Source organism: Sciurus carolinensis, chromosome 12 (assembly GCF_902686445.1).
Source record: "Sciurus carolinensis chromosome 12, mSciCar1.2, whole genome shotgun sequence".
NCBI classification, from domain to species: domain Eukaryota; kingdom Metazoa; phylum Chordata; class Mammalia; order Rodentia; family Sciuridae; genus Sciurus; species Sciurus carolinensis.
The window spans coordinates 84,727,239-84,779,541 of NC_062224.1; the positions used below are offsets into that span (position 1 = coordinate 84,727,239).

Below are 52,303 nucleotides of genomic sequence, written 5' to 3' on the forward strand. Positions count from 1 at the left end.
CTTAATATTGGGGCTGGGGAGATAGCTCAGTTGGTAGAGTGCTTGCCTTGTAAACATAAGGCCCTGGGTTCGATCCCCAGCACCCCCAAAAAAAAAAAAAGTTAATATTTAGTGTTGGTTTTGACATAGAGCAGACAATATGCCACTCTTGGAAATGTATCTTGGTAGGACCACTGTGTGGACGTTCATAGAGTATGTACACTTTATAGCATTCAAACATTTCATGACATGGGCTTGGGAGTGGGTGGCTCAATGACAGAGCAAATATATAGCATGCATGTGACCCGGGTTCTATGCCTAGCACCAAACCAAACCAAACATTTCATGAAACAATTCTACAATATAAGATGCATCTGATATCTATCCTGGATTACTTCATTAAAAATGTTGCTGGTTCTGATTCACTGAATTGTTTCAAAAATTCATTAATGGATCATGACACATACTTTGAAAAACAGAGAACCTGCTCTTGAGAACCTTGCTTATACTAAGATTCAATTCCGCTGTTTGTAATAGCAAAATACTGCAAACAAAGGTCCAAAACTGTTGAGTGACAAAATCTTGGCTTATATATAAAATGAAATACTATCAGTGAAAGTGAATCACACTGGCATCAATATTATTGAGTATCAGAAATAAGACTGGCAGGGCCTGGCACAATGCATGCCTGTAATCCTTCAGGTGGCTGAGGCCAAAGAATTGCCAGTTCAAGGCCAGCCTAAGCAACTTAGTGAGACCATGTCTCAAAAAAATAAAAAGGGCTGGGGACGTAGCTCTGTGATGGAGATGCTCCTAGGTTCAATCTCTAGTACCAATAAATTAATAAGATTGACAGGTAGGGATGGAAGCAACTTACAGAAGACTACATCTGGTATGACTGCCTTAATATTAAGTTCAGAAATTTGCAAAATTAATGACAGCTTAAGGATACAGACGTGAAAACTTTAAAAAGAAATGAATGTTGATTCTGAATAGTGGTACTTTGGATAAGAACAAAACATTTAAGTTTTAGTTATAACTAGGTAGTGAGAACCTAGGTGTTCTTTATACTATAATTTTTTATTCTTGCCTATATGTAATAAATATATGTTTAATCCAAAACACTTTCAAGTTTAATAATATACTTAAAGAACTGTTAGCAGAAGTCACAAACTGCTGGATGTGGTGGCAGATGCCTCTAATCCTAGCGGCTCAAGAGGCTGATGCAGGAGGATGGTGGGTTCAAAGCCAGCCTCAGCATCTTAGTGAGGCCCTGAGCAACTCAGCAAGACCCTGTCTAAATAAAATATCAGAAAAGGCTGCGGATGTGGCTCAATGATTATGCCGCTGGATTCAATGCCCAGTACATGCCCCCCCCCCCCAAAAAAAATAGTCACTGATGATCTGTACATTGCAAATTCCCACAGCCTTGTTTTATCTGTCTTCACACAGTGGGAAAAAGTCGACTGCAGCTCAAAAGCAGCCATGTCTTTTATAGAGTAGGGCTTGTGCTCTCCAATTCATCATGGTCTCCATCTAGAGTGACTCACTCATTGGTGTCATCATCTGCTGACTCCTGGAGGCAGTTGAGTTTGAAACCACTAGTACAAAACCAGAAGGAAACCTCAGGATCATCTGATCCAATGCCACCCATTTTGTAGATGAGGAAATGAGATATATTGTAGTAAATGAAACCTAGTGTTTCATTTTTCAGTACTAGACAGGACCACGGAATAAGAATCTGAGAATATTTATTGAGCACCTACTGTGTATTTATGATGTCATTTTTATATCTTTAATTCTGTGAAGTAGGTAGTATACTCATTCCAAGTATGAAAAAATGCTCTAATTTTTTATTTATTGACAGAAAAGGGGTAGAATCAGTTTCTTAGCTTTTCTTTTAATCACACTTCATCAGTTTTTTTTCTTTATTGTTCTATTAGTGCCTAGCACATAAAAGGTCCTCAGCAAGTCTGAGGACCACACTAGGTTTCATCAACTGCTATGGACTGCCTTATTTCCTCATACAGGAAATAGATGAAGTCAGATCATATGTGATCCTTAGGTTTCCTTCAAGTTCTACATTTGGATGCCTGCAGGAGACCAGTAATTTTTCCTAAGATTACAGGATATGAGCCAGTATCAGAATCCAGATCATTCTGAACCAATTTAACCTCATGTTCTACAGTCTAAAAATTCCTTTTGCTCCTGATTTCAGGATCCTCCCTTGCTTTTATCAGAACTGCTAACTAGCAGCAAGTAACTATTACAGAATAAGTAAATGGTGACAAAACTGATAAACTTTAATCAAAGAAAGAATAAATGCTAACGATCTGATTTTACCCCTTACTAATAAGTCAAAAATTAGACTAACTTCTCTAGAGGCCATATATTTTCAATTAGGAAAAAAATTAGAACTTTGGAAACACTAGTAAACTCAAGATTATTACAATGGTTAAAGCCTAAAGACATTCTTGAATGCCCTGTGTATTAATTTCATTCTCAGGAAAGCATTTGCTCAGATAAAATTAAATGTGCAAGAATTTTTATTAGGGGAATTGTTTGCACATAAAGGGAAACACGAAGTTGGAGCCATTTGACTTTGATGCATGTTTGACCTCAGGAAGGAAAGAGGAAGAGAGGACAGGGTGAAATGTCCAAGAAGTCCACCCTGCTGTCTAAGATTCAACAAAACCCTTTGGGAAGAGGTCTTGATCCATTCACAAGTCCTTTTGTCAGCTAACCAAGGAGTCCTGTCTCCCCTGGAAAGTGTCTGCATGTTTATCTCTGCTAAGGTCAGTTGGAGGTAGGAAACAGCCCTTGGGAGGTGTGGCCTCGGCCTGGGTGCAATTTCAGGGAATTAATTTCTAAGCAGCATTCAGAGCGCTGCTTGGATAACATTCAGTAGAGGTGCATTCTCACGTCTGGCGCACTCGCAGTACAAAAACACAATGCTTTCTGCCTAGCCCGTTCACAGATTTGACATATGCTCCATGGAACTCTTAATCTAGAGTTCCAAGGCAAATTCCCTGTGTTCCCTCACTGTTCATAGCTACCCTTTACCCCAGGTGTCCAACTAAGTGCAAGATGATATATGGAAGCTGATTGATTCAATTTATTCAGAACCAGCCCTCCAGAATGTACCTAAGAAATTGAGAATGAATCTAGGTTGTAGAATATTGGGTCAGAGAGCCAAATGACTGGAAATATTCTGATATAGAAAGGATAAGGTCACCATTACTTAAAGACCATTGTATGCTAGGACTGTAACCTTAAAGAAAGCAGAACCCTGAACTAGTTCCAACCTCAGTATGTTGTCTTTCTTGGTAACAGCTTCTCCATCTTACTCTGACAAAAGTGGGTTTCCCCACCACCACCACCACCACCAGTACTGGGGATTGAACCCAGGACCCAGGAGTGCTGTACCACTGAGCTACATCCTTGGCTTTTTTTTTTTTTTTTTTTTTGGAGACAGAATCTCAGCTAAGTTGCTGAGGCTGACTTTGAACTTGCAATTCATCTACTTCAGCCTCTAGAGTAACTGGGATTAAAGGCTGTGTCACTCTGCCCGGTAAGAGCGGGCATATACTAAATAAAGCCTTTTTTGCCAGGCACAGTGGCACATGCCTGTAATCCCAGCAACTAGGAAGGCTGAGGCAGGAGGAGGATGGCAAGTTTGAGGCCAGCCTCAGCAACTTAGTGAAGCCCTAAACAACTTGGTGAGGCCCTGTCTCAAAAAATAAATAAGGACTAGGGATGCTGCTCAGTGATTAAGCACCCATGGATTCAATCCCTGGTACCAAAAAAAAAAAAAAAAAAAAAAAAAGAAGTCTCATGTCTCTTTAAGTTCCCTCTCATATTTGGAAACATCCTTAATTTAGCAGTAAGAAACTAGAGAAATGTCATTAAAGGTTGTTTTTGCACCCAGAAAACAAGGAATTATTTTTCTTTTATAGTGTACGTATTTTTAGGTCACATGTTCAAAAACTCAAGATTTGAAAAATCTCCTACCCCACTCCTCCCCCTCCCAGCCAATCAGTTCCTCTTCCCAAAGAAACCAATGGTATCACTTTATTTTGTAGTTTTACAAATACATTTTATATTCAAGAAAATATGAATTTATATTCCTACCATTTATGCAAATAATAGATCATACATGCTGCTTTCAGATTATTAGTATCGATTTTGCATAAATGGACACTTATATGAATCAGTCCCCTTGTTTTCAATTCAGTCTACAAACTGCTGCAGCGTACAACACTGCACATACATCACTTTTCATATGCACATATATGAAGGACACATTTATTTAAAAACCAAGGTTTATTTACATCCATAATTCCAGAACACCCTCAACAGAATTTATACCAATCCTGCACTCCCATTCACAATATGTAAATATCGGGGAATTTTAGATCAGGAAGGTATAATATGGAAGATGAAAGTGCTATGTAAAATTAGAATGCTGTCCACTGGGTTATGAATTCATTATCTTTAAGAATGGAAGGTTCCCACAGAGGAAAACCATATAAGCAAACATACTTAGTTTGGACATTCACATAAGCTGAGCCAAGGATCGCTTCTCGAACCTAAGTGCACAGAAATCTATCAGAAGCAAAATTCCTAAACAACGCTCAGCATCAATGACATCGCAAGTCAGGACAGTGGGAATGAGGATTACTGGAGTCGCTGTAAGAAGAGCCTTTGCAATTTTCTCTCACAGTGTTTAACTTCTGGTGGCCACAAGTCCCTTCCACTTATTGTCCTGGAGTGAAAGAAGTAAAATAACCCGAGTGGTGGTGATAGGCCCCTTATGATGCAGAGAATGCTGAGGCCTGTGGACCGCAGCCCTTAGAAAGCTCTCACCGCAGCGGCGGGCAGTACGAAAAGTCACTGTGGACCAAGGACCGAAGATACTGGAAGCTTCCGTGGGTTTTCTAGACGTGAGCGGATTCCGCAGGTAAAATTACTCACTGCAATTGGATGCTCAGCTCTGAAAGCTTTGGAATCCTCCGTGTCGGCCAATCACCGAGCTGGAGAGCTGCGCGGCCCCTCACGGGGCCACCTTTTCCTTCTCGGCCTTCTCCAGATGTACTCAAAGTCTCGCACCCAGGTATAGGCGGGTCACGTGATGCCGCCTCCTCACATGACGCGGGCGGGGTGGGCCTCGTGCTGCATGACGTCATCACGTCGCGCCGCCGCGGAGACTAGAGCCGAGACGATCGCGGCTACGGCTCCAGAGCCTCCGGGTCGGGGCGGCGGCGGCGGCGGCGCTCCGGCTCCCGCTGAGCCGCCTGCTGGCCCCGCGCCCTACCCCATCCCCACGGGCTGGGGACGGGCCCCGCACGGCCTGGTGGGCCCGGGAGCGGAGGTGAGTTGCGCGGAGGTGGTGGCAGTCTGCCTTCGTACCCCTCAACTCCCGATTCTAGCCCTTCCCCCATACTCGGTCGCCCTCCCAGGTGGAATGGGAGGGTCGCCGGGAGAGGAGGGTGCTGGGGCGTCAGGCCTTGAGCGGCCGCCCCTCTGCTCCTGCGCGCCGCACCCCTCCCACTCCTCCACCTGGCGGTACCCGGTGTTAACGAGGGAGGAGACCCCGTTTCTTCTCTGCAATCGAGCCTTCCAGAATTTGAAAACCGTCGCCTGCCCGGATCTCCGGTGGTGGAACCCCTTTTTATTCAGATGTGAACGGAAGTTCTAGAATAGATCGCTTCCGAAAGGTGAGGGTGAATTGATGTGCCGAGACTGCTTGGCCAGCAGGAATCCCCACAGGAAAGACGGCTCTGCACTGAGGTTACCGTCAGTTTTGACAGAAACCGTCAAGTCCAGTCACAGGTGGGGCCCTGGGTAACGCCCCAGAAAATCTTCAGAGACTGCGGACATTTGTTCAAGAGTGGGCTTAAGGAAAATGTGTGCTTTTCTGTGAAAGGGATCTTGCAAGGTTGTCACAGGGAGTATCTGGAGTGCTTTGAGTAATGTAGCCATAAACAGGTCGATGAGAATTTAGGGTCTGGTCTTGGCTTTCAAAAATAATGGCGTAGTTGTGTACCTTTTAAAACCAGTTTGATTTTTCTCCCTAATTTCAGAAAGTTTTGGGTTCCAAATAATAATTCTCTCAATAACTAACCACATTTTGGGGCTGGGGTTGCAGCTCAGTGGTAGAGCACTCACCTAACGTGTGAGGCACTGGCGATCCTCAGCACCACATATAAATAAACGTTTATCGACAACTAATAAATAACTCCATTTCGTTCCTCAGAAGTGTCCCTGAAGCAAAAAAAAAACCCATAAAACCACATACTTAGTGTGACTAAAGTCCACCAACAATCAAAAAACTACTTATGCTGATTTTCAAATATGTAATCTGTTAGTGAGTTTATTTAATTAATGAGTACAAATGAACTTTGCACCCTCACCCCCATGGTATTACAGGGCATATAGATTCTGGGAACTCAAGGATGCTCAAGTCCCTTATATAAAATGGCATAATAGGGACTGGAGTTGTAGCTCACTGGTTGAGTGCATGCCTAGCACATGGGAGGCACTGGGTTTGATCCTCAGCACCACATGAAAATAAATAAAGCTATTGTGTCCATCTACAACTGGAAAAATATATTAAAAAAAAGCACAGTCTGTGTATAACCCATGCACATCCTCCTGTATATTTTAAACCATGACTTATAATAACTAATACTATGTAATATTATTTCCTTGTATTGTTTAGGGAATAATGAGAAGAAAAAAGTTTGTACATGTTTAGTGTATATGAAATTTTACTTTTTCAGTGTTTTTTGATTAATGGTTGGTCGAATCCATAGAAGTGGATCTAGAGGAATTCAGAGGAAGAAGAAGTAACTTTCACTTGGAATAGTTGGTGGCTAGATCAAGGTGGTGATGCCAGAATAGGAGTGCTATCTACTTTGGATGTTTGAATCTGAAGAAGCTTTTCTTAGTTCCTTAATTTATAAAGTTAATTGAATGTATTCCATTTCCCCATTTTTTCAAATACGCTCTTTATTTTTTTTTCTCTTGTGTTGCAGAATCCAAGGACCCCTTTTGTTTTTTCTCCATATTACTTGATGGGAGGCATTATGGCCCCCAAAGACATAATGACAAATACTCATGCTAAATCCATCCTCAACTCAATGAACTCCCTAAGGAAGAGCAACACCCTCTGTGATGTGACATTAAGAGTAGAGCAGAAAGACTTCCCTGCCCATCGAATTGTACTGGCTGCCTGTAGTGATTACTTCTGTGCCATGTTCACAAGTGAGGTAAGTGGTGTGATGTTGCCTCACAAATGAGACTCTCAATATGTAATCTTCATGTTGTCTCATTGCAGTGAATAAAATAGAAATTTGATATGATAGTGAATTTTTATAGTAGAGTAATTTAAAAACAAGCAGACTCTGGATAAGATGTGCATTTTCCTCATCTTTAAATTAGGGATGGGGATGATAATAATACACAATAGCATGTGATTATTGTAAAGATTATTTTAGAAGATTACATGTAAAGTACTTAGAAGAGTCTCTAGTGTATAGTAAAAAACACAAATGCATTGGATTTTACTTAATGTTTTTAAGTTTGTCTTCTAGATTTTAAGGTGAATACCAGGGGAATAAGAAGGAAGGAAAGAGGAGAAATAGGATTCAGACCTAATCTAATGCCTTTTAACAATATGTGAAGAAAATCAGTATCCATTCTACCAGCATGGATTTCAGGGTGATTTCAAATGAGGGGAAGATTTAGTGAATGACTGTGCAGGCGGAAAGGGTATGACTTGGAAAAAAACTGACTCAGGTGTCTTAAGAATTAACAAAGGGAATTAGCAATAGATTGTCTTGACAAGTTAATGATAACTGCTTTTATGGACCAGCTACTGTGCTCCGTGTTGTTATGTATATATCATGTTGGGGGTAGTATTGCCATCTCATTTTACAAATAAAGGAACAAGGTCTCATATTAAATGAGTTGCCCAAAGTCACGAACTTGTAAGTGGTAGAGGTGGAATTTAGTCTTATATTTTCTGACTCTAAGGCCCATCTTTTGCCTACTGTATTTCCTCAGCCCCTGAAATACACATTTTATTGTTTAAAAGCTAATTTGAAAGCCATTGTAGTTTACATTACTGTGAGCCAATGCTCAGTGACGTGACTGGCAGGAAAAACATAGAAACCTGACAGGTCTTTCCATCTAATTCAGGATAATTTTAAATGATCTACATAATATAACATTACAGAGCCCAGTCCTATACTGGTCTCCACAATATCTGTCCATCAGAAGCAGTTGGCCTGTAACTGGTTTAGGAGGGTGCAGCTGCTGAGCATGAAATGGACTGCTATTGATATATTGTGCATCCTATTTTTTGTCAGCTTGAAAAAGTTTTCTCTACATTATTTATTCTCACATTAAGAAGTATGGAGTTTTGTAAATAGTCTTTTTTCTCATCAGCAATTCTTTATTTTGCTATAATAGTAATCAGGCAAAAAATAATATTTGACTTTCTCTTTACTTTTAAGAGTAATTGTTTTAAAGGAAAGAGTTCAGATCTGGATTCTAGGTTTGTTCTCGTAGCAGATCAATATGAACCCTAGCAATCATCTAACTGCACTGGATGGATCTGTAAAAGAATGGTTGAACTAGACGTCTCCTTGTTATCTTCTAGCCCTAACATTTTCCTCAAATGTGCAAATGAGAGATCACAGGACCTCAGTTTTACCTGTCTCCCTGTCTCTTACTAATTAACTTACCCAACTCAAGTCATTTAACATCTTTGAACCTTAGATCATTTTTCTCTTAAATGACAGTAATTTCACACTTAACCATCTAACCAGTTGGTGTGGGAATTAGATGAAATAATCGTAAGTGAGAAGCATGCTGATGGATTGTAAAGCAAAATATAAATGTGAAATGTTCTGGATTCTTACATAAGTGAAATAATTTCCATGTTTAAATTATTTGTCCATTGGGAATATAGTTGATTTATTGAATGACAGAATACACATACTCATATCTTATTTTTTTGGTGTCAGGAATTGAACCCAGGGATGCTTAACCACTGAGCCACATCCCCAGCCCTTTTTTAAAAATCAATGCAGGGTCTTGCTAAGTTACCCAGCTTGGCATAGAACTTGAAGTTCTCCGGCCTCAGCCTTCCACTTCAGTGGGCATAGCCCCATTGCAGCTGGCTGTTAGTGATTTTTTTAATGTTAGGGATTGATATGTGTTTTTGCTTTGGTAAAGAATGCTTTTTGATTACTATCTGGTTTAATGGAGAAATCAAAGATAATTAAGCCATCTAGTTCTTAGTGGAAGTATACTAGTGCTTTGTGAGTAATATTACTAAAGTTTAGATCTAGTAAAGCTATCATCATGTAATCAGCTTTCAGATAGTTTACTGTCTTGTAAAATTGAAGATTTTTACTCTTCAACAGTTTTCTGTCAGGCATGGTGGTTCATGCCTGTAACCCCAGCAACTCAGGAGGCTGAGGCAGGAGGATCACGTGTTCAAAGCCAGCCTCAGCAACTTAGTGAGGCTCTAGGTAACTTAGTGAGACGCTCTTTCTCAAAATAAAAAATTAAAAGGTCTGGGGATGTGGGTCGGTGGTAAAGTACCCTTGTGTTCAATTCCTAATACCACAAAAAACCCCACAATTTTCTATGATTATCTGGCCTCATCAATACTCATTATTTCAAGGAACTATTCTAGACTAAATATACAACCAATTACAATTTATTCAGTAATCCTAAAATAGAGTCATCCAATATTTTGTAATTGAATTGTGTGTGGGGAGGTGTGTGTGCGCTAAGGATCAAAGCTATGGCCTTACGCATGCTAGGCAAGGGCTCTGCCAGAGAGCTGCAACCCAAGAGATCAAATATTTTGAAAAAGTTTCAAACAGTTCAGTTATATTCAGTATTAACAGAAGGCCCCTTGAGGGATCTTCATTTTCTTTTTCATTGTTACCAACTATAGTTTAAAGGGAGATGACAGAATTTGGTAATCTTGGAAGATGTGAAGTTATAGCCCATAGAATCCTATAGCCCATAGAGCTTCAAATTTTGTATCTTAAAAGCTCACAGGCACTAGTGATATGTTTATACAGCTTTTGTTCTGTTCTTTAATATATCTATGTTTTAATACGGAATTGGGATTTTAAATTGTTCATTAGTAAAATTGATAATTCCACCTCTGGTGTACTCCTAGGAGTACAGATAACTGCCTTCTCCATTTGAAAAGCTGCAAATGTATGCACTGTTTCCTTTCTACAAATCCAACAAATAGATTTTCATTTTTTAAAAGATGTTTATGTGATTGATATTATTAACATCCATTTTATCTTTTGGGATTTGAGATTCTATCTTTATGTTATTCTTTCATACCCTGTGGATTTTCAGCTTTCAGAGAAGGGGAAACCTTATGTTGATATCCAAGGTTTAACTGCTTCTACCATGGAAATTCTGTTGGACTTTGTATACACAGAAACAGTTCACGTGACAGTGGAGAATGTACAAGAACTACTCCCTGCAGCCTGTTTGCTTCAACTGAAAGGTACAGACATTGAAAGTTGGTTTTGTTCATGCCAAACTAGCCCTGGAAATGTTTTAAATAGATTTAAACTTATGGAAACCAAACTATGGGCACATAGGTTTACCACCCATGGCTTTTGAATCTTTGAGCAGTGAAACATCAGATGTCAGTAACCTTATGAAGGAAGCTTTCCAAATATGAGTATGCAGCTATGGAAAAGAGGTCTTAAAAAGTGAAAGAATGAATGATTTATTTTCTGACATGGATATATATACAATGACCTGCAAGAGTTCATTCTTGTAAGCCAAGGAGGGGTAGAAATTGATAGTATTCATTGCCTGCATAGATACTATTTAACTGCCTGACCATTACATGGCCAGATTGATAGGGAGGCTAAGAGCATTTTTCATGGTAAACTTTTTTGTATCTTTAAATTTTTGAACCATGTAAAATACCTATTAAAAGCAAAATTTTAAATGATATAAAAAAATGAAAGTGTAAAGGTCACAAGAGTAGAGATGATCTCCCTTCCAGATTCCAATCTGTTTTAACCTTAAGTTTTCATTATTTTTGTTTTTATATACACATAATTGAAACATATTTCATTTTTAATCTAGGATTAAGATAGTTTGAAGTTTTTGCATTAGTCCAGAGTTATAAAATTAAGTTTACACTCTGAACAACTTTTTTTTTTTTAAACATGGTACCAAGGATAGAACCTAGGACCTTGCACATATTAGAATTTTAGGCAGGCACTCTACTACTGAGCTACATTTCCAGCCCCTACTTTGATCTTTCCGATTAGTGAAGTATGAAATTGTTGTATCTTCTGACTTTTTTCTTCACTGGAGCCTTTTAGTAAGTTTTGATGTAGAGTATAAAATAGGTACATTTGCTGAATTATTAATTGGTTTTATAGATTGATTCCCAAGTTTTATAGTTTTATTTAATTTTGCTAGTGTCCCTGGAAGCAATTCATCTTGCTATGCTTGTTTTAAAGATGAAGCAGAGGCAGGTATAAAGGTCTTACTGAAAGTGACAGAGCACATAAGATAAAAATAAGATTTGAATTCCTTAAACATAGAATTTGTAGCCAGTCATGGTAAGCACACACCTGTAATCCCAGTGACTTGGAAGGCCTAGGCAGGAAGATTGCAAGTTCAAGGTCAGCCTCTGTAACTTAGTAAGACCCTGTCTCAAAATTAAAAAAAAAATTTTAAAGAGTTGGGGATATGGCTTAGTGGTGAAGCACCCCTGGGTTCAATTCCTGGTACCAAAAAATAAAAAGTAAAACAAAATTTCTAATCTGCTGCTTAGGTGTTGAGTTAGGGTTCCTCTAATAATATACAGAGATGATGGTTGAGATCAAGAATATGAGACCAATTCATACCTGAGTAAGTATCTTAGAAGTATATTCACTACCTGTGTTTGTCCTAGGGGTGAAGCAGGCCTGCTGTGAATTCTTAGAAAGTCAACTGGACCCTTCTAATTGCCTGGGTATCAGGGATTTTGCTGAAACTCACAATTGTGTTGACCTGATGCAAGCAGCTGAGGTTTTTAGCCAGAAACATTTTCCTGAAGTGGTACAGCATGAAGAGTTCATTCTTCTAAGTCAAGGAGAGGTGGAAAAACTAATCAAGTGTGATGAAATTCAGGTACAGATTGGGCTTGGTGTTATGGTTTCTTCAAAACTGGGCCATTTCACAGTGGGGAGGGGATTGAATATCATGAAGATACAGGGAAAAGCAGTAGAGTGGAAGGTGAATGAGAGGGAGGGAGAGAGGAAGGGAAACGGAAAGATAGGGAATGAGTCTAACAGCATCATGTTTTATTTATTTATACACACTAGAGGGAATATCTCCTTTTTGTATTTGAAAGAACCAGTCAAGAAAGAACCAATCAAAAATGACTGAAAAGATCAGCAGAGTAAAGAGAAAAGGGGGAGGGAGGAGGGAGGAAGGTGGGAGGGGAATGGGAATTGAGATTCCTTTTATGTATAATTATATCAGAAAGAACCCAAATAACATGTATAAATATAATGTTCTAATAAAACCAAACAGGGCCATTACAAACTTGCAGAAAACAGGGTGTATTTACTGTGCTTCTGCATAAGAGCTTCATAATTAAGTTGGTTCCGAAAATATTGACCTCGAAGATTTCAGTTTATTTGCCTATTTATGGAGAAGGAATTCACCATATTCCTCCCTTAAATATGTGATCCTAGTGGTTAAGAATCACTATTAAACAGAGCAGAATAAGCAGAGATTGGAAGCAAGGTAAATGTCCATAGAACACTATTAACCATTCACCATTCACTTATTTTACAAAGATTTATTGAGAGTATCTACTATGTGACAATCACTATATCAGGTGCTACAAATTCACAATTGGTAAAATACAGTTCTTGCTTTTAGGGAATTCACAGTGTAGTTGTAGACAGAGACATACAGACAAAAAAAATTAGAAGAGAATATAATGAGAATAATGAGCATATGCAAAGTAAGAAAATCACATAGAAGTAAGAGGAGAAAACTTTTGCCCAGGAGTGGATCAAAAAGGAAGAAACAAAATTTGGGCTGGGTGTGGTCATGTACCTCTCTGATCCCAGTGACTAGGGAGGCTGAAGCAAGAGATCACAAGTTTGAGGCCAGCCTCAGCAACTTAGTGAGACCCTAAGCAAATTAGCAAGACCCTGTCTCAAAAAATTTTTTTAAAAAAAGGGCAGGTGCGGGTGCTGGGGATGTGGCCCAATGATTAAGCACCTCTGGGTTCAATCCCCATTACAAAAAAAAAAAAGTTGTTAATGAGGATCTGCATAAGCAAGAGCCAGACATAATTGCCTTATAGGGTTGCAGAGGAAGAACTACCTATGCCAGGTACCCATTCAGTGACTGAACACAGCAAGAAGAATCTTAGTCAACCCCAGTTCTAAATCAAGAGTACCAGAAGTTTACCAGTTTTTATGCAGATACCTCTACAGTTAGACTTAGAATGTGAGTGGAAAAGCCATTATAAGGCCAGTATATGCCTTTGAAACCTATAACTTGAATTTCCAGTGGACTAATTCTTTGCACTTTGAGAAAAACACCTGTGAGAGCTAAGTGGTAGGATGACAGTCTGTCTGTCAGATTTTGTTTCCCCCAGTTAGTATAAATTTGATTTTCTAGGCAAAGTAGTTAAGAGTCTGTTTATTTTTCTCCTTCTCATTCTCTTCTGGTAATAAGAAAATGGATTTTCATTAATGGATTCCTTATGGAAGCTAGTGGCACCTCAATAGGTGTGCCTAGTCTAAGCAACAGATTTAAATTGTGAAAAATTAACATTTGAGCCAGATGCAGTGTTGCATCCCAGCTGCTTAGGAGACTGAAGCAAGAGGATCGAAAGTTCAAAGCCAGCCTCAGCAACTTAGTGAGGCTGTAAGCAACTTAGCAAGACCCCTGTCTCTAAATAAAATATTTAAAAAGGACTGGGGATGCGTCTCAGTGGTTAAGTGCCCCTGGGTTCAATTCCAGGTACCTAAAAATTAAAAAATTTTTAAAAAAGAATTAAAATTCACTTAAGTCTTAAGTGCTTATAAGAGGAATTTGCTGCTTAAATTTTCTGATATATGTTTGTAAACCAGATGATTACTTCCTGAATTATTTTGTCAGAACTAAGATTTGTATGTAACAAAACAACAGGTCATATATATCTTATCAAGTTTTTGCCAACTTTTTTGTTACAGGTTAGTGACTTTTCTGAGGGAATATTGACTAGGGCCATTGGTGACGTTGTTTCTAACTAAAGAGGAATTATTTTCCAACTTCACATGCTGTTTCAGCCCAAATAAGCTGCTGTTAACAAAAAACTGCTGAGTTAAGAATATGCTTAAGGGGGCTGGGATTTTAGCTCAGTGGTAGAGTTCTTGCTTAGCACGTGTGAGGCACTGGGTTCAATCCTCAGCACCACATAAAAATAAATAAAAATAAAGGTATTGTGTCCATGTACAACTAAAGAAAAAAATTTTTCTAAAGAATATGCTAAGATCTTACCCTCACTCTCTTGGTGTAGGACATTGTAAATCCTTTTGCTGACAGGCCAGACATAGCCAAAAAATATATATTCTCCAAACTTAGAAACTGGCAGTTTGCTAGAATATCTTGATTTTTTTCTTGATTTCTCCATGAAATAGATCATACAGTGAATGAAATAAGCACTATAGATGTAAAGTTCATTGCATATAATAATAAAATAGCCAGTACTTACTCAGCATTTATTATTGATTTATTTACCCAATATTTATTGGGCATTACTATGTGCCCAGAACAGTTCCAGGTGCTGGAATCCACCTGTGAACAAAACAAAAATCCCTGTCTCCTGTAACTTCTATTCTTATGACTCTGTTCTTCATACTTTTATCTTATTTAATTCTTGTATCTCCATTTTTAAAGGAAGAAACTGAGGCTCGGAGATTAACTGTCATACCATACCTAGTAAGTGGTAGAGCCAGGATTCAAATGCAGTCAGTCAGTCTGGTTCCAGAGTGTTCTCTTACCCACAAAAGCTGGGAACTTTGTCACATGGTCAGTTTGTTCCTAATTGTCCAAATCAGAAAGCAATTCAGAAGTTATTTATTTTGGAACTGTGAAGACCTAGGAGTAAAATAAAATGTAACAGTGCAATTCAGAAGCTAAGATGAAGAAGTTGGAGAGCTTTTTTTTTTTTTTCTCTCTTTTTTTAAGTTTTCCTTAAGAGTATGTTAAGACTGGCCTTTGCTTTTTATCTGTAAAAACAAGAAGTGTCATATTTTTCTGTTTATATACCAGTCAGAAATAGGAACCAGATGTCTTGATTCCCAGTTGCTAACACTTCCTTTTATTGAATAAAACAGTAGTAGATAAAACAGTGGGAAGCAGTGTATCATGTTAGTTAAAATAGCAAAGGCTTTACAGGCAGAATTGAATTATAGTCGTGTGTAACTTACATTACCTGTTAATTATATTTCCTTATATTTCCACTCCTATAAAATGTAGATATATTAGTACTAGTATTAGTATATTAGAACTGTTCTGAGCATTGAATGAGAAAGCCAGTGGCTGATACATCAAGAAATCTTTGTGAAAATTAATAAAGGAGAAACTATTTTTCTCCATAGTGAAGCATTAACATTGAAATGTTTTTCCCCCAAAATTTAGCCAGTTCTTTGCAATTCTGATTTATTTGGCTTCAGTAAAAGCAAGAAGCTCTGCTCATGATTGAGAAACCTATCTTTATATTATGGTATCTAATTTAAACCTAGAAGCCAGCCATGATGGCACATACCTGTAATCCCAGCTACTCAGGAACCTGAGGCAGGAGGATAGCAAGCATATGACCAGCCTCAGCAACTTAGCAAGACCCTCAAATAAAATAAAAGGCACTAGGAATGTAGGTCAGTGGTAGAGTGTTTGCCAACATGGGTGAAGGCCCTGGGTTCCATCCCCAATACCATAAATAAAATAGATAAATAAAATTGATAGATGATAGTTTAAACCTAGAAAGTGTCAAGAGTCTAACTTGCATCTGCTTTAAACTACTTGCCAATCATTCCTTTAACAGCAACACAAACTTACCAAATCATGGACACCCTCTTCACCCTCCCCTGTATTTAATCCATCAGTATCTTGGAATAGTTTGACCTCCCAAATATTTCTCCAGTACATCTGTGTGTGTGTGTGTGTGTGTGTGTTGGGGGCGGGCAGGGGTGTCAGGGTTAATAGGGATTGAACCTAAAGGCACTTAACTCATCCCTATCCCTATCCCTATCCCTTTTTATTTTTTATTTTGGGATGGCATCTCACCAAGTTGCTGAGGTGTCTTTGAACGATCCTCTTGCCTCAGCCTCCCAAGTACCTGGGATTAAAGGCATGTGCCACTGCATCCAGAGTACATCAGGTCTTTATCACCACTACCACAACTACAGTCTAAATGACATTATCTTTTGCATGTTACACCAGAATAACATCTAAGTGATCTTCCAGCTCTTGGTCATTCCAAGTTGTTCTGCCTTTGGTATCCAGGATTTGTTTTTTTTTTTTGTTTTTTTTTTTTTTTGTACCAGAGATTGTACCCAGGGACCCTTAACCACTGAGCTACACCCCAGCCCTTTTTTGTATTTTATTTAGAGACAGGGTCTCACTGAGTTCCTTAGGGCCACACTATGTTGCCGAGGCTGGCTTTGAACTTTCGATTCTCCTGCCTTAGCCACTGAGCTGCTGGGATTACAGGTGTGCACCACCACACCCAGCATCAGGATAGCCTTTATAAAACATCAAAATTCTCATATTATTAGCCTGCTTGAAACCTTTTAGTGCTTTCCAATTTCTTTTAAAATCCAGTCTTATCCTGTCCTTCTGTGACCTGGTCCTTCCTTATCTCTCTGTCTTCATCTGTTATTTTTCTGATCCCTCATTCATTCTGCTATACTAGCCTTCTATCATTTCCTCAAGCTGCCAGTTCTTTTTTTCTCTAGGATAGTGCTGTTCAGTAGCACATCTGTAAAAATGGAAGTGATCTGTACTGTCTTGTTTAATAGCCACTAGCCACATATTGTTGTTAGGCACTTGAAATGTGGTCAGTGCAACTGAGAAGCTGAAGTTTTAATTTAATTTTAGTTCATTTAAATGTAAATAGTGACACATGGCTAGCAGCTACCACCTTGGACAGTGCATCTGAACAAGTGCATTTGGATGTGCTTTCCTTCTCCCTGGCTATGTGCTTACTTATCCATCAGATTGCAATTTATTGCTTCTCCGATAAGGCCTTCTTTCACCCATCACTGTAAATTAGGAAATCACATGCTATTCTCTCTCTGATTACCAGTACCTTTCCTGTATAGTACATATAGGAAAGATTGTTCAGTTTTCCAGTTAACAGTTGCCTCTGCATTTAAGAGCAAGTATCATATCTGATTTGTTCACTGTTACATAGTCAGTTTCAGGACAATGCCTGTCACTTGGTAGGGGTTCAGTAAATCCATCAAATGAATGAACTTTCTGAAACATTTTCTGCACTTTCAGAATACCACAGTTCTTGATAGAAGATCACAGGGTAGTTTTCTATCTAGTCCCATTGATACTCTAAAAGTTATCTCTCAGAACATACCCTAGCAGCTGGTGGGAAGGACACCACCTATACTTAGGTGTTGGTCTTTGGGAAGTCCTAGGTGTTGTTATACCTAGTGTCCTTGTGGTATAACACATAGGGTTTTTTTTTTTTTTTTTTTTTTTTTATACACTTATTTTTTTAGTTGTAGATGGACAATGTCTTTATTTACTTATATGCAGTGCTAAGGATCAAACCCAGTGCCTCACAAGTGCAAAACAAGCACTCTACCACTGAACTGTACAGCCCCAGCCCCAACGTGTAGGCTTTTTAGTGGGTGTCTTACCTTATCCAGTTTGTTATATACAAGCCTACACCTAAGTTCCCTAACTGATTAATTATATATATCATCTCAAACAACACAGGGCGTAATACTTAATAGTTGTTCAAATGCTAAGTGGCAGTGCTTTGAAAACTAGCATTCCAGATGATGACAGTAGAAGCTCCTGCCTCGGAGCTTGTGGGGATGATTTGGAGGATGAGCCTGAAAGTCATTAGACACAGTTATGAATAAAAGTTATTTCAAGAGCCAGTTTTGATTTGGGCAACCCAGTCTCCCTAAGGTTGCAGAAATAACCAGGCAAAAATTCTGGAATGGGAAAAATTCTGAAGGTAAAGGGCAAGATGTGACCGATTATTAGGTACTGTCTTATCTTAGTAGTTGTTTAATCTAAGTCGACTGTCTAAAATCTTTGTCTAAAAAGATTATTTCCAAAGAAATTGTTTCCAAAAGATTGTTTCCTTGCTATTTCTGGAAGATGGAGAGTAATGGTGTTGAGCAACAGGGAGCAGAAAGGACAGAATAAACATGGTTACTTTTTGAGATTGTGAGCTAATTAGAAAAACAGAAATCTGTAATGTGTAACTGTACGTTTACAGGTAGATTCTGAAGAGCCAGTCTTTGAGGCTGTCATCAACTGGGTGAAGCATGCCAAGAAAGAGCGAGAAGAATCCTTGCCAGACCTGCTACAATATGTGCGGATGCCTCTGCTGACCCCCAGGTACATTACAGATGTAATAGATGCTGAGGTAAGTCATGCAAGACACTGTGAATCCAAAACCTTGACTAGCTCCTATAGTTTAGTATTGTGTACTCAAAACTGGTCGTTTTAGTGTGCTTGGAGTCTCCTGGTTTGCCTGTCCAGGAATGACAGAGAGGCTAGTGCTGTACTCCTCAGGCATATTTCTAAGAAAAGTATAAGTCAGACTCCTGACACTAGTGAAAATCTGTGGTTTAATTTTATGTTTTGCTTTTTTGGGTTTTTGTTGTTGTTGTTTTACATACCCCTAAGGGTTTTACTTAAGCAACATCAGATAATAAACTTTGTCTCCTTTCCTATTATATACAGATTGTTACAGTGCCCTGAAAAGAAGGGCAAATATGCTTTGCTTGGCAGATCTCTTAATTTTTGCCCTCTAGGGAAGCCAGCAAAAATGTAGTTTGATGTTTTTATTTTATTCTTATTTTCTTTCTTCCTTTTTTTTTTTGGTACGACATTGAACCCAGTGGTGCTGTACCATTGAGCTACATCCCCAGCCCTTTTAAAATTTTTTTTATTTTGAGACAAGATCTCACTCTCTTGCTTAAGTCCTCACTAAGTTGCTGACACTGACTCTGAACTTTTGATCCTCCTGCCTCAGCCTCACAAGTCGACTTGCTGGGATTACAGATGTGCACCGCCATGCCCAACTGATGCATTTTACTATCAACTTTGGTCAAATGTGGAATTTACTTAGAGAAGTGTTTCTTCACCTTAAGATTTTTGGACTGTATTTTTGAAAGTTTTATCATACATACCACCTGTTACTTGGACCATACTTTGGAAGAACACTGATTTATAACATGTAGGCCCAGGTCAGCAGATGAGTTCCTTCTGTGGGCCCAGCCCTGGATCATTATGGGAGTTAACTACAAAAATATTTTTCTTACACATAATGGGGGGTGGGAGGGGTTAGTGTTAGGGTTAGAGTTAGGGTTAGGGAGGGGGGCAAGAATGGAGGAAGGAAGGACTGTATGGAGGGAAAAGAGGGGTGGGGGGGTGGGGGGGAAGGGGAAAAATAACAGAATGAATCAAACAGCATTACCCTATGTAAATTTATGATTACACAAATGGTATGCCTTTACGCCATGTACAAACAGAGAAACAACATGTATCCCATTTGTTTACAATAAAATTTTAAAAAAAAAGATTTTAAAAATAAAAAAAATAAAATATATTTTTCTTTTTTTTTTTTTTTTTTCAGTGCTGGGGATTGAACCCAGGGCCTGTGCTTGCAAAGCAAGCACTCTACCAACTGGGCTATCTTCCCAGCCCATTTTTCTTTCTTAATAAACCATGCACATACCCTTTGTATCCAGTTCTTTTTTTTTTTTTTTCCTCCCAGTACTGGGGATTGGACCCAGGGCACCCTACCACTGAGCCACATCCCAAGCCCTTTTTATTTTTTTGAGACAGGGTCTCTAAGTTGATTAGGGCCTCACTGAGTTACTAAGGCTAACCTTAAACTTGTGATTCTCCTTGTCTCGGCCTCCCAAGCCACTGGAATTATAGGCATGTACCACCACATCCAGTGGCCCTTTTACTTTTTGAGGCAGGATCTTGTTAAATTGCCCTAGATGGCCTCAAATTTGCCATCCTCCTGCCTCAGCCTCCTGAGTAACTGGGATTACAGGTGTACACCACTGCATCTGGTCTCTTGTGTCCAGTTCTTAAATTGTAGATAGGTCCATTGACTCTGGAACCAGAATTAGGGGGCTAAAATCTCAAATCCAGCTGTTACTATGTGATCTTTAGACAAATTGCTTTGTATATTTGTGCCTCAGCTTTCTTGTCTATAAAACAGAATAATGGTACCTACCTTATAGGTGGCTGTATTAAGTAAGTAAACACTTTCAAATTGTCTTTGCTACTATTACTTATTTTTCTTTCCAATTTATACTAAAACCTTCTTGGGCCAGGTTAATAGATGTGCTGTGTAAGTAGAGCTTGTATCAATCAGGGCCCCCACAGGAAACAGATGTTGTGCTCAAAATAGCACAGTCTAAGGAAGGTTTATAGAGGAGCTGTTTACAAAGGTATTAGTGTAGAGAAACAACAAAAGACAATGAAATAACATGGCTCTTGTTCACCCCTTAAGCTTGAAAGGCCAAGGTAGAGGAGTGGATATAAGAACCTGAAAAGAAAAAAGAGTCATGGAAAGTCACTGTCTTAGAGAAACTTTAACCTTTGGTTAGACCAATCCCACCCAGAAGCCAGAGGGTATGGAACCTTATTGACATAGTTCCTATAGGCCAATCTTTTGAGCCAGAGAGCAGAGTGGAGGATGATACTGAGAATCTGGGGAGTCAAATGCCAGTACAGAGCTCTTTTGGGAAATAGACACAGACATTGTAACAGTGCCCTTGTGAATTGGGGAAATTATTTCAGATAAAATATATTTCCTGCTCTTATCATAGAAAATGATAGAACCCTTGTGGTTTTTCTTAAAATACTGCTAATTGTGATGCACTTGTATTCACATAATCTCTGGAAGGATGTACAAAATAATAAAGGTAATTCCATGTAAGTGCCTAAATAGATGGGGGGGTACTTCTCAATAAACCTTTTTGTATCATTTGATTATATCATTTGTGGTTGTTGTAGATTGAGCACAGGGCCATAAGCATGCTAAGCATATACTACACCACTGAGATAATAACCCCAGCTCCCTCTCATTTGATTTTTGATCCATGTAATACGTTATCCTTTTAAAATAAAAATAAATTTTTAAAATTATTTCTGGAAGCCCACAGCATAGTTACTACCAGCAATCCTCCTGAAATCACAAACCTTTGGAAACTGGTTTTCTGTATTAAATTCATTCTTTTTTTTTTTTTTTTTTTTTTTTTTTTGCGGTACTGGGGATCGAACTCAGGGCCTTGTGCTTGCAGGGCAAGCACTCTACCAGCTGAGCTATCTCCCCAGCTCTAAATTCATTCTTTATATGCATCATTTTACTCTTAGAGTATTAGAAATGGCCTTTGTGGTTCACCCTGCCTTCTGCTGTATTTCAGCCTTTCATCCGCTGTAGTTTACAGTGCAGGGATCTAGTTGATGAAGCAAAGAAGTTTCATCTGAGGCCTGAACTTCGGAGTCAGATGCAGGGACCCAGGACAAGAGCTCGTCTAGGTAAGGGGTATCTTGACTAAATGAGGGAATAGCTCTCCATTACTTCTTTCAGGTGGCATAATATAATTGAAAAGACATTTTATAAGTAGTACAAAGACTTCGTTTTAGACCTGCTTTTAATCTTGTATTCTGTCATCTCAGACAAGTCACCACTATTCTTTCTTTCCGAGGAACCAAGAATATCTTTCCTATGTATTACACATAACTATTTGGAAATTAAATGAGATAAAGTATAAAGCACTTTATTAATTGTCAAGTATTATGTAGTGTGTTACAGTTTTCTTTGAGTATTTTTAGGTTCTGTGAGAGACTATTTTGGATGTCATGTAGTAAGTGGTATACTCTCTCCCACTTCTTCCCTCGCCCTTACATGGTTCTTTTTTCCGCTCTAGAATAAAAAAGGAAGGAAAAGTAGCCCAATGTAGTAGAAAATACTGGAGTATTAGCAGTTACATGCATAGGTTAAAAGACTGACCCTAGAACCTGGAGCCACTTACTAGATGTATTAACTTGGGTAGGAAACAACTTCTCTGTGCTTTAATTGCCTCAATTATAAAATAGGAATCATCATAGCACCTACCTCTAAGGCTATTACAAAGAAAATAATTATGTGAAGACTTAGCACAGTTCTTGTTAGCTGTTGTTTTAATAAACAAACCTAGGTTCAAATCCCAGCCCCACCAGTTGCTATCATGGTTGGACATGACAACAGTTTATCTGAGCCTATCCTGCCTCTAAAATGAGGGTTAGTTTCTTATCTCACTGGGTCATTGGAATTAATTGAGAATGCAGATAAGATTCTTCACAGAGCTGGCACAGAGTAAGTGTGCAGATATTTCTTCTCTTTCCATTTCCTTTTGTCTCTAGTTCACTGTCCCAAGACACTAGCTATAATGTGTATAAGTATTTTATGTAAGTTATGAATTATTCTGTATATATGAAGTGGTAATTTATTTTTGTTTCCTTTCCTTTCTCTTATGGAATCATGCATGATGGGAAGATGATCAGTAATTAAGCTGATCACTGATAGATTGAAGGAAAATAGTGCTTTATCTCTTTTTTTTAATATCTTAAGTACTATACGTTTGAGGTACAAATTTTATTTATTTATTTGGTGGTGCTGAGGATCAAATCCAGGGGTTTGTGCATGATAAGCAAATGCTCTACCACTACTCACATCCGCAATCCTAGGTAAAAATTTTAAAAATATAGAGAAGCAAAAAATAAAAATCATCCATAATCTCACCACCCAAAGATAATGCATTTTTTAAAAAGGGAACTCTCAGACAAGGCTTTGTAGATAGTACTGTTCTGATAATTCCTGCAGAATGGCAAAGTGTGATCTGTATGTTATATAATATATACAGAAATATGTGTTAACAAAAGAACTAAATATGGAAGACTATAAAAGTATTAGAAGTTATAGAAAATATTTGTTTAACTTCGAAGATGGAAGCCTTATCTTTTTAAATTGTAATTAAAATGTAGTGTAAAATTCACCATTATAATTTTTTTTTTTTTTTTTTTTTTTTTGTACCAAGGATTAATCACTGAGCCATGTCCCTAACCCTTTTCATTTTTTATTTTGAAACAGGGTCTCACCAAGTTTTTTTTTTTTTTTTTTTTTTTTTGGGAGGGTGCTGGGGATCAAACCCAGGGCCTTATGCTTACAAAGCAAGCACTCTACCGACTGAGCTATCTCCCCAGCCCCCAAAAGAATGATTGATTCTTTTTTCTCTTTTGTGGTGCTGGGGATTGAACCCAGAGCCTTGTGCTTGCGAGGTGAGCACTCTACCAAATGAGCTATCTCCCCAGCCCTCACCAAGTTGCTTAGGGCTTCACTAAATTACTGAGGCTAGCCTCAACTTGTAATCCTTCTGATTCAGCCTCCTGAGCACTGGGATTAGAGGTGTGCACCACGGCGCCTGGCCATTATAACCATTTTTAAATATACAAATGAGTAGTATTAAATACATTCACATTTTTGTATAACCAATCACCAGCTCTCTTTTTATATGGCAAAACTGAAACTCTGCACCCATTAAACAACAACTCCAATTTCCCCTTCCATTTCTGAGTAGAAACCTTTCTAGCCAAAAGAGAAAAACACAGGTTTCCTGAATTAACTACATCAGTTTTTTTTTTTTATGGTTAAAACAGATGAAATGGAAAAATACATGTTCTATATATATGGTTAATATTTTTAATATGAAGAGAACCCACATAAATCAATAAGAAAAAGAATAATAATAGAAGATGAGCAAAAACGATGTATAGTAGCACACAGAAAAGAAAAATGACCTATGAACATTTAAAAATATACTTCACACCAGGCATAGTGACGCCTACATGTAATCCCAGTTACCCAGGAGACTTTGTCTCAAAATAAAAGGTAGAAAGGCTTGGGGATATAGCTCAGTGAGAGAGAGCCCCTGGGTTCAATCCCAGATACTGTAAAAAATAAATAAAAATATACTTTACTGGAAGGTCTAGTAATGAATATTGAAGTATTTATTTGAATTTAAAATGTGTAAAACTTAAAATGTGCACTTCTATAATTTTACGAATAAAATTTCCCACTTCTAGGAATCCATACTATATAAGTAAACACTAGTATGTAAGAAAGTGCATAAGAATGTAAATTGATAACGTTACCAGAAAAAAAGGAATTCCACCTGAAGGGGAATGAATGATTGACTAGATTATAGTACAGCTATACTGGGTAATATTTTAAAACTGTTAAGTCACATAACTGGGTAGACTGGACACGTTAAATAGAAAAATATCCTATTTATAAAAGAGGCAAAAGTTCCTATGAAAATTATAACATTTGCATGAGCATAAACAAAAGTATACAGAATCCACATTAAACCTTTAAGATTACCCCATGCAATGGGATGGCAAAGGGATAATAACAATTCATATTTTATTTATATACCTCTGTGTCATTACTGTTAGTGTGTGGCTACTTTTGTTATTTAAAAAATAATAAACAGGCTGGGGATATAGCTCAGTGGTATAGCACTTGCCTATCATGTTCAAGGCCCTGGGTTCAATTCCTAGCAACACACACACACACACACACACACACACACAAATAGTAATAATAATAATAAACAATATTTTTTAAAAAATTTTTAAATACCATGTGAGTTGGGATTGTAGCTCAGCACTTGCCTAGCATATGTGAGGCACTGGGTTCAATCCTCAGCACCACATATAAATAAATAAAGATATTGTGTTCATCTACAATTTTATTTTTTTTTAATAATGTGTTTTAAGTTTTTTTTAGGTTGTTGAGGGACCTTTATTTTATTTATTTATATGTGGTGCTGAGGATTGAACCCAGTGCTCCACCACTGAGCTACAACCCCAGCCCCATCTACAACTTAAAAAAAAAAAATTACCGTGTGAGTCAGTGACATCTTAGAAAGAACCTGGCATTAGAAGATAAAACATTTTGTTTACATTGATTTCTAACCCTTTTTGTACTAGTCACTCTTACAACTTGAAATTTAGGTAAGTCCTTTACCTTTCTCCAAATTACCAGTTTTTCATTCATAGAGGAATTAGCTTCAGTCACTAGTGCTTTCCAATATAGAAGATGTTTCTTTTTTGCATGATAGCACTCACTAATCATTTGATAAGTTGAAATAAAACCAATGAAAAATTTTGTGAGACAGCAAACCCAAAAGATTCTTAAAAGGTATATTCCCTACATCTTTCTGAACAGTTAGCAGAAGGAGCTCCTGCTGGTCAGAGAACTTGCTTGTTGCTATATCCTTGAGGTTTTGTTTTTTTTTTTTTTTTTTCATATGTTCTAGAAGGAAATGCCGAAGTTGTTTTCTTTATTTTTGGTATTGGAAATTGAACCAGGGGTGCTTTACCAGCTGAGCTAAGTCCCCACCAACTGAGCTAAGTTCCCAGCCCTCTTTTTTTCCGTTTCTTTTCTTTCTTTCTCTCTCTCTCTCTCTTTTTTTTTTTTTTTAATCAGATGTGGCTAAGTTGCTTATGGCCTTGCTAGGTTGCTGAGGCTGACCCCAAATTTGTAATCCTTCTGCCTCAGCCTCCCAGGACTCTGGGATTATAGGTGTGCACCACCACACCTCGCCTGAAGCAGTTTCCACCAAATTCTTAACTTAGCATCTTCTTGTTAGTGCCTTAGAAAGGAGATTGCTCCTATCATAACCTCCTCTACCCTTCTCTATTTACAGAGGTTTCTAAACCATTACCAGGATAATGACTCTTCCATACATAGCATAAGGAAACTAAATTTACAGCCAAGTGAAAATAGCATACCAAGTAAGGGATTATCTTTATTAATCTTACTCTTTCTCACATAAGAAATAGTGGAAATTCCTGTCCTCATGTATGTCTATCTCCTTTTCTGAACTAAAGATGAATACAAATGTAAGTCTCTCAACCCAGTTCTTTTCACAGTCCTGCAGTCTGTCTGCTCTTGCTCTAACAATATACCATAGCGCACATACACCTATTTCTACCACTCTTCCCAAAATAAAGACCACGTCACTGCCAGGATACCTCAGTTTTAGTAATGTGCTTTTTTCCCCACATTGTTCTTGTCTGATATCCTAGACACACTTTTCTCATCCCCTCCCAAAAAAAAAAAAAAATCTAACTTAAAAGCACCCCCTTCAAGGCAATCATTTGCTTTTCATAAACAAAGGGAGATAAGTGGGATAGAGGAAAGGGACCACAAGGGGAGACTCTTGACTGGGAAAGGATCCCATCAAGTGGCACATTCCTGTGATCTTAGCAACTCAGGATGTCAGGATGCTGAGACAGGAGGATCACAAATTTGAGGCCAGCCTCAGTGTCTTGGTGAGACTCATCAATTCAGTGAGACCCTGTCTCAAAAAATAAAAAGGACTGAGGGTGTAGCTTGGTGATAAAGCACCCCTGGGTTCCACCCAGATATTTTTAAAAATACATTTATTGACAAAAAACAATAAGGCTTCTTTCAAGTTGACCCTTCACTAACTTTTTTACACATTAGTCAAATTGTTTTGAGTATTGATCCCCAATTTAGGGTTCAAAGAAATTAAGCCCTTAGGAGGTCTTCCAGAGAAGACTTTCTAAGCACAAAGCAAATAACAAAAGAAAACATATTGGACTAAATAAAAACGTATAATTTTAAGACAAATTAGGAAAATAAGTTTGGCATGACCATAGTAAAGGGTTAAAACCTTTTGTAGATAAAGAATTCATAAAATACATGAAACATTAAAGACTGGACCATACAGTTCAGAAAAGGACAAGTATAATTGACTACTAAATATAAGGAAAAAAGTTAAACCTAATTAATAAGTGTTACTTAATAAAATAACAATAAAGACTGTTACTTTCCTATTAGAGTGTTAGATATTAAAAAACAATATTCAGTACTACAGAGAATAGAATGAGTTGGAATCTTTATGGTGTTGGTGGGAGTATAAATTGGATAGCCTCAAAAAGTCCTCTTGTATCAGAAGATTTTTTTTCAAGTTCATGTTCTTCACTCCAGTAATCCTTCAGTATCTTTGTTAAGAAAATTACCACGACCTGGGAGACGTAGCTTAGTGGTAGAGTGTGTGTTTAGCATGTGTGAAGCCCTGGATTCAATCTGCAGTACCAAAACACAAAACAGAAAAGTTTCATTTCCAGGGATATTTATTATAGGGTTATATGTGATTATAACCCCTGAAATGCCTAAGAATATTATAACCATGTATTGAAATATTTTGTTAATATCTTAAGAGAATGAAATGAAAACTGCAGAGTACAATATAATATGGTCCCATTTATGTTTTATAAATATGTAGAAACATACCTAAAAGGAAATAATGTTACATCTTGATGTGTCTTTGTACTATGGAATTATGGGTATTTTTTTCATGATATAAAATAATATTTCATCATATGAAACAAACATAGTATTTGTTTTCTAAGTTTTTTAGTGAAAATATATATTCTGTATTAATAATTAGAAAAATAGCTTTAAATGTTTTTAATGAAAGAAATTAATATGTGAAAGGGGAGGATGACTATGCCAGTGGTTGAGTTGTTTTTAGATTTTTTTAAAAGAAAATCATAACTGGGAGGGTTGGCACATGCCAGTATCCCAGTGACTCAGGAGCCTGAGGCAGGAGGATCACAAGTTGCAGGCCAGCCTGGGTAATTTAGTAAGAATGTATCAAAAATAAAATGAAAAGGATTGGGAATATAACTCAGTGGTGGAGCACCTGCCCCTGGATTCAATCCCCAGCACTTAAGCAAAATAAAAAAAAGAAAAAAGGGCTGGGGAGATAGCTCAGTTGGTAGAGTGCTTGCCTTGCAAGCACAAGGCCCTGGGTTCCACCCCCAGCGCCACAATAGAAAAAAAAAAAGAAACTACTTTATTAGCAGTCTCTCAAAACACAAGATGAAGTCCTCACAAAGATTTTGGGATTAGTGACCCTGGGTCCAGTGCCCTAGAGCCATAAAATCCCTGAGCTCACACTGACAGTTCTGTCCAAGTTCTGCTCTAGACAGAGTTACCAGAAGGTTTACCGAGAAACCAGTTAACTGGAAGTACTTTTAGTTCTTTGGGTTTTGTAACATAATCCACTTCCTATCTGCTTCTGTGCCCCATCCTTCAAAAGCTTCCTGAATAAAATCATATCGAGAGTTTTTTTTTTAATCTAGGAATTAACATAAAGCAACAAAAATAACAGTTGTAAAATCAGTGGAAAACTTTAAACTTTGCCAAGTGCAGGAAGTACTTCTCATTTGTTGTAGCCATTTTCATTTCCTTCTACCTACAGGTATCATCCCCTAGTGTCACATTCATCTACAAGAGGAAATGTGTTTGGCTAGAACAATCACTGTCACATTCTCTGTTGAAGTCAGGAAGGAAAGAGGTGGGGAAAGAAGGCAGATAGGTAGCGGGGATAGTGCTGCCATGGAAGACACAAAGAACTTACGGTTCTGACCTCTTCCAACTTGAAGAAATTTTAAGCACATAAAGGTAGCATAATATTAAAGGAACATGTATTCAGATGCTTTGATTTTCTAAGGAGCTACCTACTGAAACCTACTTGTTGACTGACCTTGGAGAAGGGTCCGCTTTATTTGGCACATACACAAGACAGGTGCCCTCTTAAAAGATGAGGTTAACTTTAGGATTTATGTATGGGTGTGTATGTGTTAAGAAAAATCATAGATAAGTAGAGAAGGAAAAAAAGAAAAAGAAATGTCAAATATTTATTGAAAAAATAAATTTTAACAATCAACAATTCATGACTTAATCTATTTTAAAGCAAATTCCAAACAGGATATAATTCTGTGCCAATATATTATACTTCAGTATGTATTCCTAAAAGACAAGGAACCTTTTTTTAAGAAAATACATCCAAAACACCATTATCAGTCTAAAAAACACATGTGGTTTCTTATTATCATTGAATATCAAGTGCACATTTGCTTATTTTTGCCCCATAATTAGTTGTTGTTTTAAGGTTTTTTGTTTTTTTGGTTTGGTGCTGTGGATTGAACCCTGGGGCATTTTACCACTGAACTACATTCCTAGCCCATTTTGGTTTTTATTTTGAGACAAATTCTCGCTAAATTACTTAGGGCCTGGCTAAGTTGCTGAGTCTGACATCAACCTTGGCCTCCAACTTGTGATCCTCTTGCCTTAGCCTCCTGAATAGCTGAGATTACAGGCAAGCACCACCATAACCAGCTGTTGTCTATTTTTGAACACTGAAGTTGTGTTCAGAATCAGATGAAATCCATACATTGCATTGGTTTCCTATGTCTCTTTAGCTCTTTAATCCATATTTTTTCCCTCCTGCTTTGGTTTTCATTTGTTAACAAAACCAGGCTGTTTGACCTGTAGAATTTCCCTCATTCTGGATGTTGTTGATTGCATCCTTATATATCATTTAACATATTCTTTTCTCCCCTATATTTTGAATAGACTGGTGATTATACTAGAGGCTTGATAAGATTTAGGTTCAGTAGCTTAGAAAAATTACTTCACAGGTGGTAGTGGTTTGTGTTTGTTTGTTTGTTTTACCTATTCATCAGTCACATCAGGAAGCACAGTGTCCAATGATACTATGTTAGCTTTTCACCTAAATACTATAACAGCCATTGATGATAATTATCAAATCCATAATTTCATTAGGGGTTTATTTGTGTTTCTTATCAGCTTCAAGGTGTGCTACATTTGCTCTTTCAAGTCCAGGTTACTTATAAGATCGGCTTGGTCTCCTAAATGCCTTCCTAGTGATTGAATTGTCCAAAGCTCCACCAAACTATTCTCTCCATGAATTCTAGTAGAGCAGATGCACAAGGGATTTCCTCAGAGACTTTGCCTTTGAAAAGAGCCAAGGTAGGAAATATTTTATCAGAATAAGGCCTTAGGGGAGAGGGAAGGAGGTAAAGGCTGTCAGAATAGCTTCTTTGGGAAAATAGAAGGAAAGACTTTGCTTTAAAAGCCTCATGTTTGGTAATCTGGCAGTTTTGATGAGTTGGCAGAGAATGTGATCATATAGTTAGCTAAATTGGAAAAGTAAATATTCAAGAAAGGAGAGTTCTTAAATCTTGCCAGGCGCAGTGGTGCATGTCTGTAATCCCAAGAACTCAGGAGACTGAGGCAGGGAGATTGCAAGTTCAAAGCCAACATTAGCAACTTAGGAAGACCTTAAGCAATTTAATGAAACCCTGCCTCAAAATTTAAAAAAGAAAAAGAACTGGGGACAAGGCTCAATGATTAGGTGCTCCTAGGTTCAATCCCCAGGAACAAAAACAAACAAATAAATAAAATCTTATCACTTGGTTCCTAAGCCTTAACCCTCAACTTTTTTGTGACAAGGTTAAGAGAGTAGTTTTTTCTTCATTAGAAAGAAATTCCCAATTTAGGTTTTCCAGGCTAAAGAGAGCAGGGAAGGAGCCTCTCACCTATATTTAGGACTTCAGTTACTATGGTAGCCAGAATCATCTAGCTGTATTGAAATGGTGTAGTGGTGTTTTCAGGTTTGCCTTCTGTAGTTTTAATGTCTAGAAATTTACATTTCAGAGATTCAGGTTCTCAAGAGCTAGACTCTTAAGAAGAAATAACTTCCTGCTATGCAGCCCTATGATGTATCTCCTATTTCAGATTGCTTCTCTTGGGCACTTAAAACAAGATATCCTAGAACTATGTAAGCTTATACTTCCCTGTGAGTAGTACCCAGCCCAGGACGGTAACATAATTATCTTTTTATCTTTGTCCGTAGGAGCCAATGAAGTGCTTCTGGTGGTTGGGGGCTTCGGAAGCCAGCAGTCTCCCATTGATGTGGTAGAGAAATATGACCCCAAGACTCAGGAGTGGAGCTTTTTGCCAGTAAGTGGTAGTGGAACCATTCATGGGCAGAGAGCCTAAATGTCCTAAGTTCCTGACTTTAGATGATAATCAATCTAGCCCTAAGAGTAGAAAAGCATAGTACCTGCATAATATTTCTCACAGCAATGTTACACACACAGGAGGTACTCAGTAAATAGGTTGTTTTATTTATTTTTATTTTTTTGTGGTGCTGGGGATCAAACTTAGGGCCAAACACATACTAGACAAGTGCCCTGCCACTGAGCTACATCCCGAGCCTCTCAATACAGTTCGGGTTTTAGAAAATCAGAAGATTAAACTTCTGAAACTTTGGTGGTCCTGTTTGAATTTAATTCTGTTGTCTACCATTATTTAGGTACCACTGGTCATGCTGTATTAAATTGTTTAAATCAAACTTGTGTTCAGTTGAGCTCAGAACTTTGTATCTTTCTCCCTTAGTATCTTACTATTTCAGTACTGAATGAACAATAATTTTTGAGAAAACATGGAAATCTTTTGATCAATGCTTCCTTTTGTAGTTTTGAATCCTGGCCCTGTGTTAGCAGTGTGGGAATACTTTTCCACTTTGTAGAAGGCTATCAGTCTCTCAGCCCAGTGCCTTTGGAGTCAAATGCTGGGTAGTAGAAAGGCATGAAATCTCTTGGAAATCTTGGAATGAGGTAAATGTGGTTCAGAAAAGAACCACTGCCTAAGGAAAGGTTCATGGAGACAGGTAAAAGCAGAGAGATTTTTAGATAAAGACAGAAAGGACAGCAAAGTGTAAAGCCTAGAACTTGCCTGAATGAAATCCTCTGTACCTCTTCTTTCCCAAATCCACAGAGCATCACTCGTAAGAGACGTTATGTGGCCTCAGTGTCCCTTCATGACCGGATCTATGTAATTGGTGGCTATGATGGCCGTTCCCGCCTCAGTTCAGTGGAATGTCTAGACTCCACAGCAGATGAGGATGGGGTCTGGTATTCTGTGGCTCCTATGAATGTCCGACGAGGTCTTGCTGGAGCTACCACCCTGGGAGGTAGGCTTGCTGCGCAGACCATGTTTTCATCTCATTGTAACTAGATCAGTGTATCAGTGTTCTTACCTCTCCTCTTATCTGGCAGGAAACATGGAGGCTAGATTGGCAAGGTCAAATGTTTCTTTTTGCTTTTGTAGTTGTCAGTGTTACAGAAACTGTTTAATATTTGTGGATCTTTCAACAGTGACTCCAAAGTTGCTAATTCAAGTTCCACTGTGCTGGGTGAGAACTAGCACTAGTTGTATTTTTACAGACTCCCAGGTAATATTTGAGTGCTTTTAAGAATTTCATCTTACATCATTCTTTTTAAAGATGTCTTAACTGTGCCGTCTTCCTTATCTCTGAGACATAATTCATTTATCCCATTTAAACACAACTTTTTTTTGCCCCCAGATATATGAAGCACCTGTGGGGAATTGTAAAGAAAAGAGTTCTTTGAAATCTCTCATTCTTCAATAGTCTGTAATTTGTTCATTCTGAACAGATATGATATACGTCTCTGGAGGCTTTGATGGAAGCCGACGTCATACCAGTATGGAGCGATATGACCCAAACATTGACCAGTGGAGCATGCTAGGAGATATGCAGACAGCTCGAGAGGGTGCTGGACTAGTAGTGGCCAGCGGAGTGATCTACTGTCTAGGTATTCAGCCTGGGATGCAGGGATGGAAAGAACTCAATGGTTAGCAGACTCTAGGTAGAATCCCTTTTTACCAGAATTAAGTTCATAGACTGCCTTCAACAAGGAATATTGGTCTATCTCAGTATAGTTTCCATTAACTGGGATTATCTTTTTCTTGTAAGCAAAAAGTAGGGTAGTATTAGATTTCTGTTTGTGTTGTTAGAACTCTGGGAGAACTGAAACTAACTAAAAAAAATTAATTGAAGCATTAAGAGAAGCTAACTGGGAGTGGGGCCTGAGGCTTTACAAAATCTTTCATTTTGGAATGATCTCTACTTTTATCTTCCAGGAGGATATGATGGCTTGAATATTTTAAATTCAGTTGAGAAATATGATCCACATACTGGACACTGGACTAATGTTACACCAATGGCTACCAAGCGTTCAGGTAAGACCAGTCAAATTTGAGGGAGAAGACAGTAAACAGGGCTGTCAGATCTTTACACATGCAGTGTTAGTATAGTCACAGACATTATCAGTAAATCAGAGTTGCAGTTCCTGCTTCACTGCAAACTTGTAAGTATGAGTTAGATTCCAGTTTCCTCCTTGCTTCTTTTCTTTAAATATTAGTGAGAATAAAGATAAACTTTCAACTTGATTATAAATTTGAGGGCAAAACTCTTTTGTTTTACTCATTTTAATATCTTTGTTCCCTTCCTGCATTACAAAATATATAATACAATTTTGTGTTATTGTAAAATATGTTAAATGTGCATTAAATAAAACATCTACTGCATAAGGACAGAATGATAGCTGTTTACCTTCACTGAGAGCTTCTTGAAATTAATTAGGCTGTATGCAAGAAAAGAGGAAACCGGACTTTTCCAATTCTCTTCTGGACCATGGGTGGGGCTATGGTTTAGTGATAGAGTGCTTGCCTAGCATGTGTGAGGCACTGGGTTTGATCCTCAGCACCACATAAAAATAAAGAAATAAAATAAAGGTATGCTGTCCATCTGCAACTATAAAAAATAATAATAAATAAAAAATAAATTTTAAAAAATTGGACCATAACCAATGTAATGACTCCTTTCTTTCCTTTCACTATTATTGCCACTTTCCTTGTTTTCTCCTACTGAAGAGGGTGAATTCTGAGTTAATGAAAGTGAAGAAGAGAACCATTTCAAATTTTCTTTCATCATTCCAAGTCCTAGTTGGAGAGTTATAGCTTATTGGTGGAGAGCCCTTGGGTTCAGTCCCTAGTATGGAAGGTTGGGGAATGGTGGGGGTTAGAGATGACAATGCCTATACTGCCCTAGATTATTAGTCTAGGCCTCTATAGGGCATTTCCATATGCCTTGCCTTCCCTGGAGTTCAACTAGTCATTAATGACCATGTTTTGTTTCCAGAATTCAGATCTAGGCTCAATACCAAATTCTTTGACTAATTCCCTTTTTTTTCCCCCAGGTGCTGGAGTAGCCCTTCTGAATGACCATATTTATGTGGTGGGAGGATTTGATGGCACAGCCCACCTTTCTTCTGTTGAAGCATACAACATTCGCACTGATTCCTGGACAACTGTCACTAGTATGACCACTCCGCGATGCTATGTAGGGGCTACCGTACTTCGGGGGAGACTCTATGCAATTGCAGGGTGAGAATTTAGAAACCAGGATAGAATCCTGCATCCAGGGCAAGAGTCTCTATGATCCACACCCCATTTTTGGATGAAGACAATTGGGTGGGAGACAAAATCCCTAGTGATAACCCCAATGAAAGGTTAATAGTAAAGCTCATTTCTTTTCTTTTGCTTTTCCCTACTCAGATATGATGGCAATTCCCTGCTGAGTAGCATTGAATGCTATGACCCAATCATCGACAATTGGGAAGTAGTGACATCCATGGGAACCCAGCGCTGTGATGCTGGTGTGTGTGTTCTCCGAGAGAAATGACCATTGTTAGAGCACCTTCCAGAGCTAGTGAACCAGTCCCGGGGACAGATTGCGGAAGAATCAAGGATCCTTTCCAGAATGTCTATTTCTCACTGTGTGCACAGAGCGATTACAAGCACCAGTGCAGTGATGATTGTACTTATTTGATACACTCCCCCTTGCGCTGGTAATGTCCCACAGAAGGGTTGGAAACAGGTACTCAAGGGAAGAGAATGCAGTGAATGGATGTGAGACCAGATCACCTCTCCCTCTGGTCTGGGGAGCACTTTCTTACTGTTCCTTACCATGTGCTTGGGAGTGTGTGTGTGTGCATGTGTGTGTTGTGCCTCTTACATTGCAGAGAATTAAGGTGAGTATGGCCTACTACATATAGACAGTATCCAGCCTAAATGATTGGAAGAATTCCAACTTGAGTAAACTTGGTAAAATCCAAGTCTGCCTCCACCTACCCCCAGAACAAATAACCTTTTCTAATCTACAAAAAGCTAGGAACATCACAGTTCCATTCAGAAAAAAGCAAAAGGGAGAGCCCTATCAAAACTTTTTGGGGACTGGGGATATAACTCAGTTCATACAGTGCTTGCCTGTCAAGCACAAGGCCCTGGGTTCAATCCCCAGCACCACAAAAAAAAAAAAAAAAAAAAAACTTTGGGGGCCAAGGGAAGAGATTTGCATGACATCCCTTAGGGGAAAAGTTTTGGTATATCCTAACTGAGGTTAGAATAAGTGACATGAACTGAGTTTGATGGGATATGAGTAAACCTGCACCACCACTAAGAATAACCTAGAAGACTGAGAAGGATATATTATTTGAAGGATCTTTTTATTACCCCAAGTTCTTTCTAAAAGTAGTGTTGTACATTTTGGCACTGGAGACTGTCTGAGAGAATAACAGAATGAACAAATCTTGAAATGAGAGGAGATGGCTTAAATGTGGGTGTTCAATATACCTGGGGATAAACTAGAAGTACCTGTGACTTTACAATCGTCTTATTCCCTGCCAGGGCTCTTGTAGCCATGGCAATGTTTTTCTTGAATGGATGAAAGACTTTCTTTGTTGAATCAAATACTACTACACCCATTAAACTTCCACACTATTTATTTGGGGATGGGGTGGGGATGGCAGCAACCTGGTACTTCAGCTACCTGACTACTGCCCCATTCTTTTAAGGGCACACTTCTGCTAAGAAGTGTTTTTTTCTGCTGTGTTTGGTACATTTAGTCCTCTTCCTACTATGTTTCCCTTACCTGTCTTTTGAGTGAATTTTATTCATACCAGGACAGAATAATCAAGGACAACCAAAATTCTTGTTCCAGTTCCTCTGTTCTCACCATTTCTGAGCTACCATTCAGACCTCTTCTGTGTCATGAAGTTGTTGCATTATGGGTATTAGGAGTGTGGGAATGTGATAACTTAAAACAGGATGCACTTTCCCTTTGCTCTGGAATTCCAGTTTTTCCTCTTTCCCTGAGTTGTATTGACCTACAGAGTTCATTTCCTTTGTATTTTTTTAAGAAAATAAAAAAGTCAACTGTTTCTAATGCCTTTAAGAGAGTTTGTGTGGGCAGGGGATATAGCTCCATGGCAGAATGCTTGCCTATCATGCATGAGGCCCTAGGTTCTGTCCCCAACACCCCATACACATGTTTGTTGCTAATCACCTGTAGGTCCTATCTCCTCTACCTGTTCACTGTGTTTGCCAACTAGCTCTGCTATTTCCATTAAGCAAAGGCAAGAGGTAGCACTTTGCCACAGTGGAGATTCTCATCAGGTCAACAATTGCCATATTCGTTGGCCCCTCACACACTTGGAGTTTATTTGAAAACAAAATAAAGAGGTGGCAGTCTTGAACTCACTTAGAACCCACTTGAATTTTTCAGTCGCCCTAGTCGTTTGTTGTGGTAGGTTTTTGTTTGTTTTCAACATACTGGGCATTGGCCCAGAGCCTCATGCATGCTGGTCAAGCACTCTATCACTGAATTACATCCCCAACCCTTTTTATTTGATAGAGACAGGATTTTGCTATATTTCCCAGGCTGGCTTCAAATTTGAGATCCTCCTGTGTCAGCCTCCCAAGTAACTGGGATTACAGATGTGTTCCACCACACACACCCCAGTCCTTTTTCTGTTTATGTCAACTTATGGCACGTGATGTAAATAGCTAGGCATAAGGCCTGCAAAACTACAAAAACCCTGATATTCTCAGAGCAAAAGGAAGAGCATAAAAGGAAATCATTTTCACTAAAGAGGCCTGCCAGCCTTTCTTTATCATGGATTGAGCTTGCTAATATTTGGTTTTGTTTTGTTTTGTTTTGTCTTTGGGGTTTGTTGTTTGTTTCTGTGTGTGTACCTGCTAATTGAACCACAGCCTATGAGACCTAGCTCATCTTTCTCAAGATCGAGGGAGGTTACAGGGGAGGCAGAATTGGAGGTAAAGGACAATGGCTCCTAAGCTGTCTTCAGTGCCATCTCCTCTGAGTTTCAGACCAAATTCATAAATATAGTTCATACACAGAAGCCACAGCTGAATGTTCTGCAGGAAAATCAACATGTTCAACTTTTCTATTTCTCCCCCAATTTTACACACCTTCACATTCTCTCACTTGTACACAGGGATCTCCCTGATTTGGTTCCTCATTATTCTAGCTCCTGTAACTAGTAATTAGCCACCTAGTTACATAGCCTAGGAAAGCTTTCTTCTGTCTGTCGTCATCACAATAGATACACAGTTTCTGAGTTCTGTACAGATCTTTGTTTCAGATTCATTCCCATATCTTCATTGTCTCTGCTACCACATAGCTCAGGCCTTTATACTGGATTCATGAGGTAATGGTCTCCTGATATCCTTACTACTACTGTTTTCCTGTTACCTAGTCCATTTTGTAAGCTCAAATATGATCATTATAGTATTTAACATACAACAGTTTGTCAGTTATTTCCAGCCTAAAATGCTGTAGATGTTGCCTATATTTTAAAGTTAAAATTTCTTAACATGACATTAGACTCATGGGATCTAGTCCCATTTTACCTTTCTGATCTTATCTACTACTACTCTTCACCTAGGCATAATGTGCTTCTGTCATTGCTCTGTTGACCATTCCTAAATTTGCTCTCACCCTGGTTCATGTATTATACTTTTTCCTCTAAAATCTTGCTTTCCTGACAATCTTAGTCACCTCTTAATGCCTAATTAAAAGGTCAACTCCCCCAGACCGTACTCCCCAATCCATTTTTCAGTACTTTGCTCCTAATGCTTTTATCACATGCCATAGGGTTCAAGTGTCTTCCTTATTCAGACTATATTCTCATATACAGAGTTCCCAATTGTACCTCAGGGTGCAGCACCATGTCTGATGTATTGTTACTAAACATGGGACTAGTGAAAGAAGTAGAAAGCAGCAGAGGATGGTGGGCAGATTATTTTGTTCCCCCTGACCATTTCAAGAAATTCGTGACCTATTGTGCTAGAACTACTAAAGCTGGAAATGTAAAGACTAATTAGGTGGGATGAGATAATATAGTGTAGTAAGAATCGTGACTTTAGAGCTGCATTTATGTCTGTGGACCCTGGAAAGAAACTTCTGATCTTTGCCTTACTCATGTGCCCTAGGGATAACAGTGCCAACCCCATAAGGAAACTGCAATGATTTAACAAGTTAACAAATTCACTAAATGACGATGCTTTGCTGCCTAGTAAATAGTCACTGATTAGAACAGATTAATAAAAACTTCCACGCATCTTTTCCAACACTAAAAAGGCATGCGTCCCTCTAAAATTGTTTCCTACAGAAAAAGATAATATTAAATTTTGTCGAGGGGGAGCCCTACCCAAATTCCTTCCACATTACTTCCAATAATATCCCCATCCATTCGCGAAACTATTAAAATCGCAGAAAACTCAAGGGGAAGACCATCCTTAATTATTTGTCTATGTCTTAATACTAAGGGAAGCCTGGTGACCAGGTAGGTATACGGAGTAAAGGTTTTGACAATGGTCACAGCAGGTGCTCCTGTCACAAAGCCAGGCTGACACAAACTCGGGCTGGGCAATGAATGAGGGCGCTTGCGCAGCAGGATATCGCGCCCTGGAAGCGGACGCCTGCGCAGAGGGGGTGATCCTGCGCTCGCGCCCCGCCTCTGCCGAGCCGCGCCAGCGCAGTCAAGAGCCAGCGAGCAGAGACAGCGCCTGCGTGGTCGTGGCCGGGGAGGCTGTGACGGTAGCGGCGATGGAGCCAGCGGAGCCGCCGAACGAGTTAGTGTCAGCCGAGGGCCGAAACCGGAAGGCGGTGCTGTGCCAGCGTTGTGGCTCTCGCGTGCTGCAGCCAGGGACCGCTCTCTTCTCCCGTCGACAGGTAGGAAGGCAGGTTAGAGGCCGCTTACACTGCAGTGTTTCACGGGCCGAAGCGGTCTGATCCTGGCTCTTGGGTTTTGGGAGACCGCGCCCCTCCTCGCGCGGTCTTTAAGCCCCGCCCCTCAGGCTCCGGGTCCCGCCCCACTGGCTCCTGTCGGCGAGGCTCCGCCCCTGCGGCCGTGGCCGCGGGAGATGAATGGGCGGCAGCCCCAGGACCGCTGAAGCCTTTTCTCTGAGAAGACCTTCCCGGTGCTCTTGTATCCGGCCCTAGCCAGCCAGATAGCCGCGGGAGAGCTTCCTCTGCGCCAGCATTCCCCAGGCCTCCCTCCCGAGCGCGGGCCAGGAGCCCTTCCGCGCCCCAGGGCGGTTTCCGCGTGTTAGTGGAAGGGGTGTTCCCCAGCCCCCTGCTTCCAAGAGCTCTGGCCAACCTGTGAGATCCCGCAGGTGCATCTTTCGGTCGCTGATCCGGTGTCGCCCCGGACGCCGGGAATGTGGCCTGTCCCACACCAACCCCTAGCCACCGATCCTTACTTCACGGCCTCATTTCTGACAGGCGCTTGCCAGCACGCAGAAGAGCTCCAGGTACAACTTTGGTGCAGAGTAACCCCAAGGCCCAACAAGCCAGTTTTCGAGACCAATCATTTCAAGTGGGATAGATATCAGAAAATTTGGAAATAAATTCCGAAGGAAGATAAATAAATTTTCTTCAAATTAGGACTTTTAATACCCTTCGTAACACCATCACTTCAAATAAGAAAGTTGATACTTTTTTTTATTTTGGTACTTTTCATTAAAATGTAACATACCCTTAGAAAAGTGCAAAATGTAATCTCGTTTCAAACGTGCATATCCTATCATCAAATGATTTTTTAAAAAATAATGTAGACCATTTTGTTATTTCATGCGGTTGAACTGATTGTAAAGTGTAATGCCCAATTTAGAAGCAAGAAGGCCCTTTTCCGCCCAAAGCAGAGCCTTTTTCATAAAAGAAGGAAAAAGGAATCAAACCCCCTTGTTCTGTAGTGGTTCATGATTTCTCCTCTAGAGAGGTTGGAATGCCTCCTGCTCTCTTGGGAAGACTCCCAAGGATTGGAAGTAGAGTTCTCGATTTATTTTACCAAGTTAGTGACATCATGAAGAGGTGGAAAGAACGTGGGTCTTAGAATTGAATCCTGACCTTCCCATTAACATTGCCATGATGGGCTGGGGTTGTGGCTCAGTGGTAGAGCACTTGCCTGGTGGGCGTGAGACACTGGGCTTCATCCTCAGCACCACATAAAAGTAAATAAAATAAAGGTATTGTGTTCATCTACAGCTAAAAAAAATTTTTTTTTAAAACATTGCCAAACTAGACAATATCATGCCATGTGAAATAAGCCAATCCCCAAAAAGGCTGAATGTTTTCTCTGATAAGTGGATAATAAGTGAATGCTGATCCATATTGGAAGGTGGATAGGGAAGAATAAAGCAACTTTGGATTATGCAGAGGGAGTGAGGGGAGGAGTGGAGCTGTGGAGATGGGAAGGATGATAGAATGAGACAAACATTATTACCCTATAGGTGTATGAAAAAATTTTTTAAATAAAATTTATATATATATATAACTTGCCATGAACTTCAGGTTGCTGGGCATGCATGTGAAAGCATTAGCATAATACCTAGTAGATAGTACATAGTGTATATGTGGTTCTCATGCTATCCAAGTTGTTTACTTTTATGAGCAGACTTTAAGAAATTTCTTTAGGTGGGCTGGGGTTGTAGCTCAGTGGTGGAGTACTTTCCTTGCATGTGTGAGGCACTAAGTTCAGGCCTCAGCACCACATGAAAATAAAATAAATAAAGGTGTCCATCCACAGCTAAAAATATTTTTTAAAAAAGAAATTCCTTTGGGTAATTTATGTTTAAATTCTTTTTTGTTTGATATATTTTCAACTGGTGTTGCCAAACATTGTGTGAGCAAATTAAATTATGTATGTTATATTTCTTTCACAAAAGAGTGGCTGCTATTCTAAGAAAGGAACCTAAGAATTGTTTTTTAGGTGTAAGGCCCATCCCCCCCCACCCTTTTTCTCTCTCTCTTTTTTTTTTTTTTTTTTTTTTTCTGTAGTACTACAGATTGAACCCAAAGGCTCTCTATCACTGAGCTACATCTGTAACCCTTTTTATTTATTTTTATTATTTTTTAAATATTTTTTTTGGTTGTAAGTGGACACAATACCTTTATTTTAGTTATTTATATGTGGTGCTAAGGATCAAACCCAGTGTCTCACACATGCTAGGTGAGCACCCTACCACCGAACCACAACCTCAGCCCCTTATATTTTATTTTGAGACAGGGTCTTGCTGGCCTTGAGCTTTCTATCCTCTTGTCTCAGCCTCCTGCGTAGGTTGGGATTGCAGGTATACACCACCACACCTGGTGGCTAATATTTTTCCTTCATTTTATTCTGGGGTGCTTGGGATTGAACCCAGGAGCACTTTACCACACCACTGAGTTATATCCCTGGTCCCATTTTTTTGTTTGTTTGTTTTGTTTTGTTTTTTGAAACAGGGTCTTACTAAGTTACCTAGGCTGGCTTCAAACTTTCAATCCTCCTGCCTTAACCCTCTAGGTCACTGGGATTACAGGCATATGCCACCCCCCTCTTTTTAAAAAGACATAAATAGGTGGGGTTTGTTTGTTTGGGTCTTTTGTTTTTGTCTATTTAGTTTGTGTTTTATCGTGGCTTCAGAGTTTCTGTATATTTCCTATTTCTTGAGAAAACACTATTGGAAGAATATTATGCTTTCCCCAGACATTAGTTACACTAATCTGATCCAACCTCCAGAATTCTCCTTGATTTTAAGTACTATTTTTCTTTCTCCTTTCTTTCCATAAGTAACATAAATTCTAGGACATGATGTGAACAGGAAGTTTAAATCTCATGCAAGATTCTAACCAGTTATTATTTCTTCACCTATTGTGTGTTGTGTATTTCAGGGAAGAAGAAAAATGTTCCTGCCCTTACAGAGAACAGTTCACAATTTGAAGGGCACTGCACTCCTTAACTGAAACCCTATAAAGCTTTAGAAACTCTGAAGAGGGGGAAAAAAAAAAAAAGATGATCTAGGGTGCAGTGATTACTACACCTCATATTCCATAGTTCTTAAGTCTAAAAGCAGTGTTTCTCAACTGAAGGCAGTTGTGTCCCTCAAATGGAAAAAACTAGAGAAATGTCTAGAGACATTTTTGGTTGTCCAAATTGGGAGGGCTGCTACTGGCATCTAGCAGGTAGAAGCCACAGATGCTGGTTAGCATCCTATAATGCCCAGGCCTGTCCCCAGAGCAAAGAAACCTCCAGTCCCAAATATCAGTTGTTCCAAGTTTGAGAAATCCTGTCCTACCAACCTGAAAGCACTCACATCTGTCATCTCAGTTGACCTTATTAAATTATTTGTACTGTTTGCTGTTTATGCATAGACTGTGAGGCCCATGTCTCTGTGTCTTCTATAACTAGACTGCACATGAGTGAGAACCTAGCAGATATTTGGATTTAAATAGATTAATGAATAAAAGCTATTATTCCAGCTAAATAATGTGTTAGTATGGATACAGTGCATCAGTTTAGTTGGCACCATTACTGCACTGTTTGTGTAGCATGTGATTTATATTCTTCTATTCATAGAATTTGTTTCACAAATAAAATATCCATATCCCTGACCTTGGTACAGAGGTCCTAGTCCTTTTCCAAAATACACAGAAATAGGAATGTTTTATTTATCTTTTGCATTGCTAGATATTGAACTCAACCTTCTGCTTGCTATGCAAGAGCACTGTCACTGAGCAACTCAAGAGTGTTCCAGACTTTGGATTTTTTGGGATTTTGGAATATTTGCAAATACATAATGAGATATCTTGGTGATGAGACCCAGGTTTAAACATGAAATTCTTTTGCTTAATATACACCTTTCCACTATGTTTAGTACCCATGTTTTGACTGTGACCCATCACATGAGGCCAGCTGTGGAATTTTCCATGTGACATCATGTTGATGCTCAAAAAGTTTCGGATATTGGAGCATTTCAGATCAAATATTTGGATTAGGGAACCTGTACCATAATCCCTGCACCTCCGGAGGCTGAGGCAGGAGGATCACAAGTTTAAAATGAAACCCTGTCTCAAGAAGTGCTGGGGGTAGTATCTCAGTGGTAGAGTGCCTCTGGGTTCAGTTCCCAGTACTAGAGGGGAAAAGTGGCAGGAAATGAGGCTGAGGTGGAATTAGTGAAGGCGGAGAGGAAGGCATTGGGGTGGACACCCATGCAGTGGATAGGATATGGATCAAAAGGAAGACATGCCAGGCGGGTTGCACACTTATAATCCCAGCCGCTCAGGAGCCTGAGGCAATTTAGTGAGACCCTAAGCAACTTGAGATCCTGTTTCTAAATAAAATATTAAAAAGAGCTGGGGATGTGGCTCAGTGGTTAAAAACCCCCAGGTTCAATCCCTGGTACCAAAAAAAAAAGAAGACTCAGCCAGCTGCCACTGAGTCTTCTTTGGCCAGGGACTAGTGACCTCAGATAACCATGAGGTATTGCCAGATGGCAGAAACCTTAAAGGAGCCAAGTGTTTGGGTGAGGAGCAAGGGTAATTTGGGAGCGAGGAGAACACTGGTTCCCGTTTCAGCATCCTGAAGGATGTGCACTGTTAGAGGATGGGCGGTGGCCACTGAGGAGGCTGCACTGGTGTCCTCAGGGCCTCATTTGGGAAGGAAAAAGGAGATAACTTGGTAGAAGAGAGTTGTCTGCCCCTTTATAGTTTTGAGGGGCAGGGAAAGAATGACTCGCTGCGGAGGAGGTGTAAAACTGGAAATAAGAACATAAGAGCAGGGGACCTGATGCCAGCACCTAGAGGGAGTTTATGAAGCAGCATGCACTGAACAGACAACCCAGCACTCTGCGTCTTCTTCCCAGAAAAGTGAAAACTTATGTTCACTCCAGGATCTGCCTCGACTGTCATAGCAACTATATTGATTATAGCCCCAAACAGGAAATAGCCCAGGTGTCCCTGGAGTAGATGAATGGTTGAGGAACTGGTACATCCATCCGGTGGAATACCATTCAGTAATAAAAAGGGAACAAACTGCTGATTCACCCAACTTGGATGAATCTCCAGGGAATTGTGCCGAGTAGAGAAAATCAGTCTTGCTGGGCATGGTGGTGCACACCTATAATCCCAGTGACTTGGAAGGCTGAGGCAGGAGGATCGGGAGTTCAAAGCCAGCCTCAGTAACTTAGCAAGGCCCTAAGCAACTCAGTGAGACCCTGCCTCTAAATAAAATATTAAAAAGGGCTAAGGATGTGACTTGGTGGTTAAGTGCCCCTGAGTTCAATCCCCAGCACCAAAAAAAGAAAAAAACAAGCCAGTCTCCAAAGACAACTTTTGTATCTATGATTTTGTATGTGTGATATATGTATGATTCCTTTTATTTAACATTTTATATAACATTTTCAAAATGACAAAAGCCAGGTTAGTGGTTGCCAGAGGATAGAAAATGAGTGGGAGTACACTGATGAATGTGGTTATAAAAGAGCAACATGAGGGGCCCTTGAGGTGATGGAACTACTCATTATCTTGACTGTGACCGTGGGTACCCAGATTTACATGTGATAAAATGGTATAGAGCTAAATATGCACACACTAAGCATGGTGGCATGAGCTACTGGAGAGGCTGAGGCAGGATCACAGTTGATGCGAGACTGGGCTGGGTAACTTAGTGACACCCTGTCTCAAAATAAAAAAGGACTGGGGCTATAACTCAGTGGTAGAGCAGCCCTGGGTGAATTTCTGGGTTCTTTTTTATTTATTTTCATTTATTCATTATTTGCATTGATGGGGATTGAACCAAAGGTCATTTTACCACTGAGCTAACCCCCAACCCTTTTTTATTTTGAGACAGGGTCTTGCTAACTTGCCTAGGCTGGCCTTGAACTTGGGACCCTCTTGCCTCAACCTTCCAAATCGCTGGGATTACAGGTTTGTGCCACTGTGCCTTGTAGCTTGCCTCCTAAGGTGGTGGCAGAAGGCCCTCAGAGCAAATGTCCCAAGAGAAGGAGCACAGGTCCTGTGCCCTTTCTAACCCAGCCTGGCACTTTCACTGCCTTAGTCACCTGGATAGTTGCCTCGGTCTGCCCATGCTCCACCTCCTAGCAGAATTATCAGAGAATTTAGAGATGTGTCTAAACCACAGGTTCTCACGGGAGAGAATTACCAGAAAGTAAACAGAAGTTTATACTGTATTGTAAGTTTTTATTCTCATCCAAACTGTAGCATACTTGCCAGGTTTTATATGAGAATGTATTTTTACCATGAGAGGGAGAGTTTTATTTTTAAAAGGGTACCGTAAACAGTGTATCAACAGAAGCCCGTTGAATCATGATGTTATGTTTATTCCTGAAGAGGCTTTCCAGGGTAGGGATTACTGATTAACTAACTAGCTGTAGTCTTGATAGCAAAGATAACCCACTGGCCAGGATCTCAGTGGCAACCTTGGTCCCCATTGAAGACAGCTGCCTTAAATCTGATATGGATTTTTTTTTTTTAATTTTCACTCCAACAGTCTTTAATAGAAATCCTTATTTTATTCCAAACATCATATCCAGTCGCCTGGCCCTCGTGATTTTCTTGGCCTCGGGATGAATAGGTTCAGGTCCAGGCACAGCTGTGCATGTATGTGTGCATACAAAGGTGTAGTCTTACTACATGTGGTTCTGGCTTATAGGAGCTAAATAAAAACAGGAGTGTTGAGGAATATATGGAACAGGACCGAAAGTTATGCCATGAATGGCAGTTGTAACAGCAGGGTCTTGCGGCACTACTCAGGAGACACTGCAGAGGTGCGCTTTGCACTATAATCAGGAACAGGAGAGGGAAGCTGGCATGCCCTTGCTGGGCACCTCCTGAAGGCAGTTGCTTAAGTACTCTGGTTGGACACACTGAAGTCTTAGTTGGTTGAATGTTTTAACTAGTTTAAAGTTCTGTTCTGCTTCTGGTGTGACTTCACACCTACAAGACAGAGGACATAGCAGAAATATTTTTAAGGAAAACTGAGGCCCACGGAAAGTTATAGAAAGATCTGGAATTCAAGTCTCTTAGCTTCTGAATTTTGATTCCCAACTCTTATTTAAGTCTCTGCTGTTCTCATTTTCAGTTATGGTAAGACAAATCATTGGGGTCACATTTAACTGTGAGATGAAGAGGGATTGGAATGACAGTGTAGCAGGAGGAGAGAGAATTTCATAATTTTTAACATCTTCAGATGACATATCAGGTCACACATTAAAGGGCAGTGCACAGATATGTTTTAATAAGCCAAGTACTTGGCTGCTTGTGGTGGCACAAGCCTGCAATCCCAGCTGCTCAGGAGTCAGAGGCAGGAGGAACACAAGTTTGAAGCCAGCCTCAGCAACTTAGCAAGACCCTGTCTCAAAATAAAAAAGACTGATGTTGTAGTTAGACAGAGCACCCCTGGGTTCAATCACCAGCACCACAAATAATAATAATAAGATTAATAAGTCAAATGCTTAAAGGAGGGGGAGTAGAACGTTCTGGATCAGGGCTACCTCCCATCCCTCAAAGATATCCTGTGTGCTACAGTGTGGCCCAGGGTTCAGTGCTGCTACCTCCAGTGTATTTAATTCGTGTTGAGTCCAATGCCAGACTAGCACAGAGGCCATCCTATTTTTTTACAGTTTGGAAAAGTATTAGAAAGGTATTGAACAATAAGTGATATAAGAAGAGTGATGATGAGGAGCAGAGAAAGGGGCAGCAAGCTCTGGTGGCATTGTGTCTCAGCACCGTGGATGCAGCTGAAAGTGTATATACTGCTGTCACGGAGGAATTTAAGGTAGTCATGTGCAACTGGGCAGCCCTGCATGCCTGCAGTCCCAGCAACTCAGGAGGCTAAGGCTGGAGGATCACAAGTTCAAGGCCAGCCTCAGCAACTTGTGAGGCCCTGTCTCAAAATTTAAAAAGTTGGACTGGGGTTGTGGCTCAGTGGCAGAGTGCTTGTCTAGCATGTGCAAGGCACTGGGTTCAATTCTCAGCACCACATACAAATAAATAAAATAAAGGTCCATTGCCAACTAAGAGAAAATATATTTTTTAATTTTTTTTTTAAAGCTGAGGATGTAGCTCAGTGGTAAAGTGCCCCTGGGTTCAGTTCCCAATACCAAAAATAATAACAGTGATGATAATCAATCAGAAAATAATAACAAAAAAAGTGGAAGCAGCATGAGGAAACTTCTAGGAGTAACGAATGTATTCATTATCTTAATTATAGTAATGGTGTCACCAGTGCATTCATGTACTGAAATGTATCAAACTGTATACTTTAAATATATTCTGTTTATGAACCATTTATACTTCAGTTAAGCTCTTTTTTTTAAAAAAATGCAGTGGACAGTGTAGAAAGCTAGTTCAGACTGGTTAGAGAAGAGTTCCTGAAAAGGTGGTATTTGAACTGAATACTAGGAAGGTGCTGGCCATGCCCAGCTCTGAGGGCAGAGCAGACTTGTGCTAGTGGAGGAAGCAAGACCAGTGTGCCTGAAGCACAGTGAGCCAGGGCCGTGTAGGCCACCATCAGTGCGGGCAGGGAAGCCACCACCTGGGCTTCTCTTCCATCTCCCTTTAGAACCAGGGCAGGCACCAGAAGAGCCACCCAGCACCCCAGTCTATAACCTAAGGAGAGGGCTCCTCTTTTTTTCTTCCCCCCCCCCGCCCCTTCCAGAAAGCAGCTAGGAGTAAAGGAAAGGAGCAGAGTAAAGTGTAGAGAACGGGGGTGGTGACGTGGCTGGGCCCGTTCAGCTTGTATGTTCCTTATGTTCTCTTCCCACTGCAGCTTTTCCTTCCCTCCATGAGAAAGAAGCCAGCTCTGGCCGATGGCAGCAATCCTGAAGGCGACCTCCTCCAGGAGCACTGGCTGGTTGATGACATGTTCATCTTTGAGAATGTGGGCTTCACCAAGGACGTGGGCAACATCAAGTTTCTGGTCTGCGCAGACTGTGAAATTGGACCCATTGGCTGGCATTGCCTCGATGACAAGAACAGTTTCTATGTGGCCTTGGAACGGGTTTCCCATGAGTAACTGAGGGGACAGGGACTCAGATCCACCCCCAACTATAAAAGCTCTCCCCACAAGAACTGGCATTTGACCTGTGTAACTGTTGTGCTGCCTTCTCTGTACTAACACCAATGACGAGCACCACCACCTCCACGGGCATGCAGGAGCCAGTCCTGCTTCCTCCACACCTTCCTGCACGCCTCTTGCTTGGTCCACTGTGCTTAACATGTCCTGAGCCCTCTTTCCCCTAGATTCAGGACACTCACACCTCCACACATCTAGTCTCATGCCTGGCGCTCTGCCGAGGCTCCATTTTACCCAGGACTTGCTTTTTTTTTTTTTCCCCCTCCTTGCTCTGGAAGAGTAGTATTCAACTTTTTAGCCATGACACATGACAAAAGATGCTCATGTGCCAATAGTTGAAACTCCACCTTTTTCTCTCCCTCAAGAAAGCATACCCGTATCTGAGACAGACTGTTCTGTAGCTAACCTTGTTAGCTACATTCTTTTATTCTTAAAAGCAAAATGTTTATGAACTTCATTATTTAAACCACTAATGAGAAACACATTACTTTGGATACATCTCTAACACCATGTTTGAGATCCTTTGCTCTGGGTTGATACTGACATTTTATGCAAAGATGCATGTGGCCCCTCTTCCCTTCAAATCTGAACGTGGTTTCTTTTATTGGCACCTCATGTCTGCAGCCTATGCATAAGCATCAGACTGTCAGCTTTGTCTGGCAGCCACCCAAGGGAAAAAACCCTGGCTGTTAACTAGGCAATCCTGGAGGGTGGAGGGTATGGGATATATAAGGGAAAGGCCTTTGCCTATCTCCTATGGACAGGTAACTTTCTTCCATTGTTTTTAGGAGACTTCTGTAATAGACAGTATAATCATTTGCTGGACATACTAGGCATGGTCCTCAGAATTTTGATTCCATTGAATCTCCCTACCAACCCAGAATACAGACTTCTCCCACCAATATGCCTCTATTTCTATTGCTGTGGGATTGCTGTTTGATATTAGCAAACTTATTTAAATCTTCACCATGATTTCTAATTATTCTGTCCTTTCTCTTCTGAAATGACTCACCATCCTGGAAGGAATCTGTATGACCAGGTGTCAAGTGTCCTCCCTGTGACCCTACCTCCAGAGGTCTAGAGTTGAAATTAGGACTAAACAGAGACCTTACATCCAAAGTTCCTTCCTTTGCATGCGTTGCTTCCTCCTTCCTTCATTCCAGAACTTTCTAAAGACTTCCCCACTAAAGTACAGGCCTTGAGCATAGTTGTGCAGCTAACTTACTTGCTTAGAAAGGTGGCTTCCTTCCCAATCAGCTTGAATGAGCTCCAGCAGAAACTAGAGAACTTTCATGATAAATGGTCAAATGTCCATTATTATGAGATTTGTGAAAAAACAAATGATAATTACCTACTCATGTCAGAGGAACAAAACCAAGTAATCACCCCTAGTGACATGGGGACCCTAACATCACAAGCTGAGCATTTTCTTAAATTAGGCTTTAACTTTTCTTTTTTTAATTGTAAAAAAATAGTACATGTTCATTGTAGGTAAATTTTTTAAATGGGTATAATTTTTTCAGTTAATTTAGACTTCTACCATCCAGAGATTGCCAATGATAATGTGGTGTATATCCTTCTCAGTGTTTTTATATGTATATATAACATGTACAGTTTTTAAAAGAAAGTTGAGCACATACTGTACTCTTTTATAACTTGCTTTATTTTTTAATTTTTTTTTTGTAGTTGTAGATGGACAGCATGCCTTTATTTTATTTATTTATTTTTATGTGGTGCTAAGGATAGAACCCAGTGCCTCACACATGCTAGGCAAGCGCTCTGCCACTGGGCTACAACCCAGCCCCTATAACTTGCTTTTTTTCATTGTTTAATAAAATAGGGTGAAGGGGCTGAGGATGTAGCTCTGTGGTAGAGCACTTGGGTTCAGCCCCCAGCACAGCAAAATAATAAAATAGGGTGAATATCTTCCCTTATTGGTAGCTACCCATCCATGTACACCATTGTTATTATATTCTGTTGTATCACTTCACTATAATTTATTTCCATAACCCACTATTAGGTTGCCTGCAGTTTCTTATAATCAGTGATATAATGTGCAACCTAATAATTAAATCTGTATCCCACATTTTTTATTTGTTTTTGGCAGTATTGGGGTTGAACCCAAAGCATCACACATGCTAGGCAAGAGCTCTACCACTGAGCTACAACCTGACCCTTTATTATTGAGACATGGTCTCGCTAGATTGTCCAAGCTGGCCTCAAACTTGCCATTGCTCTGCCCTGGCCTCCAGGTATCTGGGATTACAGGTGTGCACCACCATGCTCTGTTTGGATCCACTTTCAAAATCATTTCCTTGGCATAAGAAGAAGTGGAATTGCAGGGTGTGTACATTTCCAAGGCTGTGCTGTTTCGACACCTGTTCCTTAAAAAACTGCTAATTTACCCTCTTCCAGCAGTATATAAGAGCACTCACTTTCTGACCCTTACTAACAGTGGGTATTTATTATCATTTAAAAAATATTTTGCCACTTAGATAGAAAAAAATAGTATCACTGTTTTTATTTGCATTTTATTTCTAATGAAACTTCTATACATTTCCTGGTCACTTATTTTTCCTTTTTTGAAAATTGCCAAACATTGTTACAGTAGTAACCAAAAAATCTGAGTTAACTATTCTGCCTTTACAGTTTAATTTGAAAAAATAAATGAATAAAATAATTTAAACAGTGGAAATTAGAGTTCTGTGCACATTGGGAAGAGGGCTGGGAGTGTAACTCAGTAGTAGAAGGTTTTCCTAGCAGGGGTGAAACCTTGGGTTCAATTCCCAGCACCAAAAAAACAAAAACAAATTAACTACTTGGGAAGAATATATAATTTGAAAAAGCAGAAGAAAGCTTAAAACCTGAACTCTAGGGTTTAGCTTGAGATCTGACACCTAACTGACTAATCAGTATCTGCTATAAAAATGAGAATATCAGCCAGGCATGGTGGCTCATGCCTGTAATCCCAGCAACTTGGGAGGCTGAGGCAGGAGGATCGAAAGTTCAAAGCCAGCCTTGGCAACTTAGGCCCAAAGCAACTGTGATGAGTTGACGTATTTGACTCCATGGAAATGTTACAGGCCAGGCTATATGGGCAATGACTAAATAGACTATTTTACCCTGAGACTCCATGTCACGTAGGAAATGTTTCTCCCATGGGAACACCTCACCTCTCTACCCATCAACAGTAGCTTAGCATAGCATGTTTGGCAACACAAAATGGTAATTCTTATATAATGTAAAATTGTTCTCTTTTTGATTCCTAGTTTTCCTATTCAATGTACCATGTCAACAGTGCTTGTCTAGATGTTAGTAACCATTCTTTAATTTGTACCTAAGTTAGGTAATGTTGACTCACTTCCCCCTTCTGCTTATGATATCAGATCTCATGATGTTAGTCTATAATTTTGCATCATAGCAACAGATACTTATGATTGATGTACTGACTTACAGTATAAAAACCCCTAGAACCCAATAGTTGGGGCTGTTCTCCTAATAGCCATTTTTGGGGTGTTCTGTGAGACTCTCAAATTTGGACTTCTCAGTGGTGACCAGTCTGTTCTTAAGTTGTGCCCCACAACAAGACTCTGTTTCTAAATAACAAAAAAGGACTGGGGATGTGGCTCAGTGGTTAAGTGCCCCTGGTTTCAATCCCTGGTACCAAAAAAAAAATGAGAATGTCACCTGGGTTTTTTTCCCCAGGACTGAGGACTGAACTCAGGACTTTGCACGTGCTAGGCAAGCACTCTGCCATTTGAGCTAAATCCCCAACCACAAAAATGTCATCTCTTCATTTCTGTCGTAAGTTCTCCATAAACACTTGTGAATCAGTTAACCCCCGTGTTAATACAGGTCAGAAACCTGAGTGCTCTTTTACATTGCTGGAGGAGTGTAAATTAGCACAGCTCTTTTTGAGTGTGTACAAAGCCTCAAAAATGTATACACCCTGCAATTCCACATCTCATAATGTATGCCAAGGATACTCAAGGGGTAACTCATGCTTGCT

General features: G+C 39.6%; 2 protein-coding genes across 5 annotated transcripts; both read left to right on the plus strand.

The window, feature by feature from the left end:
- The first annotated feature begins 5,155 nt into the window (after positions 1-5,155).
- Positions 5,156-35,424, plus strand: Klhl12 (kelch like family member 12). 3 transcript variants are annotated; one of them, XM_047520518.1, is made up of 12 exons: positions 5,156-5,350; positions 7,017-7,250; positions 10,378-10,531; positions 11,948-12,165; positions 18,512-18,661; positions 21,687-21,801; positions 31,065-31,171; positions 31,991-32,186; positions 32,671-32,829; positions 33,158-33,256; positions 34,276-34,462; positions 34,634-35,424. In XM_047520518.1, exons 1-12 carry the CDS (start codon positions 5,156-5,158, stop codon positions 34,758-34,760), a joined length of 1,941 nt encoding a protein of 646 aa, XP_047376474.1. In that variant the 3' UTR covers positions 34,761-35,424. The 3 variants fall into 3 exon arrangements, with proteins under 3 accessions (XP_047376474.1, XP_047376475.1, XP_047376476.1); XM_047520519.1 differs by lacking the exon at positions 5,156-5,350 and adding an exon at positions 5,399-5,696; XM_047520520.1 differs by lacking the exon at positions 5,156-5,350 and adding an exon at positions 5,793-5,811.
- A 1,008-nt stretch (positions 35,425-36,432) lies between these two features.
- Rabif (RAB interacting factor) lies at positions 36,433-50,053 on the plus strand. 2 transcript variants are annotated; one of them, XM_047520522.1, is made up of 3 exons: positions 36,433-39,113; positions 45,049-45,125; positions 47,989-48,125. In XM_047520522.1, the coding sequence occupies exons 1-3, from the start codon at positions 38,811-38,813 to the stop codon at positions 48,005-48,007; spliced, it is 399 nt and encodes a 132-aa protein (XP_047376478.1). In that variant the 5' UTR covers positions 36,433-38,810; the 3' UTR covers positions 48,008-48,125. The 2 variants fall into 2 exon arrangements, with proteins under 2 accessions (XP_047376478.1, XP_047376477.1); XM_047520521.1 differs by lacking the exon at positions 45,049-45,125 and having other exon boundaries at positions 38,910-39,113; positions 47,989-50,053.
- Positions 50,054-52,303: the final 2,250 nt, after the last annotated feature.

Coding starts and splice junctions, on each gene's coding strand:
- Klhl12 (XM_047520518.1), top strand. CDS start 5,156: ATGACGTCATCACGTCGCGCCGCCGCGGAGACTAGAGCCGAGACGATC. Junction 21,802..31,064: donor CAGGACAAGAGCTCGTCTAG/GTAAGGGGTATC, acceptor CTTTGTCCGTAG/GAGCCAATGAAGTGCTTCTG. Junction 31,172..31,990: donor AGGAGTGGAGCTTTTTGCCA/GTAAGTGGTAGT, acceptor CCAAATCCACAG/AGCATCACTCGTAAGAGACG.
- Rabif (XM_047520522.1), top strand. CDS start 38,811: ATGAATGAGGGCGCTTGCGCAGCAGGATATCGCGCCCTGGAAGCGGAC. Junction 39,114..45,048: donor CTCTCTTCTCCCGTCGACAG/GTAGGAAGGCAG, acceptor ATTTTGAGACAG/GGTCTTGCTAACTTGCCTAG.